General features: G+C 30.3%; 7 protein-coding genes across 7 annotated transcripts; 2 read left to right on the forward strand and 5 right to left on the reverse strand.

Annotated features, from left to right (window-relative positions):
- The first annotated feature begins 1,449 nt into the window (after positions 1-1,449).
- LOC108477268 (ABC transporter G family member STR) lies at positions 1,450-14,137 on the forward strand. Its single transcript, XM_017779768.2, has 12 exons — positions 1,450-2,073; positions 4,163-4,342; positions 4,409-4,677; positions 5,668-6,944; positions 7,616-7,701; positions 9,043-9,166; positions 11,542-11,732; positions 11,845-12,134; positions 12,220-12,310; positions 12,387-12,657; positions 12,739-12,799; positions 13,667-14,137. Exons 1-12 carry the CDS (start codon positions 1,693-1,695, stop codon positions 13,788-13,790), a joined length of 3,345 nt encoding a protein of 1,114 aa, XP_017635257.2. The 5' UTR covers positions 1,450-1,692; the 3' UTR covers positions 13,791-14,137.
- Positions 14,138-15,303: 1,166 nt separating this feature from the next.
- LOC108479803 (phenylalanine--tRNA ligase beta subunit, cytoplasmic) lies at positions 15,304-23,324 on the reverse strand. The gene is made up of 20 exons (XM_017782599.2): positions 23,139-23,324; positions 22,982-23,037; positions 22,790-22,890; positions 22,379-22,508; positions 22,176-22,291; positions 21,385-21,451; positions 20,796-20,837; positions 20,320-20,361; positions 20,066-20,142; positions 19,770-19,896; positions 19,522-19,689; positions 18,879-19,001; positions 18,673-18,774; positions 18,418-18,552; positions 18,053-18,127; positions 17,687-17,794; positions 16,637-16,732; positions 16,421-16,504; positions 15,908-16,000; positions 15,304-15,530 (listed from the first exon to the last, which is right to left on the reverse strand). The coding sequence occupies exons 1-19, from the start codon at positions 23,194-23,196 to the stop codon at positions 15,932-15,934; spliced, it is 1,776 nt and encodes a 591-aa protein (XP_017638088.1). The 5' UTR covers positions 23,197-23,324; the 3' UTR covers positions 15,304-15,530; positions 15,908-15,931.
- A 1,310-nt stretch (positions 23,325-24,634) lies between these two features.
- Positions 24,635-27,708, reverse strand: LOC108478128 (nudix hydrolase 4). The gene is made up of 4 exons (XM_017780551.2): positions 27,416-27,708; positions 26,438-26,630; positions 25,699-25,827; positions 24,635-25,052 (listed from the first exon to the last, which is right to left on the reverse strand). The coding sequence occupies exons 1-4, from the start codon at positions 27,598-27,600 to the stop codon at positions 24,942-24,944; spliced, it is 618 nt and encodes a 205-aa protein (XP_017636040.2). The 5' UTR covers positions 27,601-27,708; the 3' UTR covers positions 24,635-24,941.
- Positions 27,709-34,680: 6,972 nt separating this feature from the next.
- On the reverse strand, positions 34,681-40,307 carry LOC108478385 (potassium transporter 6-like). The gene is made up of 8 exons (XM_017780844.2): positions 38,326-40,307; positions 37,422-37,647; positions 37,102-37,344; positions 36,971-37,018; positions 36,842-36,892; positions 36,460-36,773; positions 36,243-36,381; positions 34,681-36,159 (listed from the first exon to the last, which is right to left on the reverse strand). Exons 1-8 carry the CDS (start codon positions 38,368-38,370, stop codon positions 34,850-34,852), a joined length of 2,376 nt encoding a protein of 791 aa, XP_017636333.1. The 5' UTR covers positions 38,371-40,307; the 3' UTR covers positions 34,681-34,849.
- An 842-nt stretch (positions 40,308-41,149) lies between these two features.
- On the reverse strand, positions 41,150-41,827 carry LOC108478807 (uncharacterized). Its single transcript, XM_017781264.2, has 2 exons — positions 41,687-41,827; positions 41,150-41,548 (listed from the first exon to the last, which is right to left on the reverse strand). Exon 2 carries the CDS (start codon positions 41,544-41,546, stop codon positions 41,274-41,276), a length of 273 nt encoding a protein of 90 aa, XP_017636753.1. The 5' UTR covers positions 41,547-41,548; positions 41,687-41,827; the 3' UTR covers positions 41,150-41,273.
- Positions 41,828-46,335: 4,508 nt separating this feature from the next.
- LOC108478127 (homeobox protein knotted-1-like 1) lies at positions 46,336-48,549 on the forward strand. The gene is made up of 4 exons (XM_017780550.2): positions 46,336-46,626; positions 47,031-47,165; positions 47,813-47,953; positions 48,070-48,549. The coding sequence occupies exons 1-4, from the start codon at positions 46,480-46,482 to the stop codon at positions 48,106-48,108; spliced, it is 462 nt and encodes a 153-aa protein (XP_017636039.1). The 5' UTR covers positions 46,336-46,479; the 3' UTR covers positions 48,109-48,549.
- A 4,117-nt stretch (positions 48,550-52,666) lies between these two features.
- On the reverse strand, positions 52,667-53,932 carry LOC108478294 (mitogen-activated protein kinase kinase 9-like). Its single transcript, XM_017780737.2, has one exon. It carries the CDS (start codon positions 53,856-53,858, stop codon positions 52,887-52,889), a length of 972 nt encoding a protein of 323 aa, XP_017636226.1. The 5' UTR covers positions 53,859-53,932; the 3' UTR covers positions 52,667-52,886.
- Between the last annotated feature and the right edge of the window lie 2,501 nt (positions 53,933-56,433).

The following is a 56,433-nucleotide window of genomic DNA, read 5'->3' on the forward strand; positions in this document are numbered from 1 at the left end:
CTAATTATTTTTCTCCAATTTTTTATGATTTTCCAAATTCAGAATAGGGGAACCCGAAATCATTCTGACCTTGTCTCACAAAATTTATTATATCTCATGATTTACAATTCCATTGCTTACATAGTTTCTTCTATAAGAAACTAGACTCAATAAGCTTTAATTTCATATTTTATTCATCCTCTAATTCAATTTCTACATTTTTTGGTGATTTTTCAAAGTTAGACTACTGCTGCTGTCCAAAACAGCTTTAGTGCAAAATATTGATTTTTATTTCGCCCCAAATTTCACAGTTCATACAATTCAGTCTTTGCTCAGTTAACGCCTCAATTAAGCTAATTTTTATCAATTAATACTTTACCTAGACATTATAAGTTATTTCAAAACTATTGAAATTTTGAATTTCCACATAAAACCCTAACTTCAAACTCTTTTGCAATTAGGTCCCAAACATTCACTTTCTATTCAATTATTTCAATAAAATCAGCATATAAACAATTAAAAGCTCTAATTTCATGCTAAATCATCATATACTTCTAGCATATAGTCATAGCAACTTTCAGTTTCTTTCATAGAATCAAAAACTAATGAATTCAACAAGTGGACCTAGTTGTAAAACTCACAAAAACACAAAAATTTCAAGAAATAATCAATAATTACTTACTTTCAGTAAAAATATGAAAAAAATCTTAAGGAAACCCTTATATGGTGTTTATAAACCGCTTATAAGTAACATTATCTGTAATTTCACTATTTACTTATGTATATTCAATCTTTGTCCATCGTGTCATAGTCACTAAATTATTTTTATCTTGAGCTACAGAACTCCAAATTAGGATCCGCTAATTTTTCCTGAAACTAGGCTCACATATCTTCTTACCATAAAATTTTCAAAATTTTTGGTTTAGCCAATAAGTACAGTTTATTCTTTAAATTCACCCCTATTCTGCTGTCTGACAGTTCCAACCCTTCTTCACTAAAAATTAATTATCTCCTCATACGGGATTCGGATGATGTTCTCGTTTGTTTCTATTGAAAATAGACTCATTCAGGATTTTAAACATATAAATTTAAGCCCATAATTATTTTTATCCAATTTTTTATGATTTTCTAAAGTTAGAACAGGGTCGATTGAGTTTTTACTCGATTGATGTAATTGTTAATATAAAAAATGTAAATTTAAATGCGCTGAAACATATTATATTTATATTTAAGAACATAAATAGTTGTAAGTATTGTAAAAAAATGAAATATATGATCATATGGACTATAGTTACGGTGCCATGAAATCTTTTGTCTCATAGCGACGAAAATTTTTGCTCCAACAAGAAAAGCCACGTGTAAAATGTCGTTTTCCATTAGATGAAAATAAATAATAATAATAATAATAATAATATAATAAAAAGTAGTAGGTGCTTAAATGGAACAAAAGGCTTTATCATCTTTACGGTAACACCAAGGCAAAAAATTGACAACCCCAATGGAGCAAAGAAACACATAGCTCATTATTACCGTCCATTTCTTTGTTTTTTTCTTCTTTGTCTACAATCTTTCATTACATATTTCCAGGCCAGCAGCTTACCCTTTTGTCCACACTTCCTTTTCCCTTCTTTATAACCCCTACACATTTTCAACTCTTAAAAAACTTCAAGGCCTTCATAACTAGCCATAGTTCAAGCAAGTCTTGATTTTCCAATGGCGAAGATAGGGCGGCACACGGCGAACAAAAGTCTAGAGAGTCTTTTAGACATGGACAAATCAGCTGCCACAGTTGGTGGAGGAGGAAGGAAGAGTAATGCCATGGCGCCGCCTATGCTTGTAAGGAAGACGATACCGGGTCATGGGTTCGAGTTCAGTAACCTGTCTTACAGTGTTATCAAGAAACAAAAGAAAGATGGTGAGTGGATCAAGAAAGAAGCTTATCTTCTTAATGATATATCAGGTCAAGCTATGAGAGGTGAAGTGATGGCTATTATGGGACCTAGTGGTGCTGGGAAGTCCACGTTCCTTGATGCTTTGGCTGGTCGGATTGCTAGAGGGAGTCTCCAAGGTTCTGTCAGAATTGATGGCAAGCCGGTCAGTAAATACATACATGCATATATATATATATATAGATGATATAATTATATACCCTTTTTCAAAGCAGGTTACTGTATGACCTCCATTTCAGTAATTTTCCTTTTAGGACCGAGCAATAAACCTCTTGGATAGGGGCGGAGAGAGGGGCAGACAGTAGTCTTTTCCCTCCAAAAATGAAAATTTGCTATATAGTCTATTTAATTTTTAGGAAATCATAAGTTTATATAGTGATAAATTTACATTTTGACTTTTCAAAAAAAAATTATTCATTTTTTCCCTAAGCTATTTTAACAAATTGACCCAAAAAATTTTAATATTTATAAAAATGACCCAGTTTCAAAAACAATCACCAAAATGACCTAAAATGAACAGTAGAATGGGGTTTTGGCCTTCTAATGGCCGGCACCACCTTGTATTTTGACCCCATGATTGCCTGATAATTGTGTCAGGCTTTAAAATTTTGATTTTTTTTTTGTTTTGGCATTCCAATGGCCGGCACCAAGGTATTTTTTTAAATTCATATCATATTGGTATACAAAAATACGAGTATTTAAAAAAAAATTAGTGCTGGCATTGTATGGCCGGCACTAGACTACCACAATTAAAAAAAAAATTTGATGCTGGCCTTGTGATGGCTGACACCAGTATGAGTATTTAAAAAAAAATTGATGTTTGCCTTGTAATGACCGGTACTATTACGAGTATTTAAAAAATTTAAATAAAATTGGTGCTAGACTTGTAACGGCCAGCACCAGTACGAGTATTTAAAAAAAAATTGGTTTTAGCCTTCTAATGGCCGGTACCAGTACGAATATTTAATTTTTTTTTTGTTTTGGCCTTGTAACGACCGGAACCAGTATGAAAAAAAATTCAAAATTTTTTGGTGCTGGCCTTCTAATTGCCGGCACTAGTACGAGTATTTAAAAAAAAAATTGGTTTTGGCCTTCTAATGGCCGGCACCAGTAATTTTTTGGTGTTGGCCTTCTAATGGTAAGACACAGATACCGAGATTTAAAAAAATTCGGTGCTAGCCTTCTAATGACCCAAGACTGCATGACGAAATTTTTTTTTGGTGTACGTGCTTCGGGATGGACCTTCGGGTGGTATAAGGATGATCCAGATCGTGTCGAATGTTGAGGCTCGAGGTCATCACCAAAAATATCATCGAACAATGGAGGAATTTCTTGCAGCAGATTCTGATCCAGGTGGTATGATGATGAGCCAGATGCTTAATATTGGGGCTCGAGATCGGAGTTCGAGGCAGTATCGGGCCAGTACCAAAAAAAATTATTTTTAAATACTGGTATCTGGTGCCGGCCATTAGAAGTCCAACACCAAATTTTTTTTAAATACTCGTACTGGTGCCGGCCATTAAAAGGCCAGCATAAAAAAATTTAAATACTCATATTTTTGTATACCAGTATGATACGATTTTAAAAAAAATACCCTGGTGCAGGCCATTAGAAGGACAAAACCAGAAAAATCAATTTTTGAAAGCCAGACACAATCATCAAGCAATCATGGGGTCAAAATACAAGGTGGTGCCGGCCATTAGAAGGCCAAAACCCCATTCTACAGTTCATTTCATGTCATTTTGGTGATTGTTTTTAAACCTGAGTTATTTTTGTAGATATTAAAATTTTTTGGGTCAGTTTGATAAAATAGTCGTATTCTTAAGGAGCCCCCTTGGCTCAACACTCATAAAGACCCTACCTATTAACCGTTATTTGAGATAATCACTATATATCATCTGAGATGATTGAAAAAATGTCAAATCACTACCCTACCTATGCTTATAGTGGCCAACCATTTGGGTACTTGGCTCTGACCCTTTCATAGGAACTCGACACGTGGCATCTTAAAATCAAGCTAAGAGTAAATAAAATTTAAAGCTACTCAAAACCCAGAGTCTCTCTCTCTCCTCGTATGTCCTTCCTCAACTTTTCTCGCTTTTTCTTATCTCAACCACCTTACACTAAGCGAGACGAATTGCCGATCCTCGCCACCATCTTTGCACAGTTCGATCAACACATCAACAATACACAATTGATTATGGGATATATTGCTTATATTGTTTTTGGTTCAGGTAACTACAAGCTACATGAAGATGATTTCGTCCTATGTAATGCAAGAGGACCAACTTTTTCCAATGTTGACGGTTCAAGAAACCTTCATGTTTGCGGCTGAGGTGCGGTTGCCACCTTCTATTTCTAGGGCGGAGAAGAAAAAAAGAGTCAATGAGCTACTAAGTCAATTAGGCTTAGAGGTAAAGTCTTCTGCTCAGCCTTTTACTACATACAATAGGATAGATAATATTTACCATATTATGTAGACTGCAGCACATACATATATTGGGGATGAAGGAAGAAGAGGAGTATCAGGAGGAGAGAGGCGAAGGGTGTCGATTGGCATCGACATCATTCATAAACCACCATTGTTATTCCTCGACGAACCGACATCTGGTCTCGACTCTACGAGCGCTTATAGTGTGGTGGAGAAGGTGAAGGATATAGCTCGAGGTGGTAGCATCATTCTCATGACCATACATCAACCTTCTTTTAGGATTCAATTGCTATTAGATCGTATCACCGTCTTAGCAAGGTACAATGCTTTAAATTATCAATCTCTCTTCATGCTTGAAAGTTTTAGAATATGATTGGTGATGAATCTATAGATTTTACCAGGTGATAGTGGCTTATAAATATACAAAATTGACTTCAAATATATTTTAAATACGTAGACATGTCGGTAAAAGTAACATAGAGGTCCTTATATTAGGAGTCAGACTGCATTTTGCCCCTTCTACTAAAAAAATTGACAAATTAGACCTTAAATGTTAAATAAAAGAGCAAATTGGTCATTTTTTTAAAAATTTTTATCCATTTGTACTGTTAAAAATAGGGCATGGTTGATTGAATAACCAAACACGGCACATGTACCTCAGGCTGATGTACAGGGACAGGTTTTAAATAGTAGAAATGGATAGAAGTTTTAATAGAAGGATTAATTTGCTTTTTAATCTAATGTATATGGACCGATTTGCCATTTTTTTAATAGAAGGAGCAAAATGCAATCCAACTCCCAGTATAGAGACTTCCATATGGTACTTTTATAGTAAACATGTTTGTATTAAGAGGTGTGGATCTTTATAAGAGTTTGGACTTTGGACCTCAAAATATTTGAAAAATTATCATTAAGCCCTTCAAAATTTTGAATTTTTTTCTAAAATCTTTTAAAATTTTAATTGAACCCTCCATGTGTATTTAAAATTGTCATATAGATGCATGTATTTAAAAGTTCATCCACATGCTTTATACTATTTGAGCTCTAATGGCTAGGCTAATGAAAGCACTTATGAAACATTTTAAGGTTTAGGACCAATTTAAAATTTAGACCATAGTTTAAGGGCATCTTATGGGATTAACCCAAAATTAAAACATATATAAAGGTGCTATCATTGACATTAGGTTTGAAATAAGATTAGAACCCATGAAAATGTTAACAATATAATGGATGGTAGTACTTTATTATGTACATATACACATTGTTACTAATGAACTAAGCTATGTATATATTTACAAAATGTTACAGGGGTAGACTAATATATATGGGAAGCCCAGCCTCTCTCCCGGCTCACCTTTCTGGTTTCGGAAGACCAGTTCCCGACGGTGAGAACAGTCTTGAATATCTCCTCGACGTAATCAAAGAATACGATGAATCAACTGTCGGACTGGACCCTCTCGTAGTGTACCAATGTAATGGTATCAAACCAGACCAAATTGCACGAACACCGGTTCCAAAAACACCCAAAACACCTAAAACACCGAAGAACATGAAAACACCTGGTTCCAGACATGCTATTAGCCTACGCAGCAATGCTTTCTCTGTTACAAATCAATCACAGTCCGGCCGATTTGATTACAATGAAGATGAAGATGAAGAAGAAGAAAACTTTAATTACTCATTGGAACGAAAATCATCCCGGTGGCGACCTCAGACTCCAATGAGTACTTCACACAGTGGTGCTTACCCACGTTTGGCTTCTCAATTCTATAAAGATTTCTCCGTTTGGGTTTACCGTGGTGTTACCGGAACTCCTCGTCGTGCACCGTCGTGGACACCGGTGACAACTCCTGGTGTAACACCGGCTACAACTCCTGGTGTAAGAAGCTATGTTTTCGGCCGACAGCATGCAATGGCTCAACCCCAAACACCTTCACACTACCGAAAGACCCCGATTGCTTACAGTCCGTCATACGAAGAATTCGACATGGAAGAAGTGTTGGACGAGCCAGAACACGGCCCCAAGTTCGCTAACCCATGGCTGAGAGAAGTCGCAGTGCTGTCGTGGAGGACGGCGCTTAACGTGGTTCGTACACCGGAGCTTTTCCTTTCTCGGGAAATCGTATTGACGGTCATGGCGGTGATTTTATCTTCCCTATTCCGAAACTTAAGCCATCACGATTTTCAGACGATCAACCGGCTGTTAAATTTCTACATCTTCGCCATTTGTTTAGTCTTTTTCTCCTCCAACGATGCTGTCCCAACTTTCATCCAAGAACGGTTCATCTTCATTAGAGAGACCTCTCATAACGCTTATCGTGCGTCATCTTATGTCATCTCTTCCCTCATTGTCTACCTCCCGTTCTTCGCTATCCAAGGCTTCACCTTCGCCGCCATTACCAAATATTGGCTTCACCTACAATGCAGCGTATTAAACTTCTGGTTAATTCTGTACGCTTCTCTAATCACCACCAATGCTTACGTCATGCTAGTGAGTGCACTCGTCCCGAGTTACATCACTGGTTACGCCGTCGTAATCGCTACCACAGCTCTTTTCTTCCTCACTTGTGGGTTCTTTCTTAAAGGTAACAAAATACCCATTTATTGGAGATGGTTACATTACATTTCCGCCATTAAATACCCTTTTGAAGCTTTGTTGGTGAATGAGTTTAAAGATAAAGAAATTTGTATTTCCGGTAACCCATCGGATCTTTCGCCGGGTCCTTTAGGGGAGTTGAAACATAGTGATTTGCACCTTAAAAACAAAGCACTTGCAGATTGCACCATGATAGGAGAAGACGTGATATCATCTATGGGGATTAAATTGGAGAATCTTTGGTATGATATCCTTATATTGTTAGCTTGGGGTGTACTTTACCGCCTGTTTTTCTACGTGGTTCTTAGATTTTATTCTAAGAACGAGAGAAAATAATAAAAAAAAGTGTAAAAGCGTGTTTTATCTTTCTGGGATTTTTGTCCCATGTTTGTAACTTTGAAGGTTTCAAGTTCATTGCTAATGCATCAACATATCATTGTCATTTAATTAAAGTACACTTTTTAGAGACACCATTTAACTGGATTACCATGATTAGATAAATTAATTATACAATAATTAATTGAATCATATGTTTGTGTCATTGTCTTTATGACAAGGAAGTCCTCAAACATTTTTTCCTCAACAAAAAATTGGTATGCACTGTTAATTTGCATTATTATTATTTTACGATATCTAATTTCATCACTATCTAAACTGAAGTCATCACCGCTAAGGGTGAGTTTGGATGGGCGATGCGTTTACCTGCGGTTAGTGTAAAAATAGTGGTGACAGTGAGATTAGATACTGTAACGTGAGATAAAAAGTAAGCTAAACGCACCACACCGCCGCCCCAAACGCACTTTAAGAAAACTAATCCCATTGCATATTCAAATGAATTTATATGTAAAAATATAACGAACACACTTAATTATACTAGAAATAAAATTATATTTTATTTTCTTTATTGAAAAATATATAAATTAATCTTTATACGATAAATTTAAAAATAAACTAATCATTTCTCTTAAAAAATTATTCAATTAAATGAATAATCTAAAAAAATAATAATAAGTTTGAGCGTAGCGAAACCTTATTGGGCCTTTAGGATTTAACTGATCGTTTGTCGTCAGTCTCTCTGAAGCCCGCGAATCTTAATATTAAAACCTTATTTTGGCAAGTGAATATATAAATATATAATTTTTTGTTTGTTCGAAATTTTCGCTCGTGAATCATTGTTTACTCACTCAACAAATCTCATTTTACGAGATAATATATAATAAGACATCGTGGCTTTTTAATTAACAATAATGGATTTTTTTTAATTAATTTAAGGAGTTGAAAACAAATCTCACTATTATTATTATTTTTAAACCCACATGGCTTCTACGGTGTAACCTGTTAGTGTTTTTCTTCTCTTTTTACTTCACAATTGTTTAAAATTTATGATTATTATATTGTTTTATATTTAAGTTTAATTTGAATATTCAGTTTTTACATATTAAAATTTTATTGAAAATTTAATCATTTATATATTTATGTTGATATTTTTCTCATATTATGTTATATTATATTTTAATTATTTTTATGAAATAAAGTAATAGTTATTCTCCCAATTAGATAAAATTTTCCTTTTTATTTTGAATTTTTTCGAGGCTTGATGAGTTGAGAATCATCACTTCAAAGTTTCAAGTTTTTTTAGATTTTATATAAAATTTTTAAAAATTTCAGACATTATTACACCTTAACAAAAATATAAGTCAGAAACTAAATTTAAAAAGTTAGGACAGATTAAAAAATTAAATACCAATTTGAAAAGAATTACAAAATACAAGGAAAGGAAATAAAAAAAGTGATCTTTAAAAATATTTTTAAAAATAATAGTTCAGTCCACACTCCACCATGTGATTTTCATTAAAGTTAAAAAGTCAGACTCTCTCTCTCTCTCTTTTTTTCTCCTTCCACGCCCTTTAATTTAATTTAATTATAATACAAAAACATATATAATATATTTATATAGTGCTTCCTCTTCTCTTTTGTTCCTTTGCTTCCCTTCTCTTCCATACCTTTTTTTCTCCTGCTCCAAGAAGCTAAGCATTGTCTTTTTTAAGAGAAAATTTTCCATTCGATTTTTGTTTTTTTTTTGGTAGATTTTATATATTTTAAGCCCTTTTCTTTTGGAGATTATGGAGAGAGATTTTATCGGTTTGAGGTCCAAAAATGCTGCAATTACAATCAAAGTAGAGCCTTCCGATGCTCAGCCTGATGATTCAGGTAATTGATTTTATTTCGGAATTTTTTAAATATTTTTTGCTGTTGAAATAATGACGGTGTTGAATTAGGCTACGTATATTTAGTTTTTGTATTCGTTTTTCTTCTTTGAGTAATTTAATGCATTTTCTCGAGTTTCTCAAGTTTCTCGGGAACCAAACAAGTGGTAAGGTAGGGTAGGAAAAGTTTTGCGCCAACAAGAAAACCCACGAGTAAAATGTCCTTTTCGTTTAAATGAAAATAAATAATAACAATATAATAAACATTTTTTTAAAAAAAGCGCGTTGGGGTACAACCCTTGGATTTACACAAGGTACAATTACTTTAATGCAGTCCTAGGTACTTTTAATAAAGCTTGACAATATGTCAGTGGCTGTATGTTGCTTTGAGCGTTAGATTCTTAGTTTTGGTTAGGTGTTACTCGGTGTACTTTACCATTAAATATATATATTATTTAATATATAGTATTTTTTATATCCTCTGTCCATACTATTTAATAGATTAATGGTAAAATTTATTAATTCTAAAATGAAAATAAAAAATGGTTATGTGTTTTATTTATCATTTTTAATTTTCAAACATTAATTGGTGACACATGTTAGTTTATTTACCTGTTAAAATATTTAATGATATATGTATCAAATAATTATTTTAAAAATAAAATTAAAATTAAAATTAAAATTGTACATTAACTTTTATTTTATGTAATTTTATAAATAAATTTTAATTTAATTTAATTTTTATAAATTATTAATATAATTATTAATATAACATTATTTTTTATATTTATGTATTACGTATACAAATAATTATATTTCTCTAATTTAAAGTTATTTGATGTATTTATTTTTTAAATATATATAATTATACTAAATCTAAATTTATGTATTAAATTATAAATTAAAAATAAAAATCGTATCTAGAAAAATCTAGAATTCTTGTGAAATTTTTGCATAATATATCTAATAATAATAATAATTTATATTTGTCGAAAATAATGCTATGTATGTTTAATAAAATAATAAAAATATTATTCAAGTGATGATTGATAATTGAAAATGTAATTATAAATTAATTTTTATTTGCGACAAATGCTAATGTGAGCAGTCGGTGCGTGGTAAACAATAACCCGGAATCATTTTTGTCTCTGTATGCAAAAGCTTGTCCTTTTTTTTTTTTACTCGATTTAAAAACGAATAAAAAGAAAGATGCGAAAAATATTTTAAATCAATTTTAAATTTAGTTGTTGAGTACATATTAAAATGCGGCATATTGAGTTGTCGAGACTAGGGATTGTAGTGGTATATTTATTGTTTATTAAAATATCTGAATCCATTAAATATTTCATATAAGGGAATTCAATTAACGTAATTGACATATTTGATACTATTTAATCTAAAGCCAATATTCGAATTATGATGTACAATTTTTTATTAAATTAGTTTATTTTATTTTATTTATATATGAAAAGAAATAAATTTTAGTTAAGATTTTATTTTAATAAAATATTTAAATTTTATATTTAATAGTATTATTAATATATTATAATTTTAACTTAAAATTTTAAAAAATCGATATGATTTAAATTTTAAATGTTATTATAATGATCTCAAATGCTGGTATTATAGCTTTGTACAAATTTCCTCTTTGAGTTGTGAATATTAAATATTTTAAATTATTAAATTACGTTATCATTAATTGTGCTTGGATTAGATCATTTGAGATAAAATAATATATAAGGCTATAAAAAGACAATTTTATTATAAAATGTTAACAGATAACATAGTTGCGTGTTAATAAAAATAACATGGGTGGGTACAACATGATTAAATAATGCTCTTATCAAGGACTTAAATTATTAAGGTTTATTTTTTTTCATAAATGTGGCATTTAGAGAGGTAATGACATGTGATATGAACATATTTTTTATGGAAATACTCATTAAATAAATTATTTTATTTACAATGTGATGAATAATATATTTTATTCCAATGCCATAGATGATCTGACCAATGGGTTCCTTTTTTTTTTATTTCTTTTCCAGTACTTGGCAAGGTGTTGTACTTTTTTTTTTTTTTCTCTATCCATCTATTAAAATAAACAACATGAATTGGATTCTTCATGATATGATGTATGGTAGTTTTGGCTTCATATATATATTTTTCATATTTTAATTTAGTCTTATTTTTTTAAAATGTCAATAAATGCTTCATTTACAATTCTAATAATTGTAAGAAGCAAGCTCTTTTGACCTTATTCTATAAGTTCTATAAGGTCCCCAATCAACAACATAAACATTTATATATTTTTCATCTTCTTGAACCAAATAAGATTAGCTGTGTTTATGTAATAGAAAAATCATATTTTGGTTTCTACAGTGTTGTTGAGGGGTTCAGGGATGCAGTTGTCTTTCTCAAACAAGGTATCTACAGTTCCTCAGTTCTTGTCGTTTGATGGTGCTCGAGACGATAAACCGAGAAAAGCCACGCATGACACTCTGTTGTCATCCGGTTTTATGACTATTCCAGCTGCTGATTCTAACAAGAAACCGCATCCTGGCTTGACTCAGGTTTGTCGATTCACATCATGAACTTCTTGGTTCAACGATTTCTTTATTCATATAACTGGTTGGCTTTTAGTTTCATTGCTAGTTTACTGATTTTTCGTCCTATGACTGGCAGAAACAAGGGGGAAACCACTATGCGGCTACCACCTATGGTCTCCAACAACTCGATGGACACCAATCCCGCCTTTCCCACGAAGCAAGGATATTTCCAAGTTCAAGTCAGCCGAATCACACGATTACGGTTTCCATGAACACTCCTCTTCTCCAACCCCATCTTGCTTCCCCCGGACAGAACATAATCGGTCATACTATAAACCCGCAACCTTTTACCGGAGTTCCAATCATGGCTGCCCCTGTATCTGTTGTTCCTCCATCAAGTCCTATCATCGGTACTACCGATCTTAGGTATCTAAACTTCCATTGCAAGTTATTTGTTGAATCTGAATAACAGTATGATAAATATTTAGCTTAAACCTGCAACCTTTTGTAGGAATGCTGCCAAATCTTCTAGGGCACCAGCTCAATTGACTATCTTTTATGCTGGATCTGTATGTGTGTACGATGATGTATCTCCCGACAAGGTAACCATATTACTTCTTCGTATTTTGTTGAACTGTTGGACACAGTTAATATTTAGTTCTTTGCTTCCATATCTAGGCCCAAGCTATTATGTTACTTGCTGGAAACGGTTCTTCTACGACTCAAAGTAAAACGGCACCTGTGACTCAACCGCAGACACATATTCCACGACCTTGTACCTTGTCCCCTTTCTCGGGTCTTCCAAATCACCTTTCTGTAACCTCCCATGTCAGTTTACAGCCTGTTGCAGGATCTAGTGGCACCAATGAACTAACAGCTGCAACAAGGATAGGAGCTTTAGCATCTACTAATAACCAACCAGATCCTCCAAAATTGGTTAATCCTGCAGGTACTAACCTCTTTCTTTTCAGGTAGGATTCTCCGGTACTCTGCTTTTGTTTTCTGAGAGTCATGTTATCTTTTCTTGCAGTTGCTGTGCCTCAGGCTCGTAAAGCATCCTTGGCTCGATTTTTAGAGAAGCGTAAAGAAAGGTATTTGCTTGTTTTATCAATTTGATGACAATCATTTGAATGTTCATTGAAATGGTACATATTAGATGCCTGTGAAAATATGTTACCATAATGTATTTCAAAAGAACTTATCTTACGTCACTTAGATATGCCTCTTGACAGCCACAATGAGGGTAAAAGTATCATGGAGACTGTTGTAGTAGGAGTTATATTGCATTTTGCCTCTTTTACTGAACAAAATGAATAAATTAGTCCCTACATATTAAATTAAAGAGGAAACTAGTTCTTTCAGTTAAAATTTTCATTTATTTTTACTGTTAAAACTGACATAGTTAATGGAATAACTAGATAGTTACACATTAAGTGCCATGTGTATCTCATGACAACGTACAGAGACTAGTTTTTAACCGTAAAAATCAATCAAAATTTTAATAGGACCAATTTGCTCTTTGATCTAATATGGATGAAATAATTTGCTCATTTTTTAATAGAGGGGGCAAAATGCAATCTGACTCCTAGTACAAGTACCTCTATAGTACTTTTACCCCATAATGAGTTATTAGGTGAGTAAGAACCAAAAGAAAGAAATGCCTCGTGTGCACGAGAACTAAGCCCGATGTACAGGAATATGGCGAAGCCTTGCTTTTGCTTTTGTTCTTCCTGTTCCTTTTGAAATGCGGTGTTCTACATGCCTCAAGCATTATTTCCAGTTTTTATCACCTTGATCCATTGTTTTTACGACCACCCTTGCAGTACGGATTTTGGTGGTACCGAGAATACACACACTCACACACATACATATACAGTTAGAAAATGAGAATTGAACATTTATGCTGCATTGCAAATCTGAGTTTCCAAGACTTTACACTACTCCGGTTTACATTTCAGGGTATCAAACACCTCACCGTACAACATCTGCAAAAGATCTCCTGAATCTGGCCCTCTTGCATCTGATGGCATAAGTTTTTCTGTGACTTCTGCTGGATCTAGTCCTTTACAAGCCATCAATTAAGGATCGAGTCTCGAGACTTTTTTGGACCGTGGGTCTAATAGATAATGTAAGAGCTCATTGCAGACATTTGTTTTTGTTGATAATCAAATGAATTCGATTATTTTGATGTCAAATTTTAGGTCGAGTTATATATATATATATATATGGTGGTCATATGTTTTTGGTTTTCTTGTTCCGAAATGCTTCGATTCGGAGTTTTTTTTGTATCAGTTTTCTTTTGGGATGACTTTTTAGAACATCATGTAACTCTTATTGTTGTATGTTCTACACGTTGATTGTAGAAAGCATAATTTTGTATTCATCTGTGCTAATAATATGTTGCCGGATTTTGATATTCCAGTTGAGAATATGGGTGCTCATTTCTTGCATATCTTTGTGTTACATGTATAAATATCACTGAAGCTGCGCAACTAATGGAATTTTCTTTCCTTTGGATATACGTAAAGCTATGTAGAAAATAAATAGGTTAAAAAACTATTTGGAACTTATACTTGGCAACAACTTTCACTTGTCCAAGTTAGTCCCTAAATTTCACAATTGTTTCCACATTGGAACCTGAACTTTGGAGTTTTAAGAAAATAAACTTGGATAAAAAAAAAATTCAAGTCCCAATGTGAAAATTCATGTACTAGTTTAGACACAAAGAAAACTTTAAAACCTAGCGTGGAAATAATTATCAAGTTCAAAAATTAATTAAGATAAAAAATTCAAATTTCAATATAAAAGTAGTTACCTAATTCAAACCTCAAAAAGTAATTCAAACTTATATAGGTAAAAGAAACTTATGAATAAATTCAATTTGATACAGGCAAATTTTTGAATTTTGAAATAGTTAGATGATAATTTAGTTTGGCTCAATTTTTATTTTTATATTAATTTTGAGTTCTTACTTTTTTAATAGAATGAAATTTATTTTATTTGATAAAAGTTTTAAAAAGAATTTATAAACATTACTAAAAATTAATTTTACAAATATACAAAAAAATCATTATTATTTATATTCTATTTCGGTTTCTCAGCTGTTCTTAACCAATTTCCGATTTCACAACTTTTCTTTCTTGGTTATATTGCCATCTATATCGTTTTCATTTCTCTTTTCATTTTTTTAAATTTGATAATTAAATCCTTTTTATACCTGTATTTTTTTTGTCCTCTTTACATTTGAACTTGATACTTTATTTAATATTTAATTTTGACAACCAAATCTATTTTAATCCCTAAACTTGAATCTAATTAAGATTTGAAGACACGATTATACAATATAATTACTTTTAAAATATCAAGTGATAATAATATAATCTCATAATATCACATCGAACTTTAAAATGATCAAAGTTGAGAAACTAAAATAAAACTAATTACCAAATTCAGGTAGATAAAAAGTAAAAATAATATAAACCTAGTAACCAAAGTTTAAGGACCAAAACTTGGTCATAATAATTTACAAACCTTCCTCGAAGGCTAATTTATTACAATCAATATGATAATCTGAAGAATCGGATTTAATGCTTGATTTTAAATTAAAAAAATGCATATCAATAAAAAAAAATCCTTAAAAGTAATATAATAAGTGCAAACATACAGACATGGAAAAATATATATTTGTTTAAATAGTCTAAAATTAAATTACAGCTAAAAATTGCTAACATTTTTCATGGGCAAGTCTTTAAATCTTAAGCAAACATTGCAAGTCCAAAAATAAAACAGTATCAAGTTGGCAAAGTACAACTGCTGATCTACCTGTTTGTTCAAATAAGCATAGAAAAAGCTGGGTGTAAGCACTATACGGTATTATTTGAATCCTTAAAACGATTAAATAAAGGAGAATCATTTCATACACTGCCACTAGGGTTGTAATCGAGCCAAGCCAAGCTCAGTTACTGTCAACCTCGAGCTTGACTCAAATTCAGAGTTCGATATAATCAAGCTACTCAGGCTCAAGCTCGATTAACCTTGTTTACTATAAATTAGAGAGAAGTTCATAGGCCGTGTATATAATTACCCGTAAATAAAATGATAAAAGAATTCATTCATTCAGACAGAAAATAATAAACTAGAACTTTTTAATCATAATAGGCATGTAGAGGACAAAAGGGATATAGATGTAACGAACTTACTTTCAGCTGTCAATGGAACATGTCCTATAAGAAGCTCTCTATATCAAGTTCCAAGAAGGAGCATGGGTCCGGAATGTCGAAATTATTCAACACCTGCACGCCACACAACAAAAAAGAATATATATTTATATATATTAGTCATCAAGGCACTTTAATTTGAAGTCATATAATGTTGATGCTGACCCAGTTTCAGAGTATTCATTTTAATATGTAACAAGAAAATGAAAGGGAGGGGACCAATTTGGAGCAAAAATCATCTATAATGTGCAATATGGTTAGAGCAAGAACTATAAATTAGAGATTTTCAAAAGACTGAAAATGAGCCAAAATTTTTTTTAAGAAAGATGTTTTACAAATTTCCTGAAAAACTAAGGGAAGGCCATTTTAAGCCAAAATCTAAGAAAAATAAAAAATAAACTCCGATAGATCTCTCCATTGGCAAAATAAATTAACAAAAGGTTGAGAAAAGAATCAAGGGAACACACGTAACCTCCAACCACAATAGTACAATACCTCAGGGTGCACGATACCAAAGATGCCAATGCGCCCTCCTTTGTAAATGATTTTCGCTTGCCTACCTGACAGAAATTCAGGCTCCTGAAGTAAACATAAATACCGTAAGTACACCATGATTAAAAGTAGGTGGTAAAGAACATGTCTTTTCGTTCATGCCGTTTCCCTCTCCCTCTTGCACTAAAGAAAATAGAGAACAGAAAACTACACTCTTACATTAGAAAGCTCTATAAAATATCCTGATTTATCACCAACTGGAACAAAAGGAGTCCCCATAACTTCCATGATTCTGTCCACCAGGCTATGAATCAACTGTAGACAAGAGGTACTTACTTCATTAGGTTCCATCAAAGCATAGGGAAAAAACAAATAATTGTTGTGCTTTGAATGTTTTGACATTACATAGTGCTTAAACTGCAGAATAGCTAAACTGTAGCAGATAGTTGTAACCACTATAAGTTACAATAAATTTTAGGGTTAGGAGAGGTCTACGACATCATGTAATAATAATTTTAATTGGCTGATAAACAACAATGTAATGGTTGACATTTACATAGTTGTCTTGTTCAATTAGACCAGTTGAACCATTTGGACTAGGTCACACCTCTTAAACATGTTTAATTTAAATCCAAGCTTAAAAACAGATAGAATTAAGTGCACGTAATACTATTAATAAAGTGATGAAAACTTATTAGCGCATGAAGAAAATAATCATTTACATGGAACTTTATCTGGTTTGGTTTTCAAGGAGTAAAGGTGAAGAGAAAAAAAACAAAAGGCCCCTTGAGAAGGAAAGACTAGTGTACCACCACTCCAAACTGGAAACTCTTAAAGGAGAGGGTAGAGGGTCTAGAGGGCATAACTTTTTGCCCTTTGTATTTCTCCAAGCTCTCATTGATTTTTGTTTTTCCCCCCTACAGACTCGAGTACCATCTCTCAAATTTCGAAACTCTTAAGGACAGGGTAGAGGGTTTTGAAGGCATAACTTATCCCCTGTTGTACCTCTCTAAGCTCCACACCATCACAATGTCCATATATATGCCCAGACGAAGTTCACTAATGGCTTCACTCTTAAAGCTCCTAGCTCATTTTCTTTCCCCCTCTAATTTCTATGGGTGGGTATGACGGCTAGCTCTCAACCAAAGACCATTCAGAGACATGCGTGGACAAGATGGAATTAGAGTTCACCAACTTAAACAAGAACTGACAATTAAAGATTACAATAATTCACATGGAGTTATCTAATTACAAAAACAAGAGGTTTACCTCAAAACCAGAGTTAGCACCACAATATAATGCACCAAGTAGGCGGCGGTTTGATGCACCAACATCTTTCTTCTCATCCAAAAGTACTACATCACCCACTTCATAAATCTGGACATGTTCAAAAATATAGAAAAAATATATGTAAGTGGTGAGCATAAATTAAGAATGAAGTCAAACTTGAGAAGCATAACAGTAAAACAGTAATCCAAGAACTTTTAATTTTAAGGGACCATCTTCCAATGAAATATGTGTAAAAGAAATAGCTATAACAACTATTACAGAAGGTGCCATAGTTCAAAAAAGTAAAATTCTAACACTATATTCTGCGAGTGTTTCAGCCTGAATTATTTAAAACCAAAACTGTACCTTGATGGGCTTTGGATGGTCTTTGTTATGTCCAACAGTCTTCAGCATGCCAGGCATGAGACTTGTGCGGACCACCTATGCAAACAGAATAAGCAATCTTCAATATTCTTTTAGAAAGAGTTCCAATAAAGGCTTCTAGGAAAAACACAGTTCCTTTTTTTCCTTCCCTTTTCTCCTTTCATCCTTCAAATGGACCAAATATTTATCACTCCTCAATTGACTGTTCAATTTTGAAGTCATGTCAAAAATAAATTTGTCACAAACATAGGCATGCATGATGTTCCAAGAAGTCTTGAGAAAATACTTTTAGGTTGACACAGAATAGTGAAAGCTACCACTCATCTCAAGCAGTCTAAAATGCAAACCTCAAAATCAGAAGAGCGAGGGTTTCCAATGATCACTGCAGTGGATTTATCATCCTTCCGGTTTAACATCTCAAAATTCTCTTTCTTAGAACATAAAATCCATGTCAACACCTCAGTAAAACCATTCATCGCAATCTAAAAAGAAAATTAGGGCATTAGAAAAAAATGTACAATAAAAAGAAAATTCTACAGATAAAAATAAACAAGCAGTAGCATGCTGAATAATTAAGCTTAGGCAACTGTGTGTTTAGGCACCTCATATCTAATAAGATCACTGAGCTGATTCAAGGGAAGGGGCTTCAAAGAAGAAAGCGTTCTCTTTGGAATATTATTATAGCCATAAGCAATTGCAACATCCTGAAAAGTATCAAGAGCCTCATTTAAAGAAACCCACAAGGGATGAGCCCAATAACATTTCCCCCAAAAATGTGTCAGCAAACTACGATTCATTTGTTCATTACCTCCATAACATCACATGGATGAAGAATGTCACTTCTGGTTGGAGGTACAGACACACTGATCTTAGCTTCACCCGATTCAGCTTTTTCAGCATCCAATTGCATTCGTTTTAATAGACTTGTGACCTGTTTAGCGAAGACAATGGAAAAACATATTAGCAATAGCTAGCTACAAAGGTATGGTTATCAAATTACATCCAATAAGCAGGCTTCTAGATGATGAGCAGACAGGAAGAATAGCCCCCAGAGGTGCCTAGGAGGCATCGTAAGGCTGGTTCAAATGTCAAAGCCTTGATTGACCACATGCCTAATGATGGGAAGCTTAGGTGTGAAGCTTAGGGGCTTATTCTCTAGCTCTATTTTCTCTCTGTTCAGTTTTCCCTATTTTCCTCGAGAAGTTAGGAACACGCTATAAAACCTATTCACCCACCTTTACTAGATCATCATCACTAGAGGAACTGCAACATTAAAATGAGCAGTTTGGTGAACAATCTCAGACAAAATATACCAGTTTACAACACATAAAAAGATCAAAACAAAAACAATCAAATCAACATGAGTGGAACTCCATTAACAATTATTTTCACTATATGACAACATAAAAGATAACAAAGAAATATGAGGCAAATGAAAATGGAAGTAAAACCTCATCTACTTCCAGAGGAACTCCAATGGAACCGGTAATATATGATAGTGGAACTTCCATATTATATTCTGATAAATCTGGATAAACACTTGACTTTCCATCAAATGATATCACTTCAACAGGTTCCACCTCAAATTTCCTTTTGCAGTATGTTGAAAATGTTGTTACCTGTGGAAAGAAAGAAATTTCATTCTTACCACTACTTGTATAAAGGTGAGGACAGAAGCTAACAGCACTCAATTCCTTACCATTGTATTTAAAACAATTTTGGCTTTTGTTAAATCAGTTGCAGTGCATTCAATGAAGACATTTTTTGTCTTCAAAGTGATTGCCGAGTGTGCACTATTGATAATTGGTGGTAAAGACAAAATAGTTCTGCGTAAAGACAAGAAAAACAGAAAGTTCATCCAGCTGTATTTCAGTACACAATTCAAAAGGAGTAAACGTTGGTAGAAGGTTAAGTAGCTATAGTTTAATGTGAAATCGGCTGTTGTCACAAAGCTAAAATCAATAATCAGATGCACATTACCAAAATCACCCATACCTATTGCGGTCATAAATGACGGGGTACACACTTGAATTCTCAATAATGTGCAAGAACTTCTTCAACTTCAAATCTGACTGTCATATTAGTACTACATATTAGTATAACCCTTCAGTGAAATAAAAGTAGTCAAATTCCATCTAAAACTAGGAGAAACAAGCGCAAAAGGTACAGACAGAAATACCAAGATACTAGTAGCTTAATAAAGCAACTTCACAGGTAAGCACAACAAATAAGCTTTTATGAAAATTTACCTTGTAAAATTCCATCAGCTCATCAGCTCTGAAGTTCTTCGCCTAAATTAAAAAGATCAATTCCAGGGAAATCAGTTTGCTCAGAGGACTGAGGAAAGTTTTTCAAATGAATAGAAGTGTGCAGAAGATTAACAAGAGGAATAAAGGAGTTCATGATCAACAAAGAATGCTCAAGTAAAGACTAACTGCTATCCCTGAAAAATGAAGGTAGTTTAAACAGAAGAAGGCACCCTTAAGAAGCTTTGTTCCTAAAACATCAAAGCATTACGTGGCCAAGATTATAAAGCAATGTAACAATTTCCAGAAACAGTTTTTAAATTCAAACAATACCCAAAAAACTAATAATAATCATTTTCCATCTAGTATAAGCAAAGTTCCTAATACTCGAACAAATGAAAATAAAAGTGACCAGGTACAAATAGATATTTTAGTCAATAAGAACATTGTAAATAGTATCACTCAGAAAATGGTAATACCTGTTTCAGTGGAACAAAATTTATCTCTGGAGGTGGCAACGCCTGGAATAAACATACAAATTTAAGTAGTTGCTTACAAATTAGAAGATCAAAGATCAAAGCAAACTTTACATTCGTTCAACAATTCCCTATCAAACAGTATATTCTCCGTTGATAATTTGAAAGGGTAGAGAAAAAAAGAACTCAAGGAGTTTGAGCAAACTATATGAATTGTAACAATTACACTAGCAGTTAACAAAATAGAGAAAAAAAAAATTATTACTAACATTGCCAACTTGCCAATAGACAATCGACAGCTCAGTCGATGCAAAGTAAATAAAAAATAACAAATAAACCTCTACTAGCCAACGAAAATACAAAAATGAAAAGATATCTCATCTACTGCATAGGCTGCTTGACCAAATTAACAACAGACACCAGATTTCAGCCTTGGGAAGGAGCAACTGCCCTTTACCCCTCAAGGATTGACCTTTAACAAGGCTCTAAAGCATGTTCAACTATTTGAATGCCCAACATTTCAACGTGCCATAAGAAATTTACCAAAACAATTATATTAATAAAAAATGTATTAGACTATTAGGAAACACACCTCATACGTAAAAGGCCCTTGTAATGTATCCAAGTCATGCGTCCCAATAGCAACTAGTGTCCGTTTCCTGAACGGATAAAGTAAATGTAAGCAGAATAACTTGAAAAAAAAATGTGAAACCTTTGTACAATAATAATTGGATGCTTTAGTTTATAAAGTTTTGAAGCATTAACACTTAAGGAGTTGAAAATGAAAGAAAGAAAGTCTGAAAAGTACATAAATTTAAGGTCCCTGTAAACAAGTTCGATGATAAAAATTCAGATTTAGCCTTCATTTCTTCATTGTCAGCACTTTCAGTTTTCAACAATGTAATTTCTTTCTAAACTTAATCATTTCAGATTATTGTGACAAAACAAAGAAATCATCTTTGTCTTCATCAAAAACATTTCAAGAGTAAAGTGATTGTCAAAATTACTTTAAATTAAAATCCAGGCGCAAGAATCCTGCTCTAATTGGAAGCGAATATCAGTTTTAGTGCTGGAAAAATTCTAAATGGATGCGACACTCATTTCAACAGCTGAATGCAGCTACCACTCCCAAAATAACTTCCCATGCATAGAGAAATGAATTGCTCTGCATAGGGGCTAAATTAAATTTCAGTATCGTGAAGATGAAACTCATACATGTTGCTTTATACCAAATTTTGTGCACAAATTTCCCCCTTTTGATTACTTTTCACCCCACCCTGTCATCCCAACAAAGGTCATGCTAATTTATTTTGCTGGTTCAAGCTAAACAAACAGAGGCTGCATAGAAAATGGTAAGCAGATTTACTAGTTAGATGAGGATACCTGCAAATGTTTTGGTGCAGCTTATCCTGGAGATCAATGAAGCTGTTATAGCTTGCTTCATCAAAAGTTATGCCCCTCAAAACCGCACAGGCAATAAAAGGCCGGATTAGAGATGTCTGCAAGCCAAGGGAAATAACTAAGCTATCGGTAACGTCCAAAAGTATGTCAATACCCAAAACCAATTTTTTAACCTTCAAAACTACCTCTTTTTTCACATGCATTTTAAGCATCGATGCCTTACTAATGTTGGCAACTGTGTATTTAGGTATCTTCTCCTTTCCATTGAAAACTAGAAGGGCTTGTGCAAGACCTTCCAAACAAAGTAAATCGTACCTGTCCAGGAATCAAAGAAACCTTCATTGAATTTTTTTCTTTTTAATTTGCACGAATTATCAAGTTCCAAGTAATTCTCCCCAATTTTCACCTAGATTAATTTCAAGTTGAAGCTATTTTTGCAAACGAATCTAACAGTTACTAGACTAATGGTCTTAATAAGATTAAAATAAACACATAAACAACATTCGAGAAGCTACCTACATTGTTCTATTCTTTCAAAATCATTAGAACGAAATCAAAGTAACATAAAATTTCATAAAGATAAGCAGTGATAAAACCTGTTAGCAGGCACTTCAATCTTGTAAATGATTTCATCATCAGCAGTAGGTTTTTCCTCTTCCAAATGTTTTTCTTTCGAAATTATTGCTTTCTCCGTTGTCTGATTCACAATATCAAATTCACTCTTCAAAATTTCATTACGCATAAACGGTTTTCATAAATACAAATCGTAAGAAAACAAAAACACTCACCACATCATCAAGTTCAATCCCGAAACTGAAACACAGATCTTCAAACTCTTCTTGAGCTGAGAATTTTTATTTTTATTTTTTCACTTCCGTTAGATGCTAAAGAGAAAATTCGATTAAAAAATGAGGAAAATGAGGCTTTATTTAATTAGAGACTCACTGTAAGATCTGCCAAGAGCTGTGAAAAGACGATCCCTCCCAACGCTGACGGTGGGCATGGCGGCAGCTGTGTTTGTTTCTCAAAGCAAACACAGTCACGAAAAGGGTTTTAGCTATCGAAACTAGATTCCTATTGGGTGAATTTACCTGATAGGTACTCTATTATGGACATCTTATCAAATTAGTCTTTATACTATTAAATTTGAATAAACGATGACTCTCCAAATGATGGGTAGCCGTGGGGCCCGATAGGCCTTGGATAAAAATTTTCACACTTCGAGACTTAGCCTGAATTTAACTTAAATAATATAAATATTTTTTAAATTTAAATTTAATTAAATATATATAATATAATTAAAAATATAATATTAAATATTTTAAGCTTATTATATAAAAAATATCCTTTAAAAATAATTTAATAATTAATTAATCCTCAATTAAAAATAAAATTCATTGAGCCTTCAATCAATTTAAACAATCTATTAATATTTCATCTTTTACACCATTAACTTTTTGTTAAGTTCACCTTGGCCACGTGGCATGCAGTGAAATCTAATCATTTCTAGTATGTTTTTTAAAATAGTAAATATTCAAAAAAATTAGATTTCTTAAATTTTTATTTTTTATTAGTGAAAACAATTAAGAATTAATTGAGCATTGCTTAAATTTAAATATCAATTAAGAGATTTCATTGATTGCTTAAAAAAATAGGTGGAAATTAAGATTGGGTCGAGCTCAGGTTTGTGGTGAATTCACCCGTTCCAAAAATATTTATAAAAATGTCCTTAATATATGTATATGTTAAATTATTGTTTTCAATAAATAAATATTTTAAGTTTAAGCTAAAAAATTTATTTATTTCAAAAATAAAAAAATAAAATAATTAAATTAAATTTTGATTAGGTTAGGAGTCAAGTCTTATGTTAAATTTCAAGTTTTGCATTTAGGGTGAAATTTTTTTTTGTTAAGAGTGGGAGTCAAAGGAGGCAAAAATTCGTCTCCTCACACTGCATCCCTAAGTATTACCTTTAATATTTAACAATGGTTAAAAAAAATGTTGTTATATTTATATGAGTTTGAAATTTAATTAATTTATTTAAAGTGGAAAATTATTATAAATATGATGGCCCTTCCAAAAGGATAGTATTTTCAAATTTTGTAATTTGAGTTTGAAGGTTACTTTTATTATTTTTTAGGATAAAGTAATATGTATTATTCGAATATGATTACATAGCGTTTTGAGATTGTGTCAAGTTTTGAGATTCACATGGACCAAAAAGATATCCATTGACTAAGTAAAAGTTGATAAGTTCATAGACTAAATATTGTTTTACCTTAGTTATTTTTAAACAATATCTAAACTACTTCTAACTCAAAATCCTTAAAAGTAAATTATATTACATGTTCTAGCATGTTCAGATCCATATACTTTAAATTACAATAGCATTACAATAGTAATAGCAATAAAATTAACCGTACAAAGATTTAGTCCAATAATTTTATAATTATACAATAAATAAATGAAAAATCATTATCGGGATTAATTTTGTACAAAGAATGAATATATATTTTACATACACAAAAGAATATTTTGAAAAATCAAAAGATATTTGTACATACGAGATTCTTTTGCCTACAATCTTCAAATGCATTTATGCATCGTTCTTCAACTTTATTTTTCTTCTTACTTGTGGCACCAATAGAAAGAACCCAAAAAATGGTGGACCAAGTACTTAGAATTTACACTAAACGAATCCCATGATTGCTATAAATTGTTTTTTCCCCCTTCACTTTGCAAGTTCTTTCAATTTACTTTCTCATCCGTTGGCGGCTGCATATGGCGGCGGACTAACTCTTCTAAAGCTTCTTTCATCCACAAATGTGGGCATTCTTCTCTAGCTTTGGAGATGGTTACCTACATAAACAAAATAACATTAGTCTCAAATTCCAAATCCTATCTTAAAGTATCTATATTGTATTAATTAGGTTCTTTCATTAACCTAATCGTCAAATTATGTGTTAAATACATGAATGGCACAAGGGGAGAGGGCAAAAAAGGAAAAGATTTTAGGGGCCTAAATAGATTTATAAATTTTAACAGACTAAAAAATATTTTTACCATCATACTAATTTATATTTCCATGATTTTCAAAAGAACATAAAAGCAATTTTACCAAAGAGGGCAACCCCCATTTCTTGGTAAAATTGTGCCTTTATGTATAAAGTTGTAACTAATAAACGTAAATTTTGTCTTTTGGCCCCTAGTATAAAATTTATGACATCACCTTTGAGTGTATTTATTATATGAATAGTTTAGATTTGATGTGTTAAAAACAAATAATTCATTAAAATTCAAGAAGATCGTTGCTTTCTTAACATATCAAATTCAAGTTATTCATGTAATTAGTATAATCATATTTAAAATTTGATCAAGTGTTTTAAAATTGATCCACATCAAACTCGATTTAGTATTTAATGTCCAAACTAACAATTATTTTAAGAAAATTGACTTGATTTATATGAAATTTATATATATATATATATGATGATTTCTTACTTACCCATTTCCTTTCTCGGATGTTTTTCTCAGGCCATGGATCTAATTCTTTCTTCACAAGCAAAGGAAACATATGGCCTTCATGGAAGATACTTTGCCTCTTGCTTTTGTACGACCATTTCCCTAATTTGCACTATAATATACATACATTGAAATGGTAAGGTTAAAATCAAGAAATGGTAAAAAGGAATCGTAGACATATTTATAGGTCGAGTAGCTAGTCCAGTTCACTTTGGGCTAGATTTGGATTTAGATTTTTTTAATTTCAAATCAGCTCAATTCGGCTTGTGTAAAATATAAAAAAAATAATTGTATATATATTAAACAGTAATATAAATCATTTGGGTGGGGTAAGCTTGGGCATGAGCTTGGAAAAGTTTTAGAACCGAGTTTAGATTTAGCCCAATCAATGAACACTTCTAATCACCTGTCAAAATGTAAAGATTTATATTTAAGTCTTCAATTAACACTTCCCTAAAATTCGTCCCCTTGACAACCTTTACTTTTTATCGGCATAGATAGAGGACAAAGTAGAATCATTGTCCCCTTAATTAATTGAAATAATATTGATTTGGTCCAATGAAGTTCTTTTAAAACATTCTTTTTAAATTTAATCCCTCAAAATTTTATTATTTTATTTCAATCCCTTAAATTTTTAATTTCTAATTTCTAATTTCTAATTTCATCCTTACCTTTATCCGTATATATAAAAAAAAGGGCTTGGTTTGGTATGAAATACTAACTTCAATAATGCCAAGGACACCAGCTTCTTCAAGTGTCTCACGGATGGCAGCATCTTCCATGGATTCATCATTTTCCCATCCACCTTTGGGGAACAACATGCCTTTACCATTTTGTGCACTGATCACAAGCACTTCAATCTCTTCTTCATTTGAACTTGCCTCTTCAAGTTTCTTGTATCTGTATGGTATACACCTGATCCAACGATTATAATATCAAGTTACAGTGTTTTTTTTGTTTTTTTTTTATTTATCAAAATTTAAGTCTTTTTAATTTGATTTATGCGTTTAAAAACATATTTCAGGTTAGATTTATTTAACATATTTTAATGATCTCGATTAAAACATTTTGAAGTGTGTGGGATCGATTTAAAATATGAATAATAGTTTGAGGACTCTAGTGCAATGAACCCTTTTTTGTATTAGACCCCACAAGGCAAAAATAATACTAAGGCTTTTATACTAGAAGTCAAATTGTATTTTGTCCCCTCAACTAAAAAAAGGGGTCAAATTAGTCTCTGTATTTTTAATAGAAATAATTTTTTCTTTTTTAGTAGTGGAGGCAAATTACAATCTGACTCTTGATATAAGAGTCTTCGTAATTAGAAATTTCATTTTAGGAAAAAAAAACGTAATTATAAAGTTATAAATTCCATTTAAATTCAAGGTATTCAAAATCGGATCAATGATCGAATTGGTTAGGCTTCCAATTCTTCAATCCTACCAGTTCGTTTGGTTCGATTGAATAAACCATTAAAAAATCATAAAAATTAAAAAATATATATTAAAAGTCTGGTTCAACTCTTTTTTTTTTTTGCTGGGTTCAATTGGTTTTTACCGGTTTTTAAATCAATCGATTCAATCTATTTCTTCAAATAGATACCTTAATTAGTTCTTAATCCAACCGGTCTAACCATCATGAATTCCAACAACAACACCAAAAAAAAAAAAAAAAAGAGGAAAAAGGGAAAAAGATTTTACCCAACAACTAAACGAAAGCCTCTGTTATCATAGCGTTGCAAATGCCTACCAGTACGAGGATAAGAAACATAAGAAACCATTTTCTCAAGAGGGATTGGTAATTTGACAGGGATTTTTTCAAGGATTGATTCGAAAAGATTGGTAAATGGGGAAAAATTTGTGAGAAATCCAGAGATTCCCCCCATTTTGTTAGAATTTTAGTGACAAAATAATTGAAAAAAATTTGGGGAAATATTTTTTTTCCAAATGCTTTGGGATTGTGCTGATTATATACATCACACCCTTCAACTAAATTTAGAGTTTGAATTTGTAAATTATTTGTAACTATTTCTAACAATTCTCAAATTATTGGGGAAATTGTGGATAACAAATGAGGACTAAATTTGGTGTTTCTATTTTAACTATATAATTTAACTTTTTTTTCTTTTTTTGCCAGCAAAACATATTCATAGAATAATTGGAAAAACACAAAACATCACCGTATCAATAAAAAAAACACCACAAAAATAATAGAGAAAGAAAAGTCTAACAAAGATAAACGAACAGATATAAAATCAACTCTACCAAAGTGAGACCGAACCTAAAACTATCAAACATGTTTTTTCATGTTAAAAAATATAAATATGTTTTGAAATGTTAGTTACAATTTTACATAAAAGTTTCCTTGGTGAGGTTTGGTTCAATGGTAAATTTGAACTTTGAGATCATATATTTTAATGATTAAATTATGTTGTTAATCTTTATATTTTATGAAAATTATGAGTTTAGTCACTATGCTTCAAATTGATCATTTTCAGTCTACATACTTTTTTAATTTTAAAATTTCAATATTTATCAAATGATAACTATTAAATTTGCTAAGTTAAATTTTGGTATTTTCAAAATTTGACGTGGCAGTCTAATGTTATGTCAATTTGTTGTTTCCGCATATTAGTTATTAAAAATCTAGTTAACGATTGTCATTTGAGTTAAGATTCAAATTTTGAAAAAGGTCTAGAGACTTAGAATGATTCCATTGGAGAATATGAACTAAACATATAATCACATACATAGTACGTGATAAGTAATTTAATTTAGCCAAATATATTTAATTGCTACGATTTGGGTCGATACTAAAATTCCACAATTCGAAAAGTAATTTATCAAATAAAAAAGTATTAAGTGTTAAAATTGATTAAATTAAAATATAAGGATTAAATCTACAACTTTTGTAAAGTATAAAGACTAATAGCATAATTTAATCCATTTGAGTCTTATATAAATGATTGGGCAGGCTTTCCTCCATATTTATTCTGATTATAGTTAAGTTGTTGTTGAGTTACACTAAAAGTATCATAAAGGTTATTGCATTAAGATTCAGATTGTATTTTTGTCCACGTTACTTCTAAATTGGACAAATTAGTTTGTATGCATTAGATCCAATATCAAATTGATTTTTTTTGTTAATAATTTCATCTAGTTTTAGTATTAAAAACTGGCGTGACTTATAAAATAACCAGAAAGTTACACGTTGTGTATCATATGTACCTTATTTTGATGTACTTAGACTAATTTCTAACAATAAAAATAGATGAAACTTTTAACAGAATGATTGGTTAGCATTAGTCATTTTTAATTTCATAAGTTGGAATTATGTGTATACAACGAGGTGATGGTTGTGACCAAATAAATTTATTATCATCGGCTAACAAAATAAACTTAGTTAGCTGATTGTCTATTTTATTCTCGTTAGGAAACACATGATGGCTACTTAATTTCCTTAATTATAGGTTTAATGACATTTTTGGCAATTAATGTTTGTATGTTTTGTTAAAATAGTCTTAATTATATTTTTGAGTTTCTTTTGCCATCAACTTTTGTTTTTTTTTTTTAAACTGTATTTTCTAATAGATTTGATAAAAACATCGCTAAAAAGTTAATAAGGGTGATGTGAAATTTCATATGTGAAATATTTAGTGAGATATAATTTATTATTTAGATAATTTAATAAAATAATTAAATGCGGAAATAATAAAATAAATAAATAATACATGAAATTAAATTAAAAACTCTTAATTTAAAGAAAATCATTCAAGGTTTCAACCTTATTTTTCAAAAATTTAATTATTCATATGTTGTTTATTTAGAATTTTTTAAATAATTATATTTATTCTCTTTAAATTAAAAATTATTTTTAATTTAATGTATTATTTATTTTATTATTTCCAGCATATAATATATCTAACTGTTTTAAAAAGGAGCAACTTAAGTCGTGGAATAAAAAATGGATTAAATAAAACGTGAAAAAATGAAAATTGATACAAAAAGAAAATGTTGGAATGGATTTTATAAAATTTGAAATATTATTAAACCTAGGATGGAATAAAAAAATGGATAGATGTTTGGTATGAGGTAGGATGTAAGGTCAATTAAGTCTGGAAAATTTTAATTATGTTTGGTAAACGAATGTAATGGCACGTGGCAAAAAAAAAGGGCGCAACTTAGGTCTAACCGCCTAAAACCGACCGTGTAAACGGCATTTTGAAATTTCCAGATATAGAAAGCCGGCTTTCTATTTTCAATCTAGAAAGCAGCCCAGCCCCCTTTGAAATTTTGACCGTTCCACTTTCTTCGATTCAACAGAATCTGACTTATTATTTGGAAAATTCGCTGAACTAAGTTTAGCTTAGATTTATTGTTAATCTAATATGGTTTCATTTCATTGGATTCAACACCTTAAATTAATATTATAATTTTATTAAGTTACTAAATTTTAATTTAGGACTACCCTTCGTTATTATTGACAGATTTGTTTATCCTAAATTAATTTTTGTATTAAAAAGTAAATTAATTTATTATTTGTTGTAACATATAATAATTAATTTATTTAATTTTTAAAAAAGAATAAAAGTATAATTTAACTCTTCTATATAATATAGAGGCTTCTATGATAATTTTTACAATTGTTAAAACGAGGGGAAAATCCAAGCACAACTTGGAGTAAGCAAATGACAAGAAACAGAAAGTGACTCATATTGACATCTTGTTTAGTTAATATGTTTTTTTTTTAATTTGGCCCTCAATATTTACTTTTTTTGTTCAATTCGAAAAGTTGAAAGTTAAATTTAACTAAAAAAAAGAATAATGATCAAATTGACAAAAGATATAAGAGGACCAAATTTGATATTATACCTTTTATTTTTTTCATTTGATTTGATATGTACCAAAAAAATTACAGTCAAATTTTTAATAATGTAAATTTATTTTTAATTTAATTATAATATATATAATTGATTTATCCAATTTTATTTTAATTTAACTCCAAACACATCTCGCCTTTAAATCTATAAAGTAGTATATTTTATAGGGGAAATGATTGTATGAAATAGTGACGTCATGTCAACTGTATCCCTTTCCAATAGTTTTATGCCACATCAAGATTTTTTATTCAATTTCGTGATTTTATCCGAAAAAATCAAATCTAAATTAAAATACTGAAATTCAGGATAAGAGTATTGATATGACATAAAACTATTAAAAATAGATACAAATAATATGTCGTCACTATTTCATACAATCTTTTATACAGGTAAACACTTAAAAGAAAATGGTGAAGTTTACTAGATACGTCATATAAGAAAATGGTTATGGGAATGGGTCTTTAGTATTTATCCATTTACAACAGAAAGGCATCAAATAACATTCGATGGGCAGTCAAATGAAATTAATGCTTTAGTTTGGCACATTTTGGGTGAACATCTCCGCCGCTTATTTTTATATTTGAATTCAACCAGTCTACATTATTATTCTTTCAATATATAAAATATTATATAATATATGTTTTAATTCTCGATTTAGCTTTAAAAATATATTAATTTTTATTTTGATATTTAATTTCCTCTATTTTTAATCCATTTTGTAATAGCCATTAAAAAAATCTGTTAAACCATTACGAATCAAAAAGTGCCAATAAAAAATATCATGTGGCATTTAAATTTATTTAAAATAAAAATATTAAATTTAAATTAAAAAAATTTATACTATTAAATAACATAGTTGACTTTAACCAATCATGGACTTGCCATGTGACACTATTAGAATACATCATGTGTCTTTTTTAATTATTATATATATTATATTACTTAAAAATGTAAAAATCATTTATATTATATAAAAAATTATAAAGTATAGTTTTTCATAAAATTATAAAATTTAAAAAGTCAAAATAATACATAAAATTGAAAGTTATCGTAAAATTTTAAAAAGTATTTAAATTTCAAGTAATTGCAAAAGAAACCTTAAAATTTAAATACCTTTTTAGAATTTTATAAAATAAATTTATTTTTAAACTCTTTAAAAATATTTTTTACAATTTTTATAATTTCTACAATCTTTTACAATTTTTTGTAATAATATTATTAATTTCAATTAATTTCTTTTCAATTATCATATTTTCTTGTAAATTTTATTTTTATAATTTATATATTTTTCTAGATTTTATATAAATTTATGAATTTTATATATTTATTTCCATTGTTATATTTTTTAATGTGTATATATATATTTAATAAAAGAAAATATTTATATTTTTACATAAAACTCTCGCATGGCATTTTGAGATTGACTATCATATTTTTTTTTAAATGTTTGTTAAAAAATGGACTAAAAAATATAATGAAAGCATACTTTAGATACTAAATTGGGAAGTGATTGATACTTTAGGTATCAAATTGGGACAAAAAAATTTAGGTACCAAAATGAGAATATAGATAAACTTCAGGGGCCAAATAGTGAATTAAGCCTTTGATATACTGCTAATAGTCAGGGGGCAACCAATTTCTTTTAGGGGTGAAACTAAATTATAAAATTTTTGAGAGATCAAAATGTAATTTTGACATGTATTAATTTATAATTCCATTATTTTGAAGGGGTTATAAATTATTTAATATTTTGAGGCCAAAGTTCAAATCTACAATAAATTAACTTGTTCTTTTATTATTTCTAAAGGGACTAAACTGAATTTTTTTTTTAGAGGGGCAAGGCCCTTGCCAGCACCCTAGTTATGAGTGTAATTGAGCCAAGCTGAGCTCGAGATTTGGCTCAAATCAATCAAATATTTATTTTTTAAGTTCTAGTTTGGCTCAAAATATAATCAAACTACTCAATTTGATTAAACTCGTTTATCAATTTTTATATTCAAGTTTGAACTCGACTCGATAATTAAGATTAACCCAATAATAAATATTAAGTGCAACAATATAATTTAATAATTAAAATAATTAAAATATATATTAAAAAATCAATAAGACTAAGAATGGCCAAAGTCAAAAATTTTTATGAAGAGTCGAATTAAATTATATATTTTTATGAGAATTAAAATACAAATTTATCATTTTAATGACTCATATCTTTTAATTTTCAAAGAACTAAATTGAAATTTTATCATTTTGAAAAGATAAATATACTTTTACCATGCACTAATTTAAAATTTTTAAGTTTTAAAAGGTTAAAAATGAGATTTTCCATTTTAAAGCTCTGTACCCTTAGTATGAATTCTGTAACTAAACTCAAATTCAACTCCAACAATACCTCAGACTACTGGAACTTAAACACAATTCCATAATTACCGAATTAAATTTATTTTTTAATCAAACCCGAATAAATTACAAATACAAATATTTCATTTATGTCTCTTTCTAAATGCTTTTCAACATAGTCAATGGTATTTGATCCGCAGGAAAAAAAGAAGAAAAGGAAGATATTTATTCCCCCACCAAACCACTTCGATCTTTCCCTGTACTGCCCACCTACGTCTCCTCATCCCTATCCTTTTCTTCTCTCTATATAAATAATTAATATATTTATAACCATCGACATAGTTTTGAAGAAACAGAGACAGAGATTTGAAGAAACAGAGATGGAGCTAAACAACAACTACAACAAGAGTAATAATTTCAAAGGAAAAGAAGACATGGTTAGTGTTCCAATTCATAGCCAAGTTCGAAAAATAAAGCAAGAATCGGAGCATATCATTGACCGGTCGCCTGGACAGCCTGAGATGATGAAGAGACCTGTTCTTAGATATATTTCCCGACAACAGATTTCTCGGTCTCCTTTGGGGCTAAGCGACACAACAATCTCTGTTGGTCACTAGGTTTGTTGGATCTAAAGCTAATAAATCTGTGTTTAAACAATATAGGGAAGACGACTTAATCCCCTGTTTTTTTTTTCTTTTCATAATACAATTTTCATAGCTATTTTATTTTTTTATTTTCTTTGCATATCTTTGTGTATATATATATGCATGGATATAAAATGGAATTTAAATAACTTTGAATCTTTGCATATATCTAAATTAATCTTCGTATTCGTTTTTTTATGAATCAAGTGTTTTTTCTTGTGGAAGCCTCACTAATTGATGTCATCATATTCATAGGCATAAAATTTTCGAGTAAAAGTAGGACAAGGGAGAATGCAGACAGAATGGGTTTCTAAATTTATTGGGACCCAAAATGAAAATTTACCATTTTTGTAAATCTTAAAGGGATACAAACATAATTTCACCTTTTTTGGGCCAAGGGTTCCGTATTGTCATCCAAACCAAAATGACTGAATTTTTTGAAAATTCAGCTACAATTCAAACTAGAGTAGCCGTAGGTGTTCAATCCACGAATTTCGCTATTAATTGAATCTTAAAACTCTTAATATTTGAATCCATTGTGTTTGATTGATGCTTAAGGTGTTCTCCATTTCGATCGAAGTTTAGGTTTAAATCTTGATAATTCTACCGATTGTTAGTATTTTACCTAATTTATCAAAAAGCTCATATAATTTATCAAAAAACTCATAATGATTCATTGAACCAAACCAATTTTTTTTTTAAATAATTAACCAAATCAAGCTAAATCAGTTGATTTTCTGAAATTGGTCTCATTTTAGTTCAAACAAGTTAACAACATGACAATGAAAACACTAAAAAACATAATAACAAACATTCTCTAAGTTGTTCAAAGTGTTTTTGTTAATTGTTATATTTTATTTTATTTCAATTCATAATATAGATTCTACTGTGGGCAATTATATCAAAATTTATTGAGTCCTTTCCATTAATATATAATGAGTATATATTATATATAATTTTGATTAATAAATTAATTTGACTAATTAACTGTTTTTCAATTAAATTGATCAATAATTAATTTCGATAACAAATTGATTAATTGAACTAATTCGATTTAACTTATTAATTCAATTTTAATTGAACAATGCACATCCTTAAGCCAAAATTATTGAAAACTACAATTTATTTTGGTATTCACGAAGAAAACAACCAAGCTACCAACAAGTTGTTGGTTGCAATGGTAAGACATATTGTACTGATCTCTAATGGGAATACGCAGGTTTGAATTTTGAAGACGATATTGTATATATTTTTCTACTCAATAACTTTACAAATTATATTATATAGACCATACCAACTTCCACCAATGCTGCATGAGGGATGTTCAATGCCACATGAGGTTCTCTGCAATTTTTATCGAAGAAAACATATACCATTATGAGGAATCGCTTGATAAAGTTTGAGCCGTTACGTACCGCTATATGTGATTGACCCAAGAAATATGCTGTCCCGCTTTCCCTCGCATCAACCAGTTCGTTTAGTTCTTCCCGCACTGACGAACGCATTTTTGGGCTATTGGCCGGCAACATGAATCGTACCTTTTTCCTCTTTCTTTTCAGTTTAGTAACCTCGGTTGTGTTTATGTTCGTTTGAGTTGATGCACAGGGCGAGCTTGTGGCTCCTGTATCGTGTAATGGTATCAAAGCATCCCCTTCGGGGAGTTGTTTACCTACGATGATCATTTTTCCTTCGGTTGACATCAAAGACTCGGCGTCGTGTTCTTCCAAGGAAATGAACTCTCCGATCGAGCGGATGATTTGTTCCTCAAAATCATCTGAGTCTCTGATGTGATCGTGGTATCCGTATCGTACGATGCATCGGTAAATTTTATTATCTCTATTACCAACTCTGCCTATAAGGTAACGCTTAGTTGGTGAAACAAAAGGTTCCGGCAATGACTTGAATGACACAAAAATCAGCACTTGATGAAAAGCTGGTACATTCGTGATGAAATGGGAGAAGAAAGCTGGGATTCCGGTTACTATGTCGGTGTAAACAAAGCCTATTCCGGGCACCCTGGAAACTGTGAGACCTGAGCTGGGATCCGTAAGCCATTCCATAGACACCTTGTTTTCTATATCAAACTGGTATTTCTTCAATGTCCCATAATGCCATGCAACCATGGTAGTCAAGCTTAGTGCCAAAAGAACAGCAAGATACCATGCTCCTTTGTGAAAATTCAACAAGTTCGATGACAAATAAACGGCTTCAATCGACCCAAAAAACACCAAAAAGCAAGTGGACAGCAGCAGACTCTTTTCCCAGTATAGAGCAATCACAAGTGACATTAAACAAGTTGTTACCAACATGCCAGAGACTATAGCCATGCCTGATGCATTTCCAATTCGCACGATATCATGGAAACCGATTGTAATACCGAGGCTAAGAATCATTATCATCCAGTTAAGATCCGGGATATAGACCTGGCCGTGTATCTTATCTGATGTATGAATCACTTTTACTCTCGGGAAGCAACCAAGCGCTAGGCATTGGTTTACGATCGAAAAACATGCAGTTATCGTTGCTTGGCTTCCGATTGCCGATGCAAGTAGAGATAAAATCGTGAATACGTAGTGAATATGATCTGCAATTGCCGAATCAATCTTCGGTTTAGTGATAAAAATGCTAATGTGAAGTGTAGAATAGAAAGTAAATGAGTGAATTTACCGGGTACGGATCTATAAAAATGGTTATAATCATCTATAGCGAAGGATGAATCCTTTATGGAGAGTGCGTGGGAGATGAATGCGGCTTGACCGGCATAACTTAAAATAAGAACCGGGTAAATCAAGCATATGAACGTCATCTGCCGGAACCAAGAAAAGTTAATATAAAGCTTGCATTTTTAATGAAGTGGCTTAGAATGTGAACTAAGATTGAGCACCTTGATCGATTTCATCGAGAAATGACCGATATCGGCAAACATTGCTTCCGATCCTGCGACACAAAGAGTAATACTGCCCAATGATCTCCAACTACGCCAGCTTGTACTTTGGAAAAACTTGTACATGTACTTCGGGGAGATTGCAAATACGATATGTGGATCGTAGTGAAAAATGTTATATATACCAACTCCGGTAATAAATAAAAGCCATAATATGACTACTGGAGCGAATATCGACCCGATTCTATGGCTGCCGTATTGTTGTAGAGTGAAAAGGCAAACCAATATGGCACATGCAGTAGGCACAGGTACGTCTGAAATAAATAAGAGGCTGAGTCACGATACATCGATATCAAAAACATCGAGTTTCGTAAAAACTTACATTTCCTTAGATCTTTCAATATCGAATCCTCTGTTTCACGGGATGACGAATCTGCAGAAACAACATAAAAAGTTTATTATCAGTGGTTGAAAAACATTAACTTGTATGTTCCTATTACTTAGTTCTTACATTTGATATCCGTTAACGATCGTCGAAGACCCGATGCAGCCGATAAAACTGCCGAAAGAAAACAAAAAAACGAAACATAAACACAAGAAGGTATTAAACTACAATGTGACATTGAAAGGAGACAATCAAACCCGAAATAGCCGGAGTAAGGACCGCATCGCATATTATCATGCAAGAACCGAACAATGCTAAGAACAACATCAAGTAATGACTACTCTTATGTTTTGCGATAGCCCTTCGTGCTCTTGATTCGGCTTTGGTTCGGGAAGGACTTCCAGTCTCGCTATTTGTAACATCATCGGAAGTTTTATCGTTAGGGAGTAGACCGACTTTTGCATGCTTACACAATAGTGAGTACAAAGCAAAAGTACCACCTGCAAAGATATCATTCGAAGGTGAAATTCGGTTTTGTGATTGGTTTATAAGTTGCCGAAAGATCATCGGTACGTACCTTCTCCGTCATTGTCGGCTTTGAGTACTATGAAGGTATACTTCACTAACGAAAGGACCGTTAACGTCCAGAAGATAAACGAGAAGTATTCGTACGCACTCTCATCAGATTTGAAGTCGTTTTGAGGGATCGAACCGAAGACGTATAAAGGAGCAGTACTCAATCGACCGTAAACTACTCCGATGCTTTGGAATGACAGAAGGATTGTATGCATCCAGGTTTCCTTCTATACATCATTAAACGAATCAAACACATAATCAAATCGGTATAGACACTGTAACAAGCACCTCTGACAGGCAACAAACTATCCAAACAATTTTTCATAAAAAACAACCAAGTTCAGTAAGAACAAAATAACAACAACAAAAATCGAAGACACTTCTTAACATCATAAAACATCAACTGTTATGAATCTCCATCACAAATTCACACACAATTCGAATATCCCCTCCAGAAGCGTAAAGTTAGAGTGGGCAAGGAGCCTTGGCACCCCCCAATTTGGCTCCCTAATTCTTGAAAAATCTCATTCTGCCTCGTAATTTCAAAATTCTCAATCTCACAAAAAATTTGAAATTTTTAACTAGATCCCAATATTTTTTTAAAATTTTAACTAGATCCACTCACTGAATTTCCTCGAGAGATAATCAAGCACTTATCCTAAGGTACTGCAGATGATTCAACTGAAACTAATACAACATATATCAGATTTTTTATAAGATGCCATCACTTTAATGAATCAAATATGGAATCAAATAAAATAATACTAAAATGGGTTATTGATTAACACTAGAAACTGCATTTGGATTATGATAAAAACAAAGCAAAAACTGAAACAAAACATGCAGAAAGGAAAAGAAGAAGAAGAAGAAAACAGGTTAAAGTATCTGTGTTTGGAAAAACAAACCTTGAAGGGATAACAGTAGGTTCCATGTCTCAATGGAGAATCCATTAACAGATAACAGTGGCTAAGTTACAGATAACCGAAAAGCTTTCATTGGGAAAAAAAAAAAGGAGCTTAAAGACAAGATTGGGAATTAAGGAGCGGTCGAGTCTATGTAGTTTGGTTGACATAAACAAAGTGAAAGGTCGGCGGGTTTCAAGACAATTTGCTGTTTTTTGTATGGATATTTGAATGCCGAACTGACAGTGACGCCTGAGATTCTATTTCATTTATATATATATATAAAGGAACAGAACAAGAACAAGAAATGGAGTGATCACGTTTTCACATGCAGACCATGAAAACAGCTTTACATGTAATGATTTATATCATTAGATGATTTTTGCATTTCTTTAATCTTTGGGTAAACTATACCCAATGTCACTATAATATTAGTAAATTTTACGTTTTAATAGTTTAATTTTAACAAGTTACAACATAGTTATTAAACTATTCAAAATTTTTCATTTAAGTTAACGAACTATTTAAAAATTTTTATTTAAGTTTTTATGCTGATTCGTTTTTTTTTTTAATTTCGACTAGTGAACTCCAAGCAACAATTCAACGATAGATCAATACATCGACGAGTAAAATAACATATCATAGATCAAAATCTATTTGACAACCAATAGAGGAGATTGAAGAAAAAAGCTGTATGGATTTTGATTCACAAATTCGTGATGTTTACATATGTTTTCATAAAAAAAATTGAATTATAAAAAAAAGGAAAAGAAATGTTTTTGATTGGTGCAGACAATGTGAATAGAAAAGACTATACAACAACAATTTTAATAGTTTAATGACTTAAATAAAAACTTTCGAATAATTTAATAGTCATTTTGTAACTTTTTAAAAAGCTCATCCAACGTAAAACTATGAGGAATTCTAGATGGCTTAAAGCTCATCCGACGCAGAGGTCATAATAACGTGATTATTCATTCTGATAGTTTGGAGGTAATCAAAGCTATTCATGTAAATGTTCCGAAGAGCTCAACCTCTGCTCTGATCAGGAGAATACACTGGATTTTGTCTCAAGAAAGCCAATGGATTCTACGACACATTCTCAGGGAAGATAATAAATGCGCAGACTATCTTGCTAAATTGGCTTTTGAAAGAGATGAGGTTTTACGCCTGTTTAAGTCTCTCCCAAATGATGTGTTAGATTTTCTTAAGTCTAATAAAGAGAGGAGCATTGCACCTCTCAGAGTATTCCTTGTAATTTAACTTTATTATATATATTTTTTTCACCCAAAAAAATATTTTTTTCACCAAAAAAAAAGCGATCAAAAACATGCTTCTTCTTTTTCTTTTTTTTTTTTAATTGTGAAAAACTATAAATGCTAAGGTATTCCTCACGTGTATATTATATAATAACATTAGATCTAATTGGTACAAGGTTTGATCAATTAGAAGATTGGATGGATAGTAGAGGTTTAATAAAATTTGATTAATAAATAATTCATGATCTGCAATTGCTAATTTACTTAGTAATTCACATAATCCTTTATGATTTAATCCTATGAAAATTGATACTAAAATATTTATTTTGAATTTAAAATTTTAATATTTAAACCTAATTCAAGTTTAACTCGTCAAAATTAACTAACAAAATAATTACTACATAAAATCAAACAAGAAATGAGCATGGAAAGGTGGTGTTTTTTATTTACCTTTGAAATCGATAATCAATGGACAATCACCATGATCCTCTTCATCATTTCCCTTTTAATTCCCAGATGTTGGTTAGGTTTAGGGTTATGAAAGGTTGGGTTTGGTTATTAGTGGGGGGAAATGTGCATGTTGTTGGACGAGGGGCAGGGTCATTGGTCTTGACGACTCGGTTTTATTGGTAAAGCATGAAAAAAGGAGAAGATGGGTGTTTTCTTTTAAAGGACAGGGTTAACTTTATGCTTCATACAAGCAGCCATTTTGAGTTTTCATTTTCGTCCCTCCTATTGGATTGATCTCAATCACTTTAAATGGGGATTGAGAAACACATTTTATTTAACACCTCATTTTAATTCCACCTCCAAATGGTGAAGACAAAGTGGGCATAGGAACCCCTAAAACAAATTTCATGGAAGCTTGGATTAGCATTGGGTATTTGAATTTAGAATCATCTACTCTCAAATCTTTGTCTTGTATTCAGCTTCCATATTTGATGAAACTATGTTTTCTAGAAGGGAAAGAAAATGAAGGAATTTCAAGGGAGTTGAAAGAAAATAGTTTTTTGTTTCAATTTCCACTTGAATTAAGGAGTAGTAGAGTAGTGCAGATTTCTTTTGTAGGCTATGCCTTTAATATGAAGTCGCAGATTGCATGTAATTTGATACAAAACTTCAATTTATTATAACTACAAATTATAGTTTGTATAATACAAGGGAAGGGAGGGGGACAAGAAAAGGTTACTCTCTTAAAATAGAAAATTATGCATCCAACCCTTAAAGTTTTATAAAATTTTAAGTTTTAATCATTCCCAAACTGATAAAAGTTTCGATTTAATCCTAAAATTACAAAAATATGTGTTAATATAATGGTGAAATTGTATTTTACCTCATCCCCAAAAATTTATTTGTTTTGGCTTCACCCCTATATATATATATATATATATATATATATGTGTGTAAAATTTGATTTTGATTTAATTGTACATATTTAAAAAAATGAATGCCTACAATTATTTTCATATTGGATTAAATATAATTGTTAGTGTATGTAAAAATCAACATAAAATTATGCCAATTCGATAATATTAGTGGTGACTTATAAAAATTGAATCGAATCAAAATTTCATTTATAAAATTAAAGTTGATATTTGAATCAGATTTTATTATCCATATAAGTCAAACAAATGCAAAATATACATACAAAAATGAAAAGGCAAGAAACTGTGGCAATACATAGTTGAAGATTTATTGAATATGTTTGGGGATTTTGCCTTGTTTCAAAAGAGAAAGAGAGTATTCAGCAGCATCGATGAGGTCTTCAATGTTGTGAAGCGAACGCTCTTCAGAACCCAACATAAAAATGGTGCGTGCCTCTGCTTTCTTCGCCAACCTTGCTGCTAAATTGAGTTCCAGTTTCGGAGAGTTAAGGCTCCGAAGTATTTGTCGGTACAACGAAATTACTTTTCCTCGGTTTCTCGCTAAGTCTTCTGCTGTTGCCCATATCAACCCCTTAGTCATTTCTGACAAAATTGGGAGAAAGAAATTCATGTAGACATTTCATCGAACACTTTTCGTGCAGACAGTGAATAAATGGCAATAGCAAAGCTAACAAAGTAAAAATGTAGCAGCAGCCAGCAGCTAAAAACAAACAGCCTCACCTCAGTACTCGACGACGGGCGGCGGAAGCTTCAGCCGGCAGCAACGAGAGGCGGCAGTAGCAGGAGAGAGACTTTCGGCCTGATAGATTTCAGTTTTTAGGGACTGGGTTCTTTGTTTTATTTTTTTTTATTCCTTTTAGGCTATGTTAGTACTTTTCGTTTGGGTCATTTCAATTTTTGGGCCTTATACAAATAATGGGTTGGTCCAATTTTATAATTTTTTGGGATAATAATATTTAGGTCCAATTTTATAATTTTTGGGGATAATAATATTTAGGTCCAATTTTATAATTTAGCCCACACTATTTAAAAGAATTAAATAAATTTAATTTTAATAGAGCTTACATTTACTATTTTTTAAAAATGTCATTTATTGTTAGCAAAGTTAATATTTTGAATTCTTTATAATTTTGTGAATGAAATCTTTTATTTAGTGTAGAACGCAAATGAAAATAATATTTTTATGTCATTTTTAACTATAAATGTTAACTTTGTTACAATTTGATATTATTATATTCTTTTTAACAATACAAAGAATTAAATTGATGTATTTATTAGTAGAAGAACTAATTTGATTTAGTCCCTATAATAAAGGGACTTGATAGGTACTTTCACATTAAAATTAACGAAAAAATTGTACCAATATTATATTTGAAAGGGATAAATATCAAAACTATACATGAACTTTGATACAATATGTAATGTCATACATGAATTTTAATTTTGTGTGATTTTATACATGAAATTTAAATTTGACTAAATTTTCACAAATCACTAACAATATTATCAAATTACCATCCTTTTACATTGATATATTAGCATACAAACAATTATATTAATCCAATATGAAAATAAATATATGTATTCGCTTCTTTAAATATGTACAATTGTATTAAAATTAAAATTTCCTATATACATATAAGTCACAATTTAAATTTTATATGTATAATTACACGAATCAAAATTTATGTACATAGATTATCCAAAACTATAAATAAACCCAAAACCATAAGCTATATAATAAATTGATAATAGTTAATTATTACTTTTTTTACTTTATTATTTACTGATTTTTATAACTTTAGTGTCAAAAACTAAGCTTTATACTTTTTTAGTTGTACAAAACTATAAATATTAACATTTTTCTTCAAATTTATTTTGATTTTAATTAATTAAATAATTTTGAAATCATGATATTTAATATTTGAATTTTACCATTTTGAACAAAGCTTGGTTGATTTTTATATCACTTTTGTGTATAATTTTACTATATAAATTTTTTACCTACATCGGGATGAATTTTTCTCAATAAACAATTTTAGTTACACTAGATTTTTAAGTCGTCAATTTATAAAGAGATAAATCTTAAAATTATACATGAACTATGGTTTAATGTGTAATTGTATATATAAATTTTGATTTGATCCAATTTTTGTAAATTATTAGCACAATTATTGATATAACATCATTTTATATTTATATATTACATATATAAATAATTTTATTTATCTAATATAAAATGAATTGACATATTTATTTCTTTAAATATGTATGATTAAATCAAAATTAAAATTTCAAGTATACATTTGAACCATAATTAGAGTTTCATGTGTATAATCGCACCAAATTAAAGTTTATGTGTACAATTACACATTAAATCAATATCCATGTATAATTTTAAGATTTATCCCATTTATAAATTCAATAGTAATTAATAAAAACGAAAAGCTATATACATAAAAATATTTAATTAAAATATTATGGATTTTAGTAATTATCATAAAATATAATTTTAAATCCGGCTAAATATCAGGATTGGATGAGAACAGTGTTTGTTTGATATATATTGAAAAATGATAAATAAAACTAAAATTTCTGAAAACATTTGGGACAGCTTTACAACTGTCATTTGTTTTTCCTCAATTCTCTAAATATGCATAATTTAAACTAATAAGTTTTTCAAAACAGGTAGGTCTTACTATTATCACATCCTCATGGATCCATTCACATATATATATATATATATATATATATATATATATACACTTTATCAATTTTAGTGGCATTTATAGTTTGATTGGTTGATTTGCTTAAATTTTAAGGAATCCAATTAATTTAATTAAGAAAAATACAACTATTAGAACATGCGAATTGAGTTTAAAAGATTTTAAAATTTATTTGTATAAAAATTTCAATAACTGCAAGAAATACTTAGCAGTAGCAAAGCTAGGATGTTAATTTTGGAGGTCAAGCTAAAATTAGACGTGTTACGTAATCATCGATTTAAACATATAAATTATTGATTCAAAAGAAGAAGAATCAGTGTTCTACGATAACAATCGATTTAAACATATAATCAATCCAACATAACAATCCCTTTGTTTTTATCAAGAATAATTATTTTTAATGTAATAAAATTATTGGAGGGACCTACTTATATTTTTGAGAGGGTTATAGTATATCTACAAATGACTAAATTGTAAAAAATTTAAATCTTAGAAGGCCATGGCCCCTCTCATCCTCTACTAGGCTCCGACATTGGCTATAAGCAATGTCAACTATTTGTGGGATTATGATAGATCAAAATATACATATAGAGAAGTTTATGTATTTCGATTTTTCTACCTATGCAAAATTTTATTAAAAAAGATAATTCACTATTTTAAATTATACAACAAATGATTTAAATTATATCACAAACCGGTTTAACAACCTATAACTTTTGCAGCTAAAGATTTACATCATCATTCCCCTCTAAATTTTCCACTTTAAAGCTTAGATGAATAAGCAAATGCTAAAATTCTTGATACGTAACCTATACAAGGGTTAGGTATAAATATCTTTTTTATCTTACTAATATACTTACATCAAATACAATCACTCTCTCCAACAAAATAGTAGCTAAAAAAGCCTATACAATATACATTACTTTAAGCTATTATTAAGATATACAATATATGTCTTCAAGCTAATTCAATCCAATCAATCTCTTTAATACGAGAGATTTGATTGCACGATTTAAATTAATCCGATTTCTAGGATATATTATTACATTTGAATCGATAAGTTAGCACACATTCAAAATATCAGTAAAAATTATAACCCAAGTACTTTGTCTTAATTAAAATATTCATAGTTGATAATAATAATTAATTTTTTTTTATCACAAATACCTCGGGGATTTTAAGAGTGGATCTTATACATGTGAAAAGGGTTTTCAAAGAAAGGTATCCCTGATATGGGACACCAATTGACCCCATTTATGCAACCTGCCAAAACCATTCAAGTACTATCCCTTCATCAAACAGTACATTTTGCTCATCTCAAACTCGTCCACTCCACTTGTCTGTATCATAAACATTCTATTTAATAATAATATATATATGTATTGCAGTAGCAGACATCGAATTGTCAATGAATAGTGAATGAACCAGTTTTTTTTTGGAGTAGGAACAAGCCAGGAGGTGATGATGAAAGGGCACCCTAATAAACAGTAATCGAATTTGGAGTTTTTCGGTACGAAAAAGTTAGGGGCAAAGAATTGAGCAGTGGAAATGTCAAATAAAGACAGTGTAGCTCTACAGGATTAAGAAAAGAAAAATAAATTTTATTTTTATTTAGAAGGATAACTGACGAAAGGATAGCTCGAAAGTTTTTAAAATTGAATTAATCATAATTTTAACTGTTAATATTTATATATTATGTTAATTTAGTTTTGATTTTATAAAATAAATTTTCAACATTTATACATTGTGTAATTTAGTTTCTCTTTTTTATGTAATTTTATTTTTATTTGTGATATTGAATGTTAATTTTGAAATAATGAGAAAAATAGAAATTATGATATTGAATTTTTGGGTGTTTTATTTTTATATATTTTCGATGAAATTTAGTTGATTGAATTTTTTTTGGAAAAATTTTTAATTGATAAGGTCATAAAGAAAATTGAAATTGAAAAAGAAAATCAAATTATACGGTGTATAAACTTTGAGGGTTAATTTTTTCTAAATCAAGACTAAATTGACACAATGTATAAATATTAAGATTAAATAAAGGCAAAGAGAAGGAGTTGGCAAGACCTTGTCCCTTCAACTAGAAATTTATTGCTTTTAGTCCCTCAAAATTCATAAAATTTTACATATAAAATAAAATTGTAATTTACTTTCCAAAATATTAAAATTTTAATTTAATTCTTTTAAAAACTATAAAGATATGATTCAATAGAATAAAATTATATTTTACTTATTATAAAAATATATGATTTAATCTCGACTCTCCTAAAATAAATTTTGACTTTCTCTTTAAAGTTAAAATTATTATTATGTACATATACATTTTCCGTAAGTTACCAAATGGTTGGTGATAAAAAAATTTTAAAATTATTTTAAAATTTTTTATAATTGAAAAATGTAAAAGAAAAAAAACAATAGTTAAGTAATTAAAAAAAAAAGTGTACGATTAGGTTTTCCCATTACTCGAGAAAGCTCAACTTTGAAATGTTCCTTTCGTTTGTGCAGGCGAAAGGGAAAGTGAAAACCTACTTTTTCAATGAGTGTGTTTCTGTGTAAAATATATCTGACTGATAAGTGATAACACCCTTTGATTTATTATTATTATTATTATTATCAGCATATAGGCATGCATGGGTCATTCCAAAAATGGGGACTATCTTTGTTACCAAATAGTACCTACAGTGACCTTCTCTCTCTCTCTCACTTCACTTCACTTTTTTTGGTTTACAAATATGGCAAAACTATTTAGTTGTTGTAGGCTCTGCAAAAGAAAGTGGAAAAATGGAGGCTAATAAGAACAATAATGTTGGAGTAAATCATCATCATCATCACAAGGAAGAAGAAGATGATGATGAGCTTCTCAAGATCAGGATTTCAAGCCATCCTTTGTATGAGAGGCTCGTTGAGAATCACCTCAATTGCTTAAAGGTTCTTTTGATCTCTCTCACAACCCTTTAATGGCTTTAAACTATAGATATAGCCAATTTTTGCATTGCTTGTTGTAGGATATCCTAAGTACTCATTATTAATTTTTATGATAAAATTGGGATCTGGGGTTTCAAAACTTTACACATGCTTAAGTAATGATAGTACCCAGTTCTCCAACCCTTAAATCGCAGTCACTTTCACACTCACGTCTTTGTTGTTGTAACAGCAATAGTAATAGTGTTAACTTTAAGGGCAGATAAATGTGAAAGTCATATATTTGAAAGAGTAGTGCATATTTTTAGGGTATGCTTTAATATACATTATTATTATAAAGTGGAATATGTATATTGTTTATCTATATATAGAAGTCGGCAAGTTGAGTAATTTTTTATTGATTTGGTCAGGTTGGAGGCATTGGAGATAGAGGCAGAAATAATAGCAAGAGCAACCAAAGGAAAGCTGAGCATAGTATTAGTACTAAGATTAATCCATGTTGTAGCAGCATGCAGCTGAATCAATCAGAGTTAGACCTCTTTATGGTACATATATACATATTATAGGTTTGCTTGGTCACCTAAATATATTGATTACAAGAAAAAGGACTGATTTTGATATAGGTTTTCAAGCCTTTTGTTTAAGTTTTTATTTTTTTAAGTGGTGGTAAAAGATTTTTTTTATACTATGTCAACTTCAACCCATAATTATTTCCAACTTTTAAATTCGATTAAAATTACATTTGAATCCATTTCTTTTTAATTATTGTAATAATATTTTTATAAAAAAATTAGAGTTAAGTAAATTTTAAAGTTTGAATTTTAATATATAAGTACAAAACATAATTCGATTAATTTATACAATCACTTACAAATTGATATTTGATTAGTTTAATATCATAATTTGTCTAAAAAAATGCTACGTACCCTAGCTACATAAAGGATATAATATTTAATCTTTATATCAATTTAGTTATTATTGGTATAACCATTGCTAATTTAGCATATATATATATATTTAAGAACCCTAACTTGAAGAATATTTGCTATATGAATGATAATAGTATCTTAAATTTCTATTCTTAAGTAGTTTGCCATAAATTTTAAGCTATGAAATTAATTTAGTTTTTTTTTTTTTTTTGACACTAAGATATCTTTTGTAACTGTTTTACGTTGACATGACATGCATACAGGAAGGATATTGCTCGGCACTGAGCAAGCTAAAGGAAGCCATGGAAGAACCTCAGCAGCAAACAATAGCTTTCATCAATGGCATGCATTCTCAACTCAGGGACCTCGCTAGACCTACTCACCTCTCACCTGATGTTTTTCTGGTATGTTGTTACCATAATAATTTAAACAAAATACCCATATGGAAGATAATTAATGATTGTTAAAAAAATTAAATTAAATCACCAAAAGTTTATCATCTTATTTGAAACTTGTGCAGCAAGAAACAGAAAGGAATAATTCAAAGTACGTGGATTAATGGTGCAAAAGTTGTGACAATTGGGTACCTGAAAAATGACTAAACTTGAAGAAGCCATTGCAGCCAACCAAACCCCTCCTGCTTCAACAATCCCTCTCTAACATCATTATCCAAAACTTTGTAACCTAAGCTTATTATTTATATATGTGATGCTTGACATCTTATTTCCTTGATATATGTTATGTTGTACTGGAAGATAGTTAAGCGTATATATAAATAGATGTGCTGGCGGTGCCACTACAATCTATAGCACTTCATATCTAGTCTAGTAATGGTTCTAGTTGATAAGGTTGGTGCATATCATTTTAACAATAAATCGATGTAATTAGTTCCTTCTTTCGTACCAGTTACATTGATATGTTCTGTCCGATTTTGATCTCATCGTAATATTGTGTATTAGTTTGCATATGAATATTTTATATATGAAATTAATTTAATATCATGAATTTGATATTTTTAAGTAATTATATATACATATATTAAATATATATTTTTAAGATTGTTAATAAATTTGAATTGGTACATTGAAATAGACCAATATCAATGCACAACAATTTCAATAAAAAAATGGTGCGTCCATCAATACAGTACTAACTACTTTAGTATCAGCTCCTATCTAACTTACAAATTATTTTTAAAGTACGTATGTATATCTTGCAAGAACAACTTGACCTAGTGTTAAGAAAAAGATAGTATCATTAAAACTTATGAGGGTATAATGAATGCATTTAAAAGTTCATCTGTGTATTTTAACTATGTTACAAGTCAAATCCGAGTATTTGACTGAATTGATAAAAAAAAAAAACTTGATTAAGGTGGTGATACTTTAAATACTAAATTAGAGTATTTTGAAGTTTGAGACCGATTATATTTTACCATTAATCATTAATGTTAATCATACCACAAAGAAGGCTTACTTTATCGTGCGTAGAGGCATTCATGGTATTAAAATAATCTATACTTGCTTAAGTTTGGCCTCAACTTAAAATATGAACATTGAATTTTATTCAGATTCACTTATATTTGTGAATGGTTAATCTGAACTCATTTTAAGACCACTCATATTTAAATAAATAAATTTATGTTATTTTTAATTAATATCTAATAATTTTATATTGTTATAGATTTAAATTTTATATGATATAAATTAAATAAAAAAAGTTATATTGAAAGGATAAAAGAGTCTTAAGGAAACTGAAAAACACCATAAGAACAAGAAAAGGACCAAAATGGGAAACCAAATGACACCCACGCAACAAACAACTCCTCATGACACCCTTTTTGGCGAAGAAGTCAGCCATTGAGTTGGCTTCTCTACAAACATGAGAGAATTGAATCACTTTCATACGAATCCAAGCAAGAGTGACCATGGAATCTGATTCAATCACCAAACCATTGCGACGTCTCGACATACAGTTTGAAAGCTGTGCATGTAGCAATAACCTCAGCAATGTTTGAATCAAGGTGACCGAAGAAAATACCTCGGAGATGACCATCATGGTCATGAAGAATGCCTCCACGACCCGCTGGACCAGGTTTGCATCGACATTAAATTTCAGCTCACTGACAGGAGGAGGGGTTCAAGAAACCAAGTTGGGACGGATGATTTTAGGAGTTGGACGAGGTCCAGCAAAAGGATGCAGCCACCAATCAAGTTCGCTAACAGATTCATGATCAGATACCTTAATCCAAGCAAAAGAGTGAAGTTAGCAGATATGTAATAGAGAATCAACATCCCACGATTTATTCTTAAAAGACAATCTCAAGTACACGAAACAAGCCAACGCTTCTTGATCACACCAACAATTGGAGATGAATTCCATTGTAAAAGAAAATCCAAAACATTATTAGGAAACACCCAAATAACGTTCCACCAAAGAGACCAACACATTGGGCAAACAATAAATTTATTACAACATTAAAAATGGGCAAGGTTGAGGATCTGAATGTTGGAGCTTAATACTAGTCAGATCCAACCAGATCCCTCCCAAAAAAAATTTTCGAAAATTCTTTTTAGACCCTTAAAATTTTTAGTTAGACCCAAAAAAAGATTTTTGTCAATTCTCCTTAAGCTTTTAAATTTTCTAAAAATTTTAATATAACCTACTAAAATTTTTAAACATTCTCATTAAATCTTTTAATTTTTAAAATTTTTAATTAAATCCCTCTAAATCTTAATGTAAAGATCTAATTGTTTGGGTCTAATATTTTAGCTAAGTCATATTTAATCTGGAGCTAAACTTCTATCATGAACGAATAATCTAACTCTTAAATAAATTCAATTGTCACGTTTAATCTTGAATTTGAGATATTAATCCTATTTTTCTTTTTCAAAATACCGACACTTTCTATAACAAACAAAAATAATAATAAATTCAAATGGATAAGTATCGAAGATAAGTATTGATACGCCAATTGTTTGATTTTGGATTTAACTAATAAGTGGATGAAAATAACACCTCTTTTAAAAATGGAGGAAAAGAGTGCAACCTTAAGGGTTAAAATTTCCTATTAGTCCCTATATTCTATAGAAGTTATAGATTTCATTTTTATAATTTGATTTGATTATTTTAATGTTATGTTTGTTTGTTGATTTCACAAATCATTATTATTTAAGTCAATATTGAATTTTAAAAATTTAAAAATATAAAAACTAAAAATATCAAAATAAAGAACATGGAAAAAGAACCCCAAAACTTATACGGATTAACAGCAAAATTTGACCTAATACCATTTAATTCGAGACTGGAATATTAGATTTTCAGCTAAAATTGACCCATCCAAGAAATATAAAGATTAGAATTGACTAAATTAAAATACAAAAATTAATAATAAAATTAAACCAAAAATAAAAACATGACGTAAGGTGGGACGTCATTGATTGAACAAATGAGTGACGAGTGTAGCTGGGTTCGGCTTGCCTTCCAAGTTGCCAATTAAATTTTAATTGGGTAAGTTAGTAGACTACGACCACTAATAGAGTAGTAGATGTCGGCTCGGCTTGGCTTGGCTTGCAGGTGGTGCATGCATCTTTCCGGGTTATGTGACTAAATCCTTCCCCTATCGTACCCTTTTTGGATCGAAACTCTCAAGAAACATCCATTTTTAAGTCATTGTCATTTATTTATTTATTTATTTTTATGAATTTTAAATTCAAATGGCAACGCTCCACTCTGCCCCTTTCACTATCATTCTACATATTTTTCTGTTTATCACTTACTTGGAAACCGGAATCTCCAAGCCACCATCCTTTATTTCTTTTGGTTTAATTCTAATTTTAGTCCTTTTACTATGTTACAATTTAAAATTAATCTATTCACCTTGATTTAGGTATAGTATAGTAGTCTTGTTGTTTTTATAATGTTATTAGTAGGTATGATTTGATAAAATAGTCAATTGTTGCTATTAAAGTGATGGCGTGAAACTTTTTTTAAATGACAATCTCATGTGTTTGGTTACAATGTAAAATTTATTTTGATAAGAGGTGAAACCAAGGGGGAGCTACCTCACCCAAAATAGAAAAAAATGAAAATATTTTTATTTAGTCTCTCTAAAAATGATGAAGTTATAAGTTAATACATGATAAAATTACACATTAACTTCTAAAACATATAATTCAATTCTGACTACCCTAAAAAAAAAAATCTAGCTTCACCTGTAATTTTGATAAAAGGAGTGGTATGAGCGTATAAGAATCGAATCTAAAATTTGTTGTCAATTAGAATTCATTTTAATGGAAACATGATTGATTGGATTTCACATGACTCCAGTTCTGTGACCAAATAATAGTATGAAAAATCTACTTCATCAATTTAATGATAGTAATTAATGGCATTATCAATTTGGACCTACTAGTAAAGATATAAGATTATGTCAAATTAAAGTAAATTGATTAAATCTCAGATTATAGCATAATAAAAGGACTAAAATCAGAATTAAACCTGTTTTATATGTTTCAGCAGCCTACGGGTCTTGGATTATGACAACAAAATGCCAAACACCTTCAACTATAATAACTTCACGATGTAAATATGTTTAAATAATAGTTTTCCCCATGCTACTTCTTTTGTTATTTTCCATATCTTTCTGAACAAGGTTGGCAACGTTTACATTTCAAATTAAAAGATGTAGATATTTAAAATTTATTTAGTTAATATGTATGATATGACAAATAAAAAATTATATTTATATTTTTCAATCATTTTAAGGATTATTATTTTTGGAAGTCGTAAATTATAATTATACGAGAAGTTATATTCAAAATATATTAAATTTTTAAAACGCAAAATTTAAAAATTTTCACTTGGTTTCATGAATTATAGTAATTATTTCAAGAAAAATTGGTTTATTTAGTATGTATATTGATTATTCTATCAATTATATTAATTTTTAACAATAAGGATGAATAATATTTTAATAGAAATAATTAAATTTTTCTAATTTAAATAAAATAGAACAAAATAAAATTTAAGTCCTAATAGAAGAGTCTTCATAATATTTTTACTGGACAATATTTTTTGTCATAAAATTTTAAAATAGGTAAAAAATATAAAAATAATTTGGGAAATGATCTAATTTCTAATTATTGATAAAATTTCAATGTAAAATGAATCTAATTTTGAGATATATCGTGGAACAGCAAATTGATTGCCGCATGAAAAGAGAAAAGAATATACAAATGCAAAGCAAAAAGGGAAAAGTAAGATCCAAGTCCAGATTAATTCCTGTCTCTACAAAAAAAGGGTATCCGGATTTAAGACTAGGTCGGGTCGGTCGGTTCAGTTGTCGGCGGACGCCGGCGATGGATGTTTAATCAAAAATGGATGATTCAAAAGCTGAGAAGCTGTCCATCTTTTACTAGACTCCTTTTGCAAACAACACTCCATGAAATTTCTGAACTCATCGGAAGCACCCGGCGGCAAAGACGGTGGATCGCCGAAACATATGGCGCACATAAGTGTAGCCCAATCGGGTCTTTGACCGGCCGGTAGAAACGGGAAGTGACCCACGTAAAGTTCCATTAAAGTTAATCCCAAACTCCATATATCACCGAGGAAGCCGTCGTAGTTACCACCGTTAGCGTCGGGATCGAACCGCTCCGGACTCATATAAGCACAAGTTCCGACGTACGAATTACACGCTTCCAACGTCCGAGTCATCATCTTGCTAACCCCGAAATCGGCGATTTTGACTTCCATCTTCTTGTTGACCAATAAATTCGACGGCTTAAGATCACGGTGAATGATTTTATGTGCATGCAAATAGCTTAATCCTTTTAGAATCTGTCTTGTTATATGAGCAAGTTCAAGCTCCGTGAAAGTGCCTTTATTACGAAGAAGGGTATCTAAAGTGCCGGCGTCCATATACTCCATTAAAATCGCCACGTCGCCGGAAGGTTTCTCGTACGTTTCGTAACAACGAACTATGTAAGGTGAATCAGTCTTTCGTAAAATATCCATTTCCCTGAAAACTTGCCGGCGAACAGTCTGGTCACCGTCGCCGTACACTACTTTCAAAGCGTAAATCTTTGAAGTACGTTTATGTTGGACTTTGTACACTGTTCCGCCGTTTCCGTGACCGAGAACTTCGAGTCTTTCGAGCTCAGTGGCGGGAATGGTGACCGAAGAAGCAGCGACGGCGGTGGCTGTGGAGGAAGGAGGGAGTGGGAGAGGGAAACGAGGGCGGCGATCGGAAACGTCCGGTAACGGAAGACGGAGATTAAGCTGGCGTCGTTCACGAACTACGGCCATGTGAAGGAAAAAGATGCGAGTTTTGGGAGAAAAAAGGTTGTAATTGAAAGGAAAATAAAAAAGGAAGTAAGTATATATAAGTAAAAAAAAAACTGAAGTGATAGAGTCGGCTAGAAGGAAGGTGAGAGGATAGTGGGGGAAAGTGGGCTCCAATATTTTAATTTATGAACGAATGGTTGGCGATTTTATTTATATTTTCTAATATTTAATTATTTCAGAGTTTATAGACTCACTTAGAGTTTTTAATTACAATTTCTTTATACATTAAAGTAAAAATAAATAATTTTTAAAAATTTTTATTAATTTTTAATTTTAAAAGTTAGTCAATATATGTTGATATAAAATACACCTCACATATAACTGTATGATTATTTTATCAATCAAGCTAATCTTTAGTAGTATAAATGGTGGAATTTTAGATAAAAATAATTAATTTACTTTTTAATGCAATATACATTTATAATATTTTTGAAGTTTCTAATTTTATGTGTATATATTATGTATAGATTTTGTTTGATTTATTGTTTATTGTGCATTGTACTAGTTTGATTCTAAAACGTAGTTGCTTGGGTATTTTATATTTATATATATTACTTTATTTGTAATAATAAATCTTCCAAGAATAAAAAATATAAACAAATAAAAATTATAAAATTAGAAGATAAATATTTAAAACCCTAAACCTTTGAACTTTTAGCAACAATACCTCGTTAACTTAAAAAATAATTTTCTATTAGTGGGGCAGGGAGTTGTTGAATTTCTTTATATTTTTGCATGTGACTTAAATGATTAAAGTATTTGTGAAATTCTATGGAAAATGAATGACTTTTTGATCAAGCGAATGACTTTTTACTAAAGTTTGGTACTTTCGTATCTCTTCATTCTTTCCTTTTCTTTCTTCTAAATCATAAAAAAATTAGGGTAATTTATAAAAATAATCACTTTTATTTTATTTTGTTACGAAATAGTCATTCTACCGTTAAATTTCATTATCTCTATAACTACAGTCTTACGTGGTAATCCAAATTAAATTTAATTAATTAAAACCTTATTTTTATCCCAGTAATTAGACATCTAAATTGTCATTTAAATCCCATTTGGACTGTTAGGTAGAACTTAATGGAGTTTAACGACAAAATTGACCACTTCGTAACAAAACGATAACGTAAATGCTTAAAACGTAACATTTCAAAAATAAATTACTAAAATATAATCTGAGACAAACAAAACTAATTATTTTTGTAATTTACCCAAAAATTTATTTTATTTTATTTTATTTAAGTAAACTTTTATTTTTAACTTTTAATTTACTCTCAAAGAAGTATTTCATATATAATTATTTTAAATAAATGTTAATGTAAAGTAAAATTTATTTAAAATAAAAAATCGATACTTTTAAAAAATTAGTTCTTCAAGTACCACAATACTGTAGGGTTTATTTTAAAAAGGTGGAATTGTTGAAAAATATTGTAAGTAATTCAAAAAAACTAAAATTTCAGTTTTATAGATAATCTTAAGTGTAAAGCATTAATTTAATTTTTAATTAAAAAAGTGCATTAGGTAATTAGGAAAATTGGTGGGATACAGGTCATACAATTATGGATATTGCATTAGGTTTTTTATTAATTAATCATAATCTTAAAGTGCTTAACAGTTTTAGGAAGATCCTTGGAGGATTCACTTGGTAAGGCATATTCTAGAAATGCTCCATAAATTAATATATAAATAAAGGGAATGGTTGTAGCTTCATTTTCATAGGCATTCTTTAAATATACATGTCACAAACTTGAAATAAATAAATATATTTTATTATATTTAAATGCATGATTAAATTAGTATTCCAAGACATTAATATTAAATAAAAATAAAAAGATTCTCTTAATATATAGAGATAAATTTATAAAATAAAAATTATCTATTTATATCATATATATATATATATATAAATATTTGGTTGAATTTGTACCACAAGTTAAAAGGAAATTAATTTATAAAATAGAAATGATAAAATTATTTTAAAATCTCTTTAGAAATATGAATAACAATAACTTCTACCATGTGTCAAGCAATTAATGATTTTAATTTTAAATTATAAATATTAAAAATCCTATCATATGTATATGTACATAGAAATTACAGATTTAAAATATATATGTTTAAAATAACATAAAATAAACAATGAAACATAAAAATTGTGCATATTAAAGAATGTATAAAAAGTATTTAAACAAAGTTTTGATCAAGTAATAAATTTAAGATTTTACCAATCCAATTGTCGCGGATTCAAACTCACAATACGCATATTTTTATTGTTTTTTGTTAAAATAAAAAAACTAAAATACATTTGATTAACCTGTGATACCAAATTAGTCAAGGGTTTTATTAATAGTTGTATAGATATGCAACTGGCGGAGTTAGTAAATTTGCATATATAAAAAATATTAAAAGAAAAGTTTTGGTTGAATGATAAATTTAATATTTCAACAATCCAATTGGCTGAGTTCAAATAAACTTATTTTAATTACAAATAAAAATTTTCGTAATTTTCTAAACGAGTTGATACACAATTAATCCG

Source organism: Gossypium arboreum, chromosome 12 (genome assembly GCF_025698485.1).
Source record: "Gossypium arboreum isolate Shixiya-1 chromosome 12, ASM2569848v2, whole genome shotgun sequence".
NCBI classification, from domain to species: domain Eukaryota; kingdom Viridiplantae; phylum Streptophyta; class Magnoliopsida; order Malvales; family Malvaceae; genus Gossypium; species Gossypium arboreum.

What these genes read in the sequence shown, in the direction of transcription:
- LOC108477268 (XM_017779768.2), top strand. Translation starts at nt 1,693, where the DNA reads ATGGCGAAGATAGGGCGGCACACGGCGAACAAAAGTCTAGAGAGTCTT. An exon ending in ATGATGTATCTCCCGACAAG is followed by an intron (nt 12,311 to 12,386) that starts GTAACCATATTA and finishes TTCCATATCTAG; the next exon opens with GCCCAAGCTATTATGTTACT. An exon ending in AAAATTGGTTAATCCTGCAG is followed by an intron (nt 12,658 to 12,738) that starts GTACTAACCTCT and finishes CTTTTCTTGCAG; the next exon opens with TTGCTGTGCCTCAGGCTCGT.
- LOC108479803 (XM_017782599.2), bottom strand. Translation starts at nt 23,196, where the DNA reads ATGCCCACCGTCAGCGTTGGGAGGGATCGTCTTTTCACAGCTCTTGGC. An exon ending in ACCATCCAAAGCCCATCAAG is followed by an intron (nt 17,795 to 18,052) that starts GTACAGTTTTGG and finishes GAACATGTCCAG; the next exon opens with ATTTATGAAGTGGGTGATGT. An exon ending in GTGCTAACTCTGGTTTTGAG is followed by an intron (nt 16,733 to 17,686) that starts GTAAACCTCTTG and finishes TCTTGTCTACAG; the next exon opens with TTGATTCATAGCCTGGTGGA.
- LOC108478128 (XM_017780551.2), bottom strand. Translation starts at nt 27,600, where the DNA reads ATGGGGGGAATCTCTGGATTTCTCACAAATTTTTCCCCATTTACCAAT. An exon ending in GGCTTTCGTTTAGTTGTTGG is followed by an intron (nt 26,631 to 27,415) that starts GTAAAATCTTTT and finishes TCGTTGGATCAG; the next exon opens with GTGTATACCATACAGATACA. An exon ending in ACATCCGAGAAAGGAAATGG is followed by an intron (nt 25,053 to 25,698) that starts GTAAGTAAGAAA and finishes TTGTTTATGTAG; the next exon opens with GTAACCATCTCCAAAGCTAG.
- LOC108478385 (XM_017780844.2), bottom strand. Translation starts at nt 38,370, where the DNA reads ATGGATTCTCCATTGAGACATGGAACCTACTGTTATCCCTTCAAG. An exon ending in CCTACTGTTATCCCTTCAAG is followed by an intron (nt 37,648 to 38,325) that starts GTTTGTTTTTCC and finishes AATGATGTATAG; the next exon opens with AAGGAAACCTGGATGCATAC. An exon ending in TCTCGATGAAATCGATCAAG is followed by an intron (nt 36,382 to 36,459) that starts GTGCTCAATCTT and finishes TGGTTCCGGCAG; the next exon opens with ATGACGTTCATATGCTTGAT.
- LOC108478807 (XM_017781264.2), bottom strand. Translation starts at nt 41,546, where the DNA reads ATGACTAAGGGGTTGATATGGGCAACAGCAGAAGACTTAGCGAGAAAC.
- LOC108478127 (XM_017780550.2), top strand. Translation starts at nt 46,480, where the DNA reads ATGGAGGCTAATAAGAACAATAATGTTGGAGTAAATCATCATCATCAT. An exon ending in ATCACCTCAATTGCTTAAAG is followed by an intron (nt 46,627 to 47,030) that starts GTTCTTTTGATC and finishes TGATTTGGTCAG; the next exon opens with GTTGGAGGCATTGGAGATAG. An exon ending in TCTCACCTGATGTTTTTCTG is followed by an intron (nt 47,954 to 48,069) that starts GTATGTTGTTAC and finishes AAACTTGTGCAG; the next exon opens with CAAGAAACAGAAAGGAATAA.
- LOC108478294 (XM_017780737.2), bottom strand. Translation starts at nt 53,858, where the DNA reads ATGGCCGTAGTTCGTGAACGACGCCAGCTTAATCTCCGTCTTCCGTTA.